At 46.4% G+C, this 72,089-nt stretch overlaps 1 long non-coding RNA gene across 1 annotated transcript; it reads right to left on the reverse strand.

Annotated features, from left to right (window-relative positions):
• Positions 1–15,679: 15,679 nt before the first annotated feature.
• On the reverse strand, positions 15,680–47,446 carry LOC110342508. The gene is made up of 3 exons (XR_002384609.1): positions 47,327–47,446; positions 44,191–44,327; positions 15,680–17,000 (listed from the first exon to the last, which is right to left on the reverse strand). It is a non-coding gene; the product is annotated as an uncharacterized LOC110342508 (long non-coding RNA).
• Positions 47,447–72,089: the final 24,643 nt, after the last annotated feature.

Consider the following 72,089-nt stretch of genomic DNA (forward strand, 5'->3'; position numbering starts at 1 on the left):
GGAATATGGAGCTGACAGGGAGAAAATAATTTCAAGATGCTGTGGTAAACCCCTCAAGATTCCAGTTATTCAGAACCCAGTATTAGGCAACACCTGCATGGTTACATACCTCTGGGGTAGGGGTATATATATATTGCCTCTCGGAGACTGTAACCCAAACATCCTCCTGCAATCCATCATCAAATGCAATTCACCTGAAAGATAGAAATATAAAACGGAGAGAAGTCACAAGGACTCCTTCCAAGATTTTCCAAGTACTTCCAGATATGAAGGCAATGAAGAACAATTTCCTCTTTGGGGAGTCCCAGTTTCTCATCTGAAAGGCAGCCACTTGGCTGTGAGGTTTTTCAGTCACCCTAGATCCCAGCATGCTTCCAGCACAAAGCGACTTCTACCCATGAAGAAGGAATCTGAGTCAGAGGAGAGGGTCCGAACCAGGAATGGGCAGGGTGTGTGCCATCATATCTGGTTCCATCTGTCTCCTAAAGTTTTGTTCTTTCTGAATCTTAATTTCCTTCTCTAATGCAATAATTTGGTGAAAATGAGGGGAGGTGAACTCTCTACAGAAAAGACACATCTCATAGACGTTTGGATGATTTTCTTAATGAGTGACAGTGGCACGCTGACCCTTGCTGCTTTCCACGGTGCAGGTGTACAGTATGGGCTCAGACATATTTGTGGGATAAACTAGTCAAATTAATCATTTCTCACTAACCACCAGGGTTACTCTAAGGCCAGAGCCTACTTTCCCACAACATGGCCATACCCAGAAAAAGCCTTTCCAAGGTTTCTGCTTTTCATCTCATGTATTCCACACCTTTCTGGAAGAAATGGACACAAATACTGCGAGGCCAAGTTGGGGTGGAAATTTTGTGAAGAAGTTGGAACACCTGTGTAGCCCTAGACTCATAAATTCCATTCAGATGCACACATTCCCAAGCCAATGACATGCCTTATAGGCCAAGTTATTGTGTTAGTCATCATTCTGCTATTGTTATAAATATCTCAGAGAAGTCCATTTATAAAGGAAAAGGGGTTTTTGATGCATGGCATATTAGGGTGGCTAAATGTGGCACACCTCTCATGCTCCGGAACCCCTTATTAAGCCCACTTTTCAAATAGCCCACCACTTCCCAGTCGGCTAGAGACCACACTTCTAACACACAACAAGCCTTTAGGGACACTCACGATCCAACTGTAGCGTCTACACATACCAAAGTGCTCATCTCATAATAGAAAACAACATAAAAGTTAAGTAAGTAGAGGATTAATAGATTTCAATGTTATTTTTATAAGAGTATTAAGGAACTATATTGCCCATTATAAGTGATTGTGTTATACTTTTATACAAAGCTGTCATTTGAAAATAATGTACATGCACTAGAATTTTCACTATATGTATATATACATATATGTATATATATATATAATTAAAATTATTCTATATTTGTGACTTTGTTGCTGAGTTAAGCCACCATGACCAAGGCAACTTAGAGAAAGAAGGGCTTGTTTGGGCTTATGGGTGGAGAGAGAGAGAGAGACAGAGACAGAGACAGAAACAGACAGACAGAGACAGAGAAAAAGAGGGAGAGAAAGGGAGACAGAGAGAGTAAGAGAGGAGAGAGAGACACAGAGAGAGAAAGATGGAGAGAGAGACAGAGACACACAGAGAGAGAGAGAGAGAGAGAGAGAGAGAGAGAGAGAGAGAGAGAGAGAGAGAGAGAGAGAGGAGTTATGGCAGCAGGCAGCTTGGGGCAGGAATTGCAGAGGTCGTATCCCAACCACACAGAGGAAACCGAGAGGCAGAACAAGAAGTGAGGTAAAGCTATTACCCTCAAAGCTCCCCCTCTAGTGACGGGCTTCCTCCAGCAAAACTCCATGTTTTAGAAGCCCCAAAACTTTCCCAAATAGCTTCACCAATCAAGGACCAAGTGTCCAAGTCCAAAGCCCATGGGGACATGTCTCACTCAATCCCACAACCTCCTCCCAAAGTATAATATATTGTTCTGGGGTTCAAACGTGTGTAACTGAAATATAAAGAAACCCAGGGAAGAATGGACACTATATACAGAATAGGGTTTATTTCTGGGGGATGGATATATAGAAAGAGACACAACATGGAGTCAGTGTACTAGCGACGGAGAGGAGCAGAGGTAACACCTGGTGTCTCACAAAGGTGGTAGGAATAGCACTGTTAGAGGAACACCCTCTACGTTTAACCCCCGAGATGGAAAAGAGTATTACAAACATTCTATTCTAAAGCTCCTTTCCTCAACATAGATTTAGGGGAAAACTCAGAGTACCCCAACTCTCTGTCCTGTACTTAAACCTCCCAAGGCCCAGAGAGGTGACGTAATTTGCCTAAGAGTACAGTCAGGTGTGAAACATACATGTAATCAGAGTACAGTCAGGTATGGAACATACGTGTAACCAGAGCTTGGAGCCCTGGATCCCCAGTGTTCTTTCTAATCACACATGGTGGAGTTTCTACACTTCCATCATTGACAGGAACCTGAACCCTGACGTGAGCAGAGCCATCAGAGATGTTCAGACACAGTGGTGAGCCAATCATGTTGTAGCTGCAACCAGAGAAAGAGCTAGGGATAGCCAGGAGGGTAGACTGTTCTGGAAAAAGCCACGGTGACACGCCCACATTCCCACTCTCAGTCCCTCTAAGACTAGGTTCACTGGGGGCACATCGGGGTTGTACTATCGATCAACTCATGTGCCTTGGATAGTTATTTATTTTTTTATTAATATATAGTCTTGGGGATGGACCAAAAAGGGAAGGTTGTGGCTTAACAGTGATGTCCCTGTTGTGACGGACACAAGCTAGAGTCATCAGAGAGAAGGGGACCTCAGCTGAAAAAAAAAATCAGGCTCTAGGCAAGCCTGTGGGAAATTTTCTTAAATAGAGACTGATGGGGGGGGGTCCATTGTGGGTGGGGCCATCCCTGGGCTATTGGTCCTGGGTTCTATAAGAAAGCAGGCTGAGCAAGCCACGAGGAGCAAGCCAGTAAGCAGCCCCCCTCCCTGGCCTCTGCATCAGCTGCTGTCTCCAGGTTCTCGCCTGTTTTTAGTTCCTGTCCTGACTCCCTTCAGTGATGAATATTTTATGTGGGAGTGTAAGCCAGAACACCGTTTCCTTCCCCAAGTTGTTTTTGAGCAATGGTGTTTTATCACAGAGATAGCAACCCTAACTAACATCATGGCAAGCTGGAGAGTTTTATAAGATTATTAAAAAACAAACAAACAAAAACCTCAGAAGATAACAGAAGCCGTAGTTAACGGGTCAGGGCTCCATAGAAAGAGCTTTGTCCCAACACATTCCTAAATCCGCAAGAACATGTGCGTGCCATTTTATGCGCGGGGTAAGACAAAAGTGGCAGCGTAGACGAATTCGGTACCCTGTCTGGTGTTCAGAGGTGCTCTCAGAGGGTTTCCTTTCCGCTCTCTGAAACGGTGCCTTGCACCCGCCTCAGGGACGACCCTCCCGGTCCGGTTGGCTTTGCCGCTGGCCCGCTGTTGTTCACAGTGTAGTAATGTTTACGCCTCCTTGCCTACGCTCTGGGGCGGTTTTGGTTCTCCAGATTGTCATCTGGAGAGCGCACCTGCCTGTCTGATGTTTACCACGAAGAAAGAATGACTTGGTCGCTTGAGACGGAAAGGGTTGTGAGAGTCGCTGATGAGTCAGCCTTCTGCTGTCTTAGGGACCATGTCTGTTGTCTTCCATATCCAGGATTCTGCAGCTGTCGCTGCCTGAGAGTGGCATGCTAGGACGCCTCAGGACAAGGTACTGCCTGTGACCCAGCACACCACGCCCCATCATCTTCCCTAATCACAGTGAGGGCTCAGCAGCCGGAGGCGGGCCACAACTGACTTCATCTGCCTCGGCGCCTCCTCCCACCCTTGTTAAAAACTCCCTACTTGGTTTGGAATCGATGTCAGGAAAGCCTTTATCTCTCTCCAGTTCCCTTCCTTCATGCATGCTCTCAAGTGGGTCAGTGCCCAGGTTGGGCTTTTCTCAGGGATGATTTCCAGAAGAGACCTGTTCCTACTAGAGTGTTTCTGAAGCAAACACTCTAGTAGGAACTAGAGATATACTTGGGTAGATATGCTCGATGGATCTCCTTAATCAGTCCCCAGCGTTGCTCACAGGGTACCGGGGTACTACCACGCCTTTGAGAGCCACTTACAGCTGCACACAATGGAACACAGGTGGTCCATTCCCCCAGCCCAGGTGAAATGCTTACCTTTGAATCTCTTAGGCTGGACGGCCATGAAAATGGTGCCATGAGCCTGTACTACACGAAGCTGAAGCGTCTTCCTCCCCTTAACCACACATGGAGGGGGTGCTTCTGATACCTCAAGCCACACTCACCTTCCAGGCACACCAACACTCGCTGGTCCCATGAGTTCAACTGTTTTATTTTATTATTATTATTTTTAATCAGTATCCTTTGAGACAAGGGTTTCTTTGTTACCCAAGTTTGCCTCAAACCTTAATTGTTTTTTTATCTGTACATATGTGTGTCTGTGTGAATAAAGGCTGTGTATGTATATGTGCATGCATGCACACTCACGCAGGAGTACTTGAAGGCACGTACACAGGTACACACACACACACACACACACACACACACGCACACACACACACTCAGACACAGCCGAAAACCATGGAGCTAGACTTACAGGAGCAGCCTGCAGGAGTGCTGGGAACCAAACTCAGGTCGTCTGCAAGAGCAGTGTGCGCTCCTAACCACTGAGCCATCGCTCCACCCTCCCACCTTGGTTTCTAAATCCTTTTCCTCATTCTTTCACTAAAGACTCCTAAGCACTACTACATAGGTCACATTGATTTGTACTTCAATATTATTGTAATAACCTGTGTTTCAGACCTACGGCTTGGTCAGTGGCACTCTGGGGCCTCTTCAGCTGGGAGAGTGTCTGAATGTGCAGGATCGGCAAAGGCAAGCCGGCTGACATCTGGGAAGTTCCCTCCTCAGCTCTGAGTTCCTTCAGAGGAGCTAAGGGATACAGGAGTGCGGAGCTCACACCAACAAGCTGCTGATCAATTCTTCAGTCGTCTGGGCACGGCCATGTTTGCTTCCCCGGCTCTTCAACCATGAAATAGAAAGTTCAATATAGACTGTCAACATTGGCCCGGACCTTGTTGGCAGAGACCCAGAGCGTGAGGGAAACAGTCCATCACCAGCGAGGATAACTCCAAAGACCAAACAGCTACAGTGAGAAGAAAGATGGAAGGGGGAAGAGAGGGGAGGATGGAGACCCAGTCTCTTTCATAAATGCTTGCTGAGCTTACTTGGTGGCAGAGTCTTTCCCTGTTGGGACAAGCTGATGTCTAGAGATTCTGCTGAGAGGACACGCACATATGTTCTCAGACAGCACATTAACCAGGGATCCCCCCACGACACTAAGAACACAGAGATGAGCTAACTGACAAATGTAAGAGATCAAGCCCTGTCTGGGAACTGCGTGGTGTCCCTGGGGGATAGAGACAATGAGATCCTTCCTAAACCTTGCATCGATGTGGCTGTCCTAGAACGTGGTTCCGATCACCATTCCACAAAAGCCTTCCTGAAATACTCAGCCAGCTAGTCCTGTCCCCGGAGCCTGCCTAGCCAGACTATGCTATGCTGCTACGTCAGATCCTCCTCCTCCCCCTCCTCCTCCTCCCCCTCCCTCTCCTCCTCTTCCCCCTCCACCTCCTCCCCTTCCTCCTCCTCCTCCCCTTCCTCCCCCTCCTCCTCCCCCTCCTCTTCCTCCCCCTCCTCCTCCTCCCTCCTTCCTCCTCCCCCTCCTCCTCCTCCCCCTCCTCCTCCTCCCCTTCCTCCTCCTCCTCCCCTTCCTCCTCCTCCTCCCCTTCCTCCTCCTCCTCCTCCTCCTCCATGAACCGGCAGGCAACTGTTTCTCTGAGCAATACTTTGGGGCCTGGGGGGGGGGTGCTTGAGACTGAGTAATGACAAAGCAAATAGCATCTCTGTGGCTCTTTTCCCACCGGAAATCCCATGCAGATGTTTGGGGATGGAAGGGTCTGTGTATGCCCCATAGGCTATTCCTCTAGATGCAGGTCAACACGCTCATGTCCCCTGTCCCTGGGATACATGGGTGACAAATGATGATGGTACATGACGACGACGACGGACTTATCTCATAGTCGCTCAACCTCCAAGAGTCCACTGCTGATTTTTCTCCCAGGGGCATCTCTTGTCAGTCATGGGGTACGCCGTTCCAGGTCTGTCTTTAAAGAGGCTGTGCCTGTTCTCCTTTACTTTCGAAACATCTGGGTCCTTCCACTGGTAGGATTTAGAAATGTTTCCAGACAGTGGCTCTTTGGTTTAGGGATCATTTTTGTAGCACAGTCCTCAGTTGAGTTGCCAAGCATGTGGGATGACAGCATTGTGGTATAAGAACTCCGGATTCTTAAATGTGTGCCTCAAGAAGATTCCTTGGAGCCTCGTGCAAACCGACCCCAGCTCTTCACAGACATCTGCGCGTGCCTGCAATTCCTCCTCTGCCTGTGCTCTGCGGTGACTGTTAAGACAGACATATGAGGACTGTTATCTTTCCTGCACCAAGTTATTTGTTTCGTAAATGCTCGTGAAAGGAATTAGAAACTGCTCCTGGCAGCATGTTGCCTGTCGCGAGGCCAAAAGAGGTGTCTGTCACCCCAAACTGTGAGTGGGGAGTGAGCCAAAGGTCGCAGAACGTAGTCTTTGCTTCCACGGTAGCATGCCATTTCTTAATTTTAATTTGTCTGAGATTTTCATACACGAGTATTATATTTCCATCAATCCCACCTGTTCCTCTGCCCCCCAGAGCTCTTCCCATGTCTTTCCCATCCCCCCTCAAGTTCACTACCTCTCCTTCTATGATTATTACTGTCACACAGAGAAAACAAACAAACAAACAAACCTGCTGATCTGATTCAGTGTTTGCTCCTACACACACACGTTTAGGGCTGACTTTCTGAGACCAGATAACCTGTTAGGGCTTTTTGTCCATGGAGGCTGGTACTCTCTCTCTCTCTCTCTCTCTCTCTCTCTCTCTCTCTCTCTCTCTCTCTCTCTCTCTCTCTCTCTCTCTCTCTCCTTCTCTCCTCTCTGCAGCATTTATTACCCGTGGCTCTTCATCTAAGGGTGAGAAATAATTTCATCTCGTGAGATTTTCCCACCTACGCTGGCATGTTGATTGTTAGCGCATCGAGTAGGTCTCGTTTGGGCAACCATATTGTTACGATTCCGTGAGTGGAGCTCCCTTGTCATACCCAGGAGCAGGCCCCCTGGGCCTCTGGCTCTTTCTGGCCCTCTGCTTCAGTGTTCCTGGAGCCTTAAGTGTAGGGGTTGGGGTATGGCCACACCAAATGGTGCACAGCAGCCCACAGTCACCATTCTCCACATTCATTTTCCAGTTCTGGCTTTCCGTAGCGTCCTTGTCTACACAGCAGGATTCCTGACAAAAGTCACAGTGACTTGAGGTGTGCTGGTGCGGTTCCCAGTGTCTCTCCTCGCTCCACAGTGAACTCCCCCACCTGACCCCGGGTGTGAGGACGGACACACTTGTGAACGCCACGCCGACCTGAGCAACTGGCCTTTATTTCCAGCCTTGTAGCGTTTGTCTTGATTATGAATATTCTGATCTTGAAAGTCTGGGTATGCCTGTAGATATCCAAATGGTGAATCCATGATACACGTATGGTCATGTCTAAAGAAGCTCGTTACTTGGTATGCTTGTGTACGAGGATGTGTATCTGTACATATTTGTTTAAGTAAAAAAAGAGAAAGTGTTTATGAAGCAGTGTATGCAATTCAAGATACAGCCATGTTTTAAGCCTCCTATATGAATGACAGATGTTTAGGAAGTACTGTGTTAACACATAAGACTGTTCACACACCGCGGTTATTCAAATGTTTGTTTCTTAAAGTGGGTCAAGCGTGCCTCTTGTTTATGTTATTACTTGCCTAGCACGCTAGTTCTCTATAGATGCTTTTAGAAAGATCCTTTGACTCAACACTGGGCTTTTTGTTTGCTTTTCCCAATTGCTGAGCAAATGTAACAGGTTTTATGCTAAAAGAAAGCTAACGTGGAATATTGGTTCCCTCGGGAAATCAAAAAATCGGTTTATGATTAACTAAGTTAAATGAAGGGGCAATGAATACAGTGAACAAGAATACATTTACATTCCAACCTCCTTTCCATTCCTCTCCCTCTCTGGTTCTATCTGTCTCCCAAAAATTGGGAACTCAGGGGGAAAAGGATGTGGGGATCGGGCGCGGAGTGATATAGGGAAGGAGGTTGTTAGGAAAAATATAAAGCAAAGGAAAAGCAGCAAAATGGATGAAACATCATTAGACAAAGCGTGTCTTGTGGGGCTCATTGAAGAAGCTGCCCAAATCTATACTTGGAAGCTGGCAAGTAGGACTTGAATTTCCTTGCGACTCACTGTCAGAAGTCTCAATTCCTCTGTCCGCATAATGGCTACATGGGGACACTAGGCTATCCCAGTCATTGGGGAAGAGCGCACTTTGGGAAGAAGGGTCAGGCAACAGCACTGGGTGCTGGGGAAGGGCTCTTGTCCCTGAGAGGGGGGGCTCTCAAGCCCTAGCTTTCCTGAGTTACCAGGGCAAAGTTCTGCTGTCAGACAGCAACAGGTTCAAACGCAGCTGGAGAGCAAGAACTGGTGTTTTCTCAGCAAAACACCACAGGTGAGTAAGACTTCATTGTTTTCTTGGATTTATTTATATTACATGCATGAGGGTGAGAGTGTTTTGCCTACATGTACATATGTGCACCCCATGTATACCTGGGGCCTGCAGAGGTCACAAGAGGGCATCAAATGCCCTGGAATTGAGTTATGAATGGTTGTGAGCCACTACATGGGTGCTGGGAACTGAACTCAGGTACTCCATAAAATAAACCATACCCTTAACCACCGAGCCATCTTTCCAGTCTCTGTGATGGAGACTTTAAGGTGTTATGTCCCTTAGCCATGAAAGCATGGGCTCAAGGCCTATCTCCCAGGCGGGAGGAGCCTGTCAGGACTTTCTCTAAACACCTGTGGGATTCTGGGGCCCCACTCCCTCACAGGGACAGAAGATTTTGACTGAATTCCCTACCTCAGAGCCACGAGTGACACGCCCCACAAAGAGAGGTTCAGTACAATCTCCCTTAGTTTCTTACACATTGGAAGCTAACTCTAGCTTGCATGTCTGTCATGAGGGGCTGACACTATGCTAAAAATAAAATCTGGCTCCCAGAATGTTGTGTAGCATAAGCACTGCCATCTTCCCTCAGCTGGGACAGCAGCTAGTGGGGAAGGGTAGGTAAGGAGAGGGAGGGTAGTGACAGGATTCCGCACACACGTCCCTGACAGGGAGCCTTGCACACGCAGCAGAGGAACCCCTAGAGTCCAGACGGGCAAGGGTGGCATTCCCACATTCGCTCCGAAGATGCAAGCAGGAGATAGACGGGAATGTAAGGTTAGCTTAGGTAAAACCGCACACCGTTAATCAGCGGAGCATGACAGGGATAACTAGGCTGACTCGTTATGACACCGTGGAGGATGTGAGACAGGCCCTTCAGCCGCAGGGCCTCCTTTTGCTTTGTTGGACTATCAAAATCATCTCCAAACCTGTGCTAAGAAGCCTGCTTCTGAAGCCAGGAATCGCAGCCCCAGGCACCGGAGGATGGCCTCTCCTGTAAGACCGGTACGAGCTCCTACGGTCGTGCCACAGTGTGTCTCAGAATGCACTGTGAGGTCATTGTCTCTGTGATGACAGTGCAAGAGACGGCGTGTTCTAACTGGAAAGCCTTACACAATGGCAAAGCAGGTTTATTAGCAGAAGACAATCCTGTCCATGGGTGACTTGGTCACAGTCCAAGGGGCCCAGGCAGAGGAAGTCACGAGGAGGGAGCAGGAAGGGAAGGAGCCCCTGAGATGTTGGGTAATGCAGCCCCATCCTTGACTCAGCTGGAGCAAAATTCCCCCTTTTCACCTCGAGTCCAATCTGGGCTCTAAGACTCTTCTGAGGCTAGCTCGCCCTAAGAATGCTAACACGCCTGGGCTCCACCACTGTCCTGCAGGGCTGAACACCCAACATTCCCTCCTGGCAGCTGCAGCAAGGACGGAGGCACACAGTCATCAGGGTGAGCACTGTCCCAGATCTCTTGAGAATTATACCAAGCAGCTATGGGAGCGGGAGGCAAGTGACTCCTCCAACACTCCCTTGATGAGATCAGCTCTAGATGAGCACCCGCTGTCTCCTGCTCAGCCTCTGAGTGGGCCCAGCCTTGGAGAAAGGCACCCCTTAGGATTCTCCTCCCATGGGGAACAAAATCAGACCTGGGCGCACAGAATTTCAGACTGTCAGTGAAGTGAGAGCTCCTGGGTTGCTGTTCTCTGGGTAAGGCCCCATTCAGCATGCTCACCGGCAACCACATGGCAACAGACCCACCCAGACTAATCGAGTCAGGCCCCACCTGCTCCAAAAGAGTCTCTTTCTTGCCAACGGCCTGCCCCCTCCCGGGTGGCTTTGGCTTATTCTTTTATTATCTGTCAACCAGTAGACATTTGGAGCCCTGTTTTACCACTCCTAAACAACCAGAAACCAAACGCGATTTCTGGGTTTCCAGGATACTTTGTTTCTCTTGCTAACCCTGCCTGGTTTGGAGACATAAAGGGTAGAGGGTAGAACCACACTTTCCCTCTGACATGGAAGTGGGCACTTTTGCCTCTCAGACAGAAACCATGGGCTGAAAAAAAAACTAAAACAAAACAAAACAAAAAATCAAAACCAAAAACAAAACAGCTCACATAAATAGAAAAAGAAAGTGAAGAAGCAGTGTATTTCACAGATCGGCATGCCGGGTTCATTGTGTAAAGTGCTTGTTGAGCAAACGTGAGGGTCAGAGTTCAGGGCTGCGGGCATGTTAGCAGTCCTGCAGAGCAGCCCCTGCTTATAATTCGAGCACTAGAACTATACACATGCTTACAGAGAAATCAGGGTTTCAGAGGCTCACTTGGCAGTAGGGCCTGTTACTCAAACATCAGTTTCAGTGAAAGACCGTCTAAAAAAGGGGGAGGGTGAAAAGTGCCAGGGAGAGACCCTTGCGGTTGACCCCTGACCGCTACCCAATGCACTGTACGCATCGAATAGAAATATCCAGTACCACTGCAACCCCGACGAATGATTTCACGTAAAACTATGCTGTGAGATGATAACTTGAAACCACGGGAGCTGTCAGAGAAGTCGCCCGGAGGGGTGGGGGAGAAAGAAGAGTGACCTCGGCAGAGGTCCAGCAAGGGAAGTTCAGGAGACCCTGACCACATCAAGGCGTAGAAGCTGCAGCTTTGGGAGCCGAGAAGGGCAGAGTGGGCATGGGGATTGGGAGAGACAATTGCTGACCGTCGCAGACTCTTCTCAGCCAGGAAGCACTGGAAAGAGGAAAGGCTATGAGTCTATGTTTTCCAATATGGGGCGAAAGAAGACAGGGTGTTATCACCTAGGAAACTGCATCCGTTAGGGAGAAATAATCTTGCCTTGCATGAGCTGGTGGCAAAGGACACGGGGCGGCATGGGCTATTCAAGGTGTCTTTAGAAGGCAGGTAGGCTCCCGCGTGGGTTTGACGGCCTTACCCCAGAAGTGAAAATGCCTTAAGCATGACTTCCAGTTTCATCACAGGGAATAGGTACTATGGGTGAGTCCAGGAGATGGGAAGGACAGCATTGTGAGTTCAGCCTTGGATGTGACCAGAGTCCCAGACCCAGCTGCAGGGCTGTTCCCAGAAGAGGGTAAATGGGAAACAGATGATATGAATAGCGACCCTGGTGGTCTCAGGCTCCTCTGGGTTGCCTAAATGGGAGGTCATTTCTAAACGCTAATTTCCTCTACAATTCCTTTGAGGACAGACGTGTTATCGGCCTGTGACGTGGATACCAGATGCTAAAGGTACCCAGACACTCAGGGAAACATATGACCCAAAACTCAAAGGAAAAGTCCTCCCTCCCTTGGGATATGCATCCAGAAGGTTTCACATCAGCTGTGAGGTGGATATATTAAAGTTCCTATGTGTTCACCATGGCTGCAGCATGCCAGCAATGCCTTAGTGACCAGAGTGGAATTCCCCATGATGACCAGCACTTTAGAGAAGGGATTGCTTAGACAGACTTCCTTCAAAGGCAGTGAAGTGAACGTCTCCATTTTTGAGACTCCCGGTGTGTGTGTGTGTGTGTGTGTGTGTGTGTGTGTGTGTGTGTGTGTGTGTGTGTGTGTTGCATTTATAGTCCAGGAATTTCACCAAAACCAAGTCTATATAAATAAGCCTAATTGTCTGAGGAGCTGCTGGGGGCATTTAAAAACACAAATTTAATTGGCTACTTTCTGCCACTCAATATCAAATGCCATTAATCAGACTTTCAACAGATTGTTGATAAACTATAATTCCTATCTGTGCTAACACGCGGCACCTCCTGCCATCCTCACTTCCAAACTGATAGGCTGTCAGCGCTTAATTCCCTTTTGGTAAAGCAAGCTTGGAAGGAATACTGTTTATTTCGTCAACAACTTACATGTGATTAGCTGCTCTGATTTGCCATGTGAGAAGTCGGGGTGGGGGGGGAGTAGGGAATGGAGACGCTATTTGATCCCCTAGAAGACTTCCTCGAGGAAAGCAAACAGGCAAAGTCAGGCAATTACGAAGACACTCAAAAGGGTTGGCAGGCACAAAGCCTTTGAGCTTTGGGAAAGATTCCAGTGACTTGAGAGAGGGAGAGGGAGAGAGGGAGAGAGAGGGGGGAGAGAGAGAGAGAGGAGAGAGAGTGAGAGGGGAGAGAGGAGAGAGGAGAGAGAGAGAGGAGAGAAAGAGAGGAGAGAGAGGAGAGAAAGAGAGAGGAGAGAGAGACAGAGACAGAGAGACAGAGAGAGAGAGAGAACATGAAATCGGCTGGGTAGGAAGATGGGGGAGACTTGGGGTAAGATTAGGAAGGGAAAGGCTACAATCAAACTACACTGCATGAGAAAAATTTTAAAATAATTAGGAAAAGAAACTCATTGAGTGTTCTGTGTATCGTGTCTCCCCAGGAGAAGGCTCTCACACAACAGCTTCCAATGCATGAACCAGTAGTATGCTCATTTGAACCAAAGCAAGGTTCGGAATGCTACTCTGACTAACCAGTTTTCTATCTGACTTGACTATGTGTTCAACTAAATCTTTATATGTATTGATAAATCTATGGATCCTTAAAGACCAACACATAGCAAAAAGTTTCTTAAGTAAGGGTTGAATAAAAAGTAATAGGAAGAAAAAAAAACATGTGGAGGTCCCTGCAGGTGTCGTGGCAGACAGGGAGACAAGCCACCAAGAGGTAAGAATGAAAACTCAGTTCAGCCTGATTTAGTCTGTCAGGCTGGATTAAACTTCTCAAGAGTCTAATGCCAGGGGATTTATAGCCAGCATACTTAAACACAACATAATTTGTAAAAAATGTCTCCTGGCATAACACAGTTCCTTGTGAACAAGGCATAATTACACGAAACTTAAAGTGCATGTTGTCTCTTCCAAGAAGATGGGTTCTAGAGATACGCTACCTGTATAAGCTTAAGGGCCTAGGGAAGGATCCAGCCTGGTCTTGATCATGAGGATCATGTAGAGGTCATTTGGGCTGTTAGCCACTTTTTCTGGTCCTAGTTGTGGGAGCTTGGGGGAGCCTATGACAGTACAGGTAATGTTAGGGTCATTTAGATGACTAAGCTACCTCTGGTCCTGGTTGTAGGAGTTTGATACGGCCGGACCCAACAGATAGCACAGATCACCAAGCTGCCAATCACCTCCAATTCCCAGCCTTTGGAAAAACAGAGTATATGCCCTTCCTCTGAAGTGACAATCCTGGGTGTGCTTAACATTCCTGGGTTCCTTGGGGATGGGCACAAGGACCTTTGTGCTCCCAATGGAACATGGGAAAGTTAAAGGAAGAGGGAAATGGCCAGGATGACTATCCTGTAGGAGAGTGGGGCGGGCGGGGGGGGGGGCTTCTGCACGAGGCGGCTGTGAAGGCCGGATGACACTGGGGTCTGTGAAGGGTTTACCGCGGACAACGCTGGTAACACTGGCACGTGAGGAAAGACGATGGTCTAGATGAATTCACTTTTGACATGAACTAGCTTTTGACAATGTGTTAGCAATATATAAATATATATATATATATACATATATATATATTTAACCATTTAGTAAGCACCCGATATATACTAGGCACTCAGAGACTTTCTTATGCCCAACACACAACTGCCTCTGCATGTACTGATGCATTCTACAGCCGCACAAGGGGCCAACCCCTCACATCCTGCTTTTCAGCGGTGTGGTAAGAGCCTACAACAATACACCACTCACCCACAGAAAGGATTCCAGTGCCTAGTGCAAAGATGTGGAATACCCAACACACACACACACACACACACACACACACACACTCACACACTTCTTACAGTGATCTCTAACAGAGAAGCGCACTGAGGCAGGAGACAGGGAGGAAAGAGGTGTCCTGCCACTTTGGGCCTCCTCCATCACGGACAATTTGGGGCTAGCCACTCACAGATGCTGCTCAGCGTCATGTCACTTACACAACGTCCCGGGACACGGTTGCCTTGGGAACGGTGCATATCGGGACTCAGAGCACCAGGTTGCTGACCTCTAGCCACTTCTGTGGTCTTCTGCTCCCTCCCCCCGCCCCCTCCCCCAGTTCATGCTGCTCTCTAATAACCATGGTGACGATTTTCCATTCCACTCAATGCTGTGACTGGGGTACATGGACCACAAAATGGTGGACCCAGATGATGTCTCTTCTTCCTGGAGAAAGCAAACTCTAAGGGAGGGGCCGCCAGGGGCTCACAGACCCTCCCGCGCATGCCCATCTAGGAAGCTTTTCCTTGACCAGTCCTCAGATCCTCCGTGCACTGACGAGCCTACAGATGAGACTTTCCTTTCCTTATCTTAGAAACTGGCGTGCGGGGAGGGGGGAGGGAGGAGGGAGTGTCACTCAACCTCAAGCCCCACTCAGGTGCAAGCTTTGAAAACTTGGCCGCGTGCATGCATCCTGGAAGAAACCTGAGTGGGTCCAGAGGACGTTTCAGCTCCTGCTATCTGTGAGGACAGGAAGACTCGATAAGGAAATACAAAGAAACAACAGCCGACTCAGAGCTTCTTCTCATCCTTTTTTGTTTTTTACAGAAACACATCAGTAGGTGTGACTTTGCTTCCTCAGAGTCAGACCAGCGTGGTGGGTTCTGGAGGGAGAAGCATTAAGAGTCTGAGTGTAATTAACCATTGGAATTCATTAGTGGAAACTGCCAGGGTGCTTTGCTAATTCTGCACATTTAAAATTAGCCTTAATTTCTCGAAACAGAAGCGTGCTGGGTTTCTGCAGGTAAAGCGGTCGGGGTCTGCTCAGCTCCACTCTGCCCACTGGACAGCCTCAGGTTTTGCCACGTTCTCTGGGAGCTTTGCTCTCTCTGCAGCTCTGAGTGGCCCAATTCTGGTCTCCATGGCCAATCCTGTCTGTCTGTCTGTCTGTCTGTCTGTCTCTGTCTGTCTGTCTGTCTGTCTGTCTGTCTGCCAGAAAGAACGTAGGCAATAAGAAGATTCTAAACACTCTGGGATTCACTCGTTCAGTCACTTAATTTATTCATTAATACATATGGTTGGGTGCATGCGGCATGCCAGGGACTGCCATAGTTGCTGGGAAACGTGATGTGAACAAGGTAGACACGACTCTGCTCTCAGAAAGTCACGGTATAGGCTAGAGCTTGGGTGGAGAAACTTCCGTCAGCGGCTGGGTCAATGGCTTAGGCTCTGTAGGTCACAGGGCCTCTGCTGCTGAGACTCAGCTCTGCTGTAGCAACATCAAGCAGCAGAGACGATGTGTTCAGGGTGGGGACTTTGTGCCAGGATCATTTCATGCACACTCAGTGGGGGCAGGATTGGTCCTGAGCTGGGACTTGGTGACCCTGTTTCCAGCTGTGGTACCCAGCTGCATAGCACACTCACCTAAACCCGCTTCGTGGCTTAGTTTGCATGCAGAATGTCCTTTAGTGGCTCATGATTGCAGGATTGGTTTACGGGGTAGGGTGCTGTTTGCAGGCACTGGGGAGTTCATCAGGAAAAGAGGCCTTATGAGAAGTCATCAGGTTGCTGGGTTGACCTTTTCCAAAGAACTGTGGCAGCCCAACTCCTCCTCCTTAGCTGCATAGCCATAAGGTGAGCACAGTTGGCCTTCCGTGTGTTCCTTGCTGTTGGTGCGTAGAATCTCTGCCAGAAGTCTCAACAGGAGGGCAGTCTACTCATAGATTAGAATCGGGACCCTGAGGCCTTGAGTCAGGGCCAGCCTTTCTCTTTATGCATTGATCTTCTCTGTGATAATGCTGGGAAGCGAAGGTACCACCCACCTGGCTTCTAGAGAACATCTCTGCTGGACAGCAGCATCTGCATCCTGCTGTTGGAGTGTATTGACATTCCCAACCTGGGTACCAATGTGTGTATTAGCCAAGCATCCAAGATGGAGTCACCTGTGAGTGATCAGGTGATAGATGATGCTACACCTGCCTCTGCCCACATCCTGGGATGTTACAATTCCAGGTAGACTTAGATGGCCCCTCTCTGTCACCTTTTGTCTGCTAAGCTGTGTTCTGGAACATTTGATTGCACTGTGAAATCTGAGACCGTGTTAATAAAATCAACCTGGGTCCTGGGGGTGGAGCCAGCAACCAGTAGACAGGAATTAGCCACAGAGAAGCCAGGAAGATGGATGGAGAGACACGGGAAGGGTGTAGACAGGGACTTGGAGCTCCGTGGTCCTTTAGGTTTCAGACAGCCGGGGAGATGTGCTCTTACTTCGTCTCCAGCCAGAAATGAAGGTCAGCTGGTTGCTTCTTGGCCTCTCTGAGCTAGCAGGTTTTCACCCCAACATCCGACTCATGAGTCTTTGCTGGAAAATAGAATGGTAGAGAGTTAGTTAAAAACTGCATTTGACGGCAAGGGCAGAGCCAGTGCCTTTGGAACCAGAAATCCTGCCAGGTCAAGTCTGAGTAGCAGGGCACTGAGTATGGAGCTGTGGGACCACAGACAGTAGTTAAAATATCAGTAGATTTGGGTGTAGCCAAGTAACCAGTAGAAAAACAAGACTGAATTTGATGCTCAGACCTTCAACCAATCAGGAGCCTGCTGTACTCAGGTCTAATCTGGTACCCGTTTGTCTAATCTGTGGGATGGCAATGAAGTGTCAGAACCCATCTGTGCACCAGAGAGCATCGGTGATTTTATATACTTGTCTTCGGTGTTGACTGTTAAGTCGCTTTGTAGTAGAGAACTGTGGTGGTTTGAATGGAAATGTTTCTCACAGATTGCATTTGAACACCTGGTCCTTTGGCACTGTTTGGGGAGATTTGCATGATGTCGTCTTGCTGGGCAGTGTCTTCCCTAGACGTGAGCTTTTAGAATTTGAAGACTGACTGCGTGATGCCGTCTTGTTGGGTGGTGTCTTCCCCAGAGGTGAGCTTTCAGAGTTTGAAGCCTGGAGCCATTTCCAGTTGCCTTCTCAGCTTCACGCTCGCCGTTTGAGGTGCGAGCCCTCAGCTTCACGTTCCTGACACAAAGCGCCTGCTGATCTTCTCTCATCATGGACTCAAGTTCCTCTGGAAACGTAAGCCAAAATAAACTTTCTTCCTCAAGTTGCCTTATTATTTTTTTTATCACAGAAACAGGAAAGTAACTAACACAAGAAGCAAGGACAGAAGTGTGCACATGTGAGTGTGAGAAGCTGGGGGAAGTCATGGTCCTCATCTTGACAGATCTTATGGCTGAAACATTGTTGTTGGTGGTGAAATTCTATGCAGGCTCTAAGGTGCTCCCCAACCCCCATTCCTGCTGGGAAATCCCAACAGAGAGAAGATAAAGTGCCTGTTTTCCTAACACGGAGAAAATTTAGAAGGTTTTAGACCAGCTAAGGAGAGAATGTTGAGGGAAAATGAGGCTAGGAACATGCACATCTGTAATCCTACTGCTTGAGAGACAGTGCCGTCAGGGGACTGGGACCTGGAGAGGGAGGCATCACGATTAACAGATGAAAAAAGCCATTTGTCAAAAAACTCTGGAGACCTCTCCCATGCAGGGCTCATGAAAGAGGCAGAGAGTACTCAAACCACCTGCTTCCCGTGTGTAGGAAAAGGCAGGTACTGTGTAAGTGGCCTGTACATCTTACCACTCCTCCTGCAGAACACCACGGGAGCCTCTGACATGTCCAGCTGTCTAGTCCACTTCCATGCTCGGGGTATTCTCTTTCTTAGCAAACTGTCTCTGTCCCCACATCTATCTGAATGGTGCTGATTGAGTTCTGCCTTCTGAGACAGAGGACTTGACATCAGCAAGTGCTCTCTGAGCTGTGTTCCATGCCTGTGTCACCGAGACATGGAAACCATCCCCAGTTCGGGTTCATCTCGGACTACACGGTGAGACTCAAGCCATCCTGGGCTCTACTGAGACCATGTTCCCACCAAAGAAATATTCAGGAAGACAGAGTTGAAGAGGAACAAAAGAGACGCTAACTGTAGGCTTCTAGGACTCCTAGCATGCTTACAAGCCCAGCCTCTCGGTTTATCCTTGGGGGACAAGGAAGCTCAGGGTTTACAAAGCTGTACTGCAGAAGGAACAACTTAAATAAAAGTGTGCCTGTCCTCAAAGCAAGATATCCTGGTTAGACAGTCTCCTTAACCCAGCCTCAGAACTCATGTGGAACAAAAGCGAAGTTCATGCCTTGAATTCCTTACTTTTCTCTCTAAACATTTGACTCCGCCCTATGTCTCTATACCCAGGGTTCTGGAACAGTCACCTTAGCTCTCTACAGCAGGTCTTTCTCTCTACCCCCAGCTCCCCAATATTGACACGGAGACTTCTTATTAAATATGGAAGTTTGGCCTTAGCTTATGCTTGTTCCCAACTAACTCTTTTTTTTTTTTTTTTTTTTTTTTTTTTTTGGTTTTTCGAGACAGGGTTTCCCTGTGGCTTTGGAGGCTGTCCTGGAACTCGCTTGGTAGACCAGGCTGGTCTCGAACTCACAGTGATCCGCCTGCCTCTGCCTCCCGAGTGCTGGGATTAAAGGCGTGCGCCACCACCGCCCGGCTCCCAACTAACTCTTAAATTAACCCATTTATATTAATCTATGCTCCACCACATGGCTCATCACCTCTCCTCAGCACAGTGTGTCTGATTTCCTCCACACCTGGCTGGCAAATCCCACCCCTCAGATTCTTTTCCCTGAGCCCCCCTCTCTCCCCAGAAGTCCCTCTTATCCTCTCTTGCATAGCTATTGGCCATTCGGCTCTTTATTAAACCATTCAGAAGGTTCCTTAGGCAGGTGAGGAAGGGCAGACACATCACATCCCATAACAGCTCTCTATATCTGGGATTCTGGAATGGCTTTCCTAACCTGTCTACACTCAGGGCTCCAGAATGGCCATATGCATCCCGTCATCCCATCATAGAAAGTCCTACTTCATAAATAGCTCGTGAGTATTGTGTGAATCAAAGTATGAGAGCCCACTTCTTATAGAATATGAAACAGAGTCTTGAGTTAAAAGCTCGGAATGCTTGTTGTACAAATTCTCAGACCAACCAGCATGGAAAGGATACCCTAAATGCCCTTAAAAACCACATCAAGCCAACCTCAGTGGCAAAGGCCTGTAATCTCAGCTATTAGAGAGGATGAGGCAGGAGGATTAGCCCTAAGTTCTGCCTGCCTGGAGCCTGTAACAAAGTCAAGGTTAGTGAAACCCTGCCTCAAAATAAAAATAAAAATTAAATAGGTCAGTGGTACAATGTTTGATGAGCATGCCTAAGGCCCTCGGTTCAATACACAGAGGAGAAAGAGGGAAACGGAGAAGGGGAAAGAAGAAAAGAAAACTGAGACATAAAAATATCCTGTTGGAGTCACAGCAAGATCTATTTTATTTCATAGAAAAAATACACTATATCCCTACTTCAGTTTCCCCTCCCACCACTCCTCTGGCCCTTCCTCTCACTTCTCCTCTCCCTCAGATCAACTCCTCCTCTGTTTTCCTTTAAAACAATAACAACAACAAAAAAGAACAGGCCTCCAAGGATATCTGCAAAATCTATTTTAACTAAATTAGGCAATAATACTTTTTAAACTTAATTTAAAAATTATTTTATGTGTGTGGGTGTCTTACATGCATGCGTGTCTGCACGATGCGTGTTTAATGTCCTTCAAGGCCATAAAATGGCATCGGATGCCCCAAAGCTTGAGTTAACACACGGTTGTGAGCCTCCATTTGGGTGCCGGGAATTGAACCCAGGACTCTGGAATGTTGGCTTTACGGACGCTGTAACGATACGCGACACACAATTACGGAAAGTGAAGCTAAGTATTTAATGTAGAAAATTACTCACAAGATACCAAACCCCGAGAAGCCCAGCAGATCTCAGCTAGCGACTGGACCGGAAGCCGAACTCCAGGAAAAGAGAGTGAGACTTCCTGTGCGCTGTCTTTTATGCCTTCCCCCGTAACGCCCCTAGCCATGCCCAAAAGTGGGCTTGGCTAGTGACGTAGTTCCGCCTACGTACATATACGTCTTTACGTCCAGCCGTATACGTCTTTAGTCCTGCCTAAAGTGGGTGTGGTTAGCGGTGTGGTAAACCGCCCTTTTATTACCTCATCTGTATGCGCCTCTAGTAAGTCACATGTTTAATGGCGGCATAGACTTAGTAAGTCACATGTTTAATGGCGGCATCAGACTTCCTCCTACATGGAAGAACAAGCAGTGCTATTAGCCACTAAGTAATAATATTATTAATAATTATTAATAATAATATTATTAAGACACATTAAAGAAACAAAATCAAAGAAACAAGACATAGTAGATAAATATGTTCAACATATATGGACAGCCGAAGGAACTAATTTTCTGGATATAGAATGATGCCACACTTTATTAATTATTCACTCTAGGGATTCTTACCATCTTTCTGTCATGCACTGGGCCCTGTTCCAGGCACTGGTCTGGGACACAGTGGGCAGATGAAGCTCATGAGTCCATGTCGTCCTCACAACAGCCTTATGGAGTGGCTATTGAGGGAGCTGGTACTGGTTTAAAAGAGGGTGTCTTGTCCTTATTAAGAGTCCATACCAGGTCTCTCAGCAATCCTACAATGGTGCGTCCTCTCAATTGCACTCACTTGTGGAGAAGGCTGTGTCTAAGTACAGGGAAGGTGGTACGATTTCAACAGACACTCGCCAGGGAATAATTCATTCAAATATTTCATTCATCCCAAGGATTATGATGTTGCTATTAAAAAAGGGGGGCTCAGCTTTTATTTTCTGGTATGAAAAGATCCCAATACGTTTATGAAATTAATAACAGAGAGGAAGCAAACGCCAGGAGGACAGCGTAACTGCTTCCCACTTATGGCGAGCACAGGGTACACACAGCCAAAGATGCCGTGGAAGAAATTCCTCAGTAGTTCTGCTGAACTGAGACCCCAGGGTGAAGATGACCCTCTCAGTCATGTGATCTCATCCTTAAGAACACCGGGTGAACCTACTGCCCCTTCACTTGAAAAATAACGGTGTTTTATGAAGAAGCATCCCCCTGAGCCCATGGTGTATTTCTGAGAGTCATCTTGTATACTAAGATAGCCTAAGTTTCCACAAGGGCCGTGCTAGGGGGGCCAACTCCTGTGGAGTCCAAAGACAACTCAACAGACTGGAGTCTGGTGCTCTTGGTGTCTGGAGGAAGCCAGTGCTGGAAAGCCAGACACCAGTCCCATGCAAATACAGACATTCAATGCCGTGCCTGCTGTAGCGCTCAGAGTAACCCAGACAGCCATCTTTTCTGCACTAGGCCAGAGTGCCTAGAGGAACAGAGTGGATAAACCACATGTGATGTCTGTTATGGTTTTGTTTTGGTATGGTCTGGATTTGGTGTATATGGGTGCTTTTACTTTGTTTTGTTTTTTTGTTTTACTTTGTTTTTGTTTCTCTGAGAGAGTGTCTCCTTTGTATAAGCTTTGCCTGGCCTTTAACTTGCCGCTCTTCTGACTCAACCTCATGAAGGCTGGATCGCCCAGGAATGCAATATCAAATTTCCCTTTAAAAATGTGAAGACCGCTTTTTGTTCTCCAGGCCCCAGTGCAGAACTGACCCACAGACTGCAGTTTTGTCAGCATCTGCTGCACAGTGCTTTTGGGTTCAGGGGACTCCAGGGTGACTGTCTCCCTAGATGCTACTGTCACTGTTTGGCTGGTCCAAGCAGGTAGAAAATTTTACTGCCTAGTTGAAAGTGTCCTTGGGAATATCCCTCTTACTTCTACCTTCCTGGTATGAAAAATGAATGTCAACTCAGAAATGGAATGTGTAATTCTCTCTTACAATTTCTATTGGCCAGGCATGGGGGCACACATCTTTAACCCCAGCACTCAGGAGGTAGAGGCAGACGGATCTCTGTGAGTTGGAAAAAGTTTTGCATCTAAAATTGCTCTAAATAGTACAATCTATATTCAAACGAGTGTCACTTGTCCCTTCCCGACCTTCCCACAGGCTAAGTCTAGTTGTCGTCTGGGTGGTGGCATTAATTTGTCCCCCACCTAAGGTGGACTGCCACAGTTGCCTTCTATAGACCCAGGCTTCCTCATCTCCCCTTTGCTGACTGGTGTTAGGTCACATGAGCAGTCCTGCCTGCAGGTCTGAGAAGCCCTTTCCTGTTTTGTGTGTGAATACTCACAGCTCGTTTGCATGGGCATTCTAGAATGTCCATCCCTCCTTGGCAGTGGTCTGCCTGGCCTGCTTACTTGGCAGCAGTGTGTGGAGCAGAGTCACATGCGCGTGTGGAATGTTATGGCAGGGCCATCTGATAATGATAAACAGGCAGCTGGGAAGAGCATGGTTTTAAAAAAGAATGAGCACTCTGGCAGCAGCAGATTAGGGGGAAAATGATTTTAGAATTAGCCTTTGGCAAAAATGATAGGAGACTCCCAAGTATGATGGATGAGCATGTTGTCTGTGCAGAAAGGTAACAGAAAAACTCTGAGAGGACTAATTTATCTCACATGGACTGTACATGGGCCGATGCAGGACATAACAAGCCCCTAGTAGCTCTGAGTTCAGAGCGAGTCCACAGAGGATATGAGATGTGGTCCCGTAGAGCAGGTGAGTCTCCATTGTGAAGAGGTATCACTGTGTCCTACAGACTTGCCAAGCCATGTCAAACCACAGTGTTTCCAAACAGTCTAACACCAGCTTCCATGTCTGTAAAATAGAGCTACAGTGACAGCTCACACATCATGCAAGTCTCTAATCGTTAGGTTATAATTTTCTAATTCTAGTCAGAGCTCTGAGCCCAGGTACTTCCTCTTACTTGAGGGTTTGAGGATATTTTTTGTTTTCATTGAATCTTAGTACTATTCCATGCTATATATTGACTGTTCGATTCTCACAACATACTCTTGCAGGAAAGAAATGATCCAATACTCTAAAAGTGAGAACTCTCATAAGAAAAATGTTAATCCACCCACAAGGGCTCCCACAGGCCACACACGAACCCCCAGAAGACAGGCCTCTAGGAGTGTCTGAGATGGAGTTTCTAGAATAGGTTCATTGTATTGGGATGGTCCCCTAAGTGTGGGTGGTACCATTCTCTGGATCACCAAGGTCCTGGACTGGATAAGGAGGAGAAAGTGAGCCAAGCGTGAACACCATAACTCTGCTGCCTGCTTCTGTCACCTTGCTCTTCTCTGTCATGATGGACTTCTCAAATCATAAACCAAAACAAGCCCTTCCTTCGGTAAGTTGCTTCTTATCACAGTTATTTTCTTGTTGTTTGTTGTTGTTTGTTTCACAACAGGAAGGAAAGTAACTGAAGCAGAAGCCCAGGACACAGAGTATCCAGGATGGCAGGCAGCTGTAAGCCCAGGACACAAAGTATCCAGGATGACAGGCAGCTGTAAGCCCAGGACACAGGATATCCAGGATGACAGGCAGCTGTAAGCCCAGGACACAGAGTATCCAGGATGGCAGGCAGCTGTAAGCCCAGGACACAGGATATCCAGGATGACAGGCAGCTGTAAGCCCCCATCTCATAATGCCAAGGGAGATATGATTCCTGGAAAGTTTTGCGCACAGTTGAAGCCTCTGAATCCCTACTTAGACATGGAAGGCAAAATAAAAAAAATTCATAAAAATCATGTGTTTAAGTATTTTGCAGAATGGAAAAAACAATGAGAGCTAAGTTACTGAAACAAACTTTAGGAGGTAGAAAGCAAATTCCATGATCCAAGCTACCGCAGCAGGTACATGATTTTTCAATGGACAAACACAGGTGTGCAAAATAACTTTGATTTTCCCTTGTTTTCCTACAACTCGCTTCTGTCTTGAATTTTCTTTTCACTTAAAAGTTTAATCTAAAATATTCCCTATAAGATGCCACAGCCATGAAAGAAAACAATATGGTAGTTCCTTAAAAGTTTAAAAATAGAATGAACATCTGATCCAGCAAACACATGCAGGTAAAATTACGAGGCATCTAACAAAGCCAGACTCCTGTGGATAAAAGCAGGGCAGGTAGAACAGGGAAGGTCATGGTTAAGTGGTATGAAGCTTCATTTAAAGCCAGCAGAAGGACTCTGTGGTGACAAAACACAATGGGTCTCTGCTAACCCCACCCACACATGCTTACAAAGGTACATTTTTATCACAAACAGCATATTACACTTTATGAAAAATTTAAGAGCAAACATTTTTCTTTTTAAGTAAATATCTAAACTAAATTATCCCAGAGAACCCAGTAACTTGAGTATTTTCCTCAGGCCTTTTTTGTCCTTGTCCGTGGCTTCATTTAGACATGGGATGTCAGTGGGGGTGACACAGAAAGAGGATACGCCTGGTTGATGGTGAACTATCATGAAGAGACATCTGGTCACCCTTCTGGCTCTCAGACTCCTGGGGATCCCAAGCAAAAGATCCTTGGCAGTTTTTCCTCACTCCCTGATCGGGTCATCCAATCTCTCTGATGGACAGTTGGGTGGTTTCGATACTGAGGTACTGTTGTACACCTGTGACCACCCTTGCGCTTCCGTTGGTCATATTCCTAAAAGGGGACTGTGGCCATGGCAGCCTGAGCCTCAGAATACAAGAGCTGAAGAAGGTCGCCAGCCAGCATTTTTATTCTACCTTTTCTATGCTTACATTCACAAATTCTTAGGATTCAGTACAGTTGCCTGCGGTATATTTCTGTAGTGTGTGGTACTACTCTGAGGTCTGGAAGCAATAGGTTATCTATCCTCTAGCCCAGTCGTGTAGGTCCCTATCCAGGATGATGCTATCATGCAAGAATATAGCGAGTTGTTTTCAGAAACCATGTCTGGTGTGCAGCGTTTGACTGTACTAAGTCAGCGTCTGTATGTGTTTAGACTTAGCACATAGCACAGCTTTCTCACAAGTTTACCAGGTTACACACCCCACCAGTGTGACAGTGAGAGATAAGTGTTCCCAACGGTCCTTGACCCATGCTGTGTCCTTTCCGTGTGGCCCCTCTGGAGTCTGCTGAAGGAAGGTCACGTGCTATGCCTCTCTGAGGGCCAAGTTAAGCCCCTCTCTGTGGGTTTGCTCTCTACTTGACAACCTTCTACTGCAGAACGTTATTTTAACTAGGCAAAGATATGTTGCATTAGTGTATGCTGTGGAATGCAACCGTGTGAAGGTTGTTGTATTTGTTTAACTGTGTAAAGATGTGCTGCAGTTGTCTCACCCGGCCTGCCCGAGGCATCTGATTGGTCTAACAAAAAGCTGAATGGCCAATAGCTAAGCAGTAGAGGGATCGGCAGGGCCGGTGGGCAGAGGAGAATAAGTAGGAGGAGAAATCTCCAAAAGAACAAGAGGAGAGAAGGCGGAGAAGGAGGGGGGAAGAGAGGGACATACCCAGGGCCAGAAGCCAGGCAGCTTCTGACACGAGAAGAGGCAAAACATAGATGAAGAGAAACAGATTAGGTTATAACAGATTAGGTTAGGACAAGCGTAAGATACGGCCAAGCGTTGGTAACTAATAATAAGTCTCCGTGTCATGATTTTGGGACAGGTTGGTGGGGCAAAAGCCTGGCATGGTCTTCTTCTGCGTCTGCTGACACTTTCGTCCTTCTTTCTATTGGTATTTTTGCAGATTGATGTCATACACACACACACACATATACACACACACGAGGGATCGAGGGATGAAGGTCTATGAAATCCACGCTTTGTGCACATGACTCCTCGCTGCCCTCTCACTCTCTTAACAGTGTCTTTCATGGAAAGAAGTGCGTGTTGCCCCGGGGTCTGGCTCTCTTCCCCTCCCTTAGCAGCCACTGGCTTTTGTGTTAAGAACTGCTCACTGGCTGCGTCAAGAAAGGCATCTGAAAGCTTCACGGCCTCACTGTGCCCAGTTTCATCTGGAATCAATTTTTGTGTGTGTGTGTGTGTGTGTGTGCATGTTTGGGGTGAAACAGAAGCCAAGGATCATGTTTTTCTACGTGGGTATTCAGTCGGCCCAGCATTATTTATTGCAAAGGCCACCATTTCCTCGGCGAACTACAACACCGCCAGCCACCATGAAGCACAGTGCCGCCTACGCGGTCCCTTTGTGCTTGCCTGGCTGCTACAGTGGTTACCTTAGCTTTCCTCCTGTGACTACCACACTGCCATCCAAAACGCTGGTCTTCTGAGCCCCTGGCCCACACCAGCGTAGATCACCAAATGTGATTTCCGGTGTCCAGAAGGCCACTTAAACCAGGACTGAAGAACAAATCCTGCTTCCGATTCTGGCTATTGTATGATGCTTACCTAAAGCTCGGCGGAGGCAGATTATTAAATGGACCTGAATGAAGACTGGGTCCCTTACTTAGAAGCCCTGCATACTTAGTGGAAACTGTAAGCAATTACGTCAGAAAACATGCAGTCTTCATTTTTAAAAGCACTATTGTTTGCTTAAGGGAAAGTAAAAGCAGGGAACTAAGTTACTTTCTCAATTTTCAGATTTTAGGACTAGCAGAGGATAGAGGATTCTCTCCCCAGTGAGGGTAATTGTCCATGAGGGCAGTTTGTACCTGGGAGCAGGACCCATCATGTCCTGAAGGAAAGTTTATTTAATAAGCAATAAGGATTTGTTTATTTTTTAGATTACTGAGTCAGAGATAAAAATTGATCAAATAACATCCTGACTAAAACTAGTTTTAAAAACTTAGTTGCACTATAAACTAAAAGAGATGTATATGCATGTGTGTAAATATATACATATATGTATTATGTGACTATATATTTTATATCTATGTAATATATCTATTTATTTTTATATAAATTCTTAAAAGGAAGGGCACGTTGGAAGTTTTCATTAATATGACCATTTACTGATGTGGCAGTTTGAACAGGAATGGCCCCCATAGGCTCATAGATTTGAATGCTTGGTCATAATTAGGGAGTGACATTACTTGACAGATATTAGGAGGACTGGCATTGTTGGAGTAATTGTAGACTTTTTGGAGGAAGTGTGTCACTGGGGGTAGGAACTGGAGTTTCAAATGCTCGAGCCAGGCCCAGAGACCCCCCTCCCTCTGCTCTCTTCCTCTCTCTCACGCTCTCGCTCCCTCGCTCTCTCTTTCTCTCTCACACTCTCTCTCACGCTCTCTCCCTCCCTCTCTCTCTCTCTCACTCTGGCTCTCTCGCTCTCTCTCTCACTCTCTCTCTCTCTCTCTCTCTCTCTCTCTCTCTCTCTCTCTCTCTCTCTCTCTCTCTCTCTCTCTCTCTCTCTCTCTCTCTCTGCCTGCGGATCTGGATGTAGAATTAATTCTCTGTTACCTCTCCAGCACTGTGTCTGCTTGGGTGCTGCCATGATGACCATGGACTACACTTCTGAACCGTAAGCCACCCCAATTTAATGTTTCCTTTGTTAAGAGTTTTCACGATCATGGTGTCTCTTCATAGCAATAGATCAAGACAGCTAGTAAAAGCCAATGTAAGCAATGTTTACACCACTTAGATTATACTGTTGGTCACATCATATTCAGTAACATCATAGTGGAAAACCCTTGCTTTTAAAGGTAGGACTTTTCACACCAAGTAAAGGTCTTTAATCTTAAAGACACAGAGCTAACCTGATTGTTGGTGAGCTTTATGTGGGCTGAGTAGACACCAATAGTTTGGTTTTAGATACATTTTCCCTTTAGTTTAAATTGGACGAGATAAGAGCACTGAAGAAAGTAACTATCCTTAAAGAAGAGCTCATGGATATCAGACAATTTTTTAACTCCTTAATGTTGTAACTATGCTAAAATTTATTTTCCAAATATATTATCAGTTATAATTATGTAGCCAAGTTTACAGCATGTAGGGGAAACTTACCTAGATTTGAATGCTAATGTTGGTGGACACCATGTCTCCTATAATCCATACCATACAAAGGAAACTTACTTAACAAATATATATCATTATATATATATGTGTGTGTGTGTATTACAGTCTTAATAAAAACTTATATTAATGTTTATGTATTAAGAATAGTTTTGAAAAGTCCCATATCAGTTAGTTCAAAAAGATTTATAATATACATCCCCAGAGGCAACTCAACATAATGCATTTTTAGATTCTCCTATATTTTCTTTAACAGGTGATTATTATGTAAATAAAATAAGTAATTTAAGACCTGTTTAAAAAAGAAATTCTTAGTAAAATTTCTATGTTTGGTGTCAAATTTTATAGCCCAGTGAAGCTTTTCTCATATGAGTGAATGTTGTTTTATATAATCAAATAACATTTTAGAGACTTATAAAACATTTAACATGCCATTTAAATGGGCATTTGGAAAGTAAATGAACACTTCGGTTCCTCAAACCTACTTAAAAGGCATACTCTAACATGTCCCCTAGGTACTCATATTCACTTAGGCACACACACACACACACACACACACACACCATGTTAAGGAATGTCAAAACAAAAACAAAATTAAAAAGACATAAAAATGGTAAACATTCCATCTCTCTGTTTGTAGGGAATGGGGTTAGCTCTGAGGAGCCTGTCAGGCTGCCTCTGTCTGTCTGTCAGTTTGCTGAGTACCTTCACTCCTGTGAACTGGTCCTGTCAGGGTTCTTTAGCATCAAGAGGGCAGCTGGTATCCAACAGTTGACTGATGCTGTGTGGCCTGGTGTCCCTGTGTCATTGAAGACCTTGGAGCCACCCTGAAAGCATCAACTCTCAGCCTTTACAATTTTATCTCGCCACCATTGATTCTTGTCTCACAAAATACAAACATTAATTTTAAGTGGACTCAGATGCTATAGTTTAATAGTCTATTTACTTCTGGTATTGAAACAAAAGCCATCAGCCTTACTTGTAGCCAGCTCCTCACTAAGTTCTTCTGACTTTCAAATTCTTTTGAGTTTTTTTATGTACATATTCATCTCTTCAAACAATGAGCGTATTTTTCTTTTCTAGCCTTTTTAAGGGTTTTACCTAATTTTCCTGGCCATCTCACTCCCTAAAATATCCAGTCTTCCCTGAATCATAGACTGTGAGTGTCTTTGTTTCATTACTGGTCTCAGCGGGGGACATTTTTCATATTTCACTGTTAAATATGGTGTTTATGTAAGACTCCAAGAAAGCCCTTTTTCAGATTAAAAAGCACTTCCCTGTTTCTAGTTTGCTAGGAGGAGTTTGTGTGTGTGTGTGTGTGTGTGTGTGTGTGTGTGTGTGTGTGTGTGTGTGTGTGTGATGCCTACTGGACTCTGATTTATTCTTTTCACCAAACCCATGCTGTAATTTCCTTCCACTTCCATCAATGTGGTGAGCTGCCCCGACTTTCTGAATGTGAAACCACTCTTAGGCATCAATTGAGTTGCCAGTGTTTCAAGATTTTTATACAGTGCTCATGAGAGAAACTGGTGTGTAATATTCTTTCTCACTGTGTCCCTGCCAGGGTCTGGCATCAGAGCGCATTCGTCCTCCGAGAACCGGCTTGGGCACACGCCATCCTCTCTCATCGAGGTCCACGTTATTTCTTCCTTAAACGTTTGGGAAGACTCACTAGAGAAGGCATCTGGGCCCAAAGTTGCTTTTCTGGAAAGGAAGTGTTCAATTTATCTAGGAAACAAAATTTATTTAGATTTCTCAGCTTCTTGGGTCAGACTTGGCAACTCGTGGTCTTTGAGGGAATTTGTCCATTGCAGCCAACCAAGTCTTCACATTTCTTGGAGTAAAACTGCCGTTAGTAGATGCTCTCGAGAGCTTTTTAGCTTCTGTAGAATGGATACCAATGCCGCTTTATTTGTGTTAATGCGGCTCCCTTTCTCTTTCATGACTGTGCCTAGCAGGCTGCGGGTCTTTAGCTCCCGTGGTTTCCTGGTCATTTAAATGCTACAGCTTCATGAGTATGGCTCATGTTGCTGACGTCTGTCTCGCTTCCCTACCTCTGGTTTCTATGTTACCCTTTGCCCGCTTGCTTGAGTTGGAAGCTTACAATTCTGTATTTTAGAACTTTGTGTATTTATTCTCTTCTTGAAAGTGCTGGCGACAATCCTACTCAACTCGAGAACAAAATGTGCCCTGTTATCTCTTGTCCCATTTTCCACATGCAGCATCTGTGTCCTAGCTGGCCACAGAACGATGGGGTTTTCTATTCTGTTATCTGTGTTTCTATTTTTATCAGTTACAGGACCTCCAATTGTCCGTCTCTGTATAATCGGCTCCACTTCCCTTTACACGCAGGTGCCTTCCTGCTGGGTGCTTGGAAAATTCAGTGATGTTAATGTTTGTCACTAGGAAATAGTTTGCTTTATGGTTAGGAATGTTTCTTGACTCAGTTCCCACTTTGTGAGGTTAGTTGGGCTCTGTGTACATCCTTCCAATTGTGTTCAATGTCATCTCTGTGGAGTTTTGCATTTGGGCAGAATATAATTTGGGCTTTTATAATTTCATTCTGTCTGATAACCTGGGGCTTTTAACTTGGTCCATTTCATTCATTGTACTTATAAATATATTTAAAGTCACTGATTTATTCTTGAATTTTTGTTCATCTGTTTTTATTTGTTGATTCCTTTGACTTCTTTGGATTAAAAATCTTTTTCCTCTAAAGCTGTTCGTTTTACATGTTCTTTTTGTTTAAATTGTCATCCTATGGATGAAACATAAATTACATCAATTATTTTTGCCGAGCTACTAGTGATTACTTAATAATGTGAATTAATTTTTACTACCTCTCTGAAAAATTACCTCTTATTCTTCTAAAATGTGACCATCATGCATTTGACTCTATGTCACATGAAGACTGCTACTTTTTCTTTTCTGTATGTTTTTATTCATCCTTGAGGATTTCATGCAATATGCCTTGTCATGTCTAATTAATATTTATGTATATTTTATTTCTTTGTTCTTTATACCTTACTCTGAGCATATTTCAGTGTTCCCTGAAAGAATTTCTCTTCAGTGTATCTTGTGATAAATGTCAGCTGAAAACAAATCTGACTTTTGTCTCTTTGCAAACATCTGCTTTCATTGTTTGATTTGTGTTCTAAGTAAGCATCTTTGTGGAGTATGGTGGGGTTTGGGGTAGTCTCTATATTGTATCTCATCAGATGGGATGTTTACCAAACCTATCCCCTCAAACGTTCATTAGCTCTTTGTAGAGAAAATGTTCACAGCCCTCCTCTCCAGCCCTCTCTGAAAGACACTTCTGCAGGGAGCATCCCGCACATCAGTTTTGCAGTTTCAAAGATGTCACTCTGCTGCCATCTGGCTTCCGTCATCTCAGATGAGAAGTGTGTTGCTGACCTCATTGCTTCACCGCCGAGGAGTGTCACTATCACCTGAAGTGCTTCAGGATTTGAATTTCTGTTAGCCTAGTTCTACTGACTTACAGACAATATCTGCATCCTCCCTCCTCCCCTCTGCCCCTTCCTCTCCTTCTCCCTCCCCTCCTCCTCTCCAGTTTAACTAGAGTTTTATACTGACTCAGTTTTACAAAGCGTACGTTTGCATTTATTCTGCCTTTAAATACACTAAGTTCTACAAAACACATACATAGTTTTCAACTGTAGACGTCTCATTAAATCCCCTTTAAAAGATCTAGTTGGAGGCCAGGTCTGATGTCAGTTATGCAGATCTCAAGCCTTTTTATATAAAATGGCATCTTCCATACTGTTTGCATGTGATCTACAATATCCTTCAATATTCTTTAAATTTTCCTTTTTGTTGCTTAAATCTATTAGTACAGTGTAAAGACATTGTCCTTTTGCCTCTGACTTCTGAGTGCCAGGCTTGCAAGTGTGCGTCCCCATGCCCACGGTCAGCCCACCTTGAGTTAACTTTTGTACAAAGCTAGCATCTTCACCCCCCTCCATGTGATCATACTGCTGTGGCACTGTTTATACCTCCTCCCCCACTGACTTTGCTAAAAATCAGTTATGCGTGCATGCATGGCTCTGTTTCTGGTTGCCCATTCCACAGATTAATTTTACTGTACCTCTAGCTCTTGAGAAACATTTTGTTACTGGAACATTGTGTTTGGAATTAATTTGGTAAAAACTATCTTTAGCATATTGCTTTTGATTTTCAAGATTGTTTTAGGTCTCCCGTCATCTGTATCTCTTCATAGAAGCTTTACATTATATTTGGAGATCACTGGGATAGTGACGGAATCTAGCACTTTGGATGCGTCATTCAACCTATGAACACAATAAGCTGTTATAGTTGTGCATGTCTTTTGTTTGTTTGTGTTACACGACAGGATTTCTCTGAGTAAGTCCTAGCTGCCCTGCAATTAGCTCTGTAGACCAGGCTGGTCTTAAATTCAGAGATCTGCCTGCCTCTGTCTCCCAAGTGCTCGGATGAAAGTCATGGGCCACTACCACCCAGTTTATATATGTTTTTAAAAATTTTATTTTGGAAGTGTCTCATAATCTTCAGTGTATGTGTCATATAGATATTTTTAGATACGCATCTTATTTCAGTGTTTTAGAGTAGACTAAAAGGGGCACTGCACCTTTAAGTCAGTCCCCCACTGCTTCCTGACTTGTGCTCGTGAATTCATTTTAGGTTCTGGTATATTTTTCAACACAAGGAGCCCTACCAACTGCAAATGAGATGATTCTACTTGTTTCTCTACTATTGTTATATGCTTTGCCTTTCTTGCCATAAATGACAACTAGAGCTCATGCTGCGGTGCCGTAAGAGAGGGCACCTTTGTCTTGGAGCTGAGGTGTTGAGCTTTTGTAACTTTTAAATATGATGTTGGCTGATGGTTCTTATAGATGTTCTAAATGAGAAAGCCCCTGTCTACTCCTGGCTAGATGAAAGACTTTTTTGTGTGTGTCAAGAATGATTCCTACTTCACTGTGGGAGAAGAAACTAAAAGGGATACAATCAAGAAAGAAGTCGCAGTGTCCTGACTTGAAGATGACCTGATTCTTTATTTAAGCATCCTCTGAAGATGCCATCAAACACTACAGCTCCTTAACACCTCCAGAAAGGTGACAGGGTTCAGAGTCAACACCACTGGCCTCCCTACATGCCACTATCCAAACATTCTGAAAAGGAAATCAGGGACCTGATCCCATTCACTATAGCTACACAAAGATAAAAAAATAAGAATAAACCTAACTGAGGAAAGACCTTGTCTCTGTGGTAAACACGACAACCCTTGTGTCTACAGACAATCTGATGGAGGTAACCCCTCAATTAAGGTTCCCTCTTCTCAGATGATGCTGATTTATATAAAATTGACAAAAAAATCATTAACCAACACAGACATAACCAACACAGACCTCAACAATGAATATGTTAAGACGCTGAAAAGAAATGAGAAAGGTACCAGAAGACTGAAAGACCTTCTATGCCATAGACTGGAAGAGTAACTGTGAAAATGTCCCTCCTACCAAAGCAACCTGCAGGGATTTAACATATCCCCAAACAAAAGTCCATGACAATTCTTCACAGACAGAGAAAAAAATCTTAAGACTTATGGGGAACCAGAAAAGATCTAGGAGAGCCGAAACAACCCTTACCAAGCAGAATTAGATGGAAGGCATCACCATTTCTGATATCAAGCTAAACACCGTAGCAACAAAAACACCGTGTGGCACAGACACAGATGTGTAGTAGAATTGAGGACACCGATGCAAGTCCACACAGCTATGGCCACTTGGTACTTGACGACAATTCAAAAGAACAGACGTCAAAGAAGCACAGCGCCTTCAACAAAGGAAGCATATGTTACAGATGCTATGTGTTTTCAAGCGACCCGTGTAAGTCATTTATATTTAAGAGTAACTTTGAAAGTTGGAAGTTAGTTCTTTATTATTTGCTCAGTTTTATCCCCTGGATTTCTCCCCTGTGTTTCTTTCCTTACCTTCCTAAGTTCCTTAAGCATATTTGCCACATCCATTCTTGACTTAAGAGCAGCATTTTGAAATATATAATTTTGATGCCGTCTTTAGTGAATGTTGCGGGTGCCACCGTAGTCATACCGACCTTACCACAGTCAACTGGTGTTGGCGCTTCATTATATCCAGTAAAGGTGAAATTCCGTTTTTCTTTAGTGCTCTATACCTTCCCCCACTTAAAGTGTAATTATTTTGAGTTTTTCTCTGTAAACATTAAACACCATAGCAGATGGTGTTGTAAGTTTGCTTTGACTACCACATGTGAGTTAAGAAAATAATCAAAATAGACTGTGGCATTTCTCTCTATTTTTCATCCACTCTGATGCTCCTCTTTCTCTCCTAGGGTCCACATCCTGTGCTGAGGTAGACCCCCTCAGTCCCCTCTTTGGGGCGGTGCTATCAGCAGTCCGCACCTGTTTTCCTGTGGTTAAGGATGCCTTCACTCAGGCCCTGTTCCTGGAGAATATTTTTAATAGATACACAATTACAAAGCTAACGGTTTATTTTCATTTTTCAGTTTGAAAAACGGAGCAGCTTCCTGTGTGGTTTCAAATGTGAGCTGGGACGTCTGTCATTCATGTCACCATTCTCCTGAAAAGCCACCAGTCATTTCCCTCTGGCTACTTTCAAGGCCTTTGTCTTTGCTTTCAGATATCTAATTACAGCATGTTTTGTACCTTTTAATCATCTTTATTCTGCTTGTGGTCCTAATAACCCCTTGAGTCGGTGGGTGTGTCTTTCATCAAATACGAGAAATCTGCGTGAAGTCTACTGAGCTCTCGTGGCAGTCATAAAGTAGCCCGTCTAGGGTAGCGCTCTCGTTTCTTCTCATTGCTTTGCATTGTGATAACTCCTCTTGGATTCCATTTTATTTTATAACTTCTAAGCCTTTGCCGAGACATACTTTCATCAGTTCAAGAGGACTGATTATCGCCTTTGATGCATGCTTGCAATGACTTTTTTTTAACAGTCTTTTTGGAGGAGGCACCATTGTCTTTATTTTCACTGTTAGCAACCGTTGGTTGTCTTCATCGTTTGTGCTATGATTCTCCTGACTCTTGGTATGTCTGTTTGCTTCTTACTCTATCTCAGATATAATGAATGTATTTGTCAACTCAGGATCCCATTCAACTCATCTTTGGGGAAAGGTGCTAGCTCTGTTAAGGTGTGAGAGCATTGAGAGTAGAGCACAGATTCCCAGCACACGGACTCACTGCACGGATCTCAGCTTTCCGGGACACGTTCTCAGTGAGTGGCGTTATTCCACCACACACTCTGGCCTGAGAGTTCTACATCACCCACGCCCCTATCTGGCTTCAGAGCCACCAGGAAGAAAGACAGCGGAGGATCGACTCCCGCCGTGTTGTTACTGAAAGGTGAGCACAGAATCTCAGCCCCCTGCCAAGTCCAGTGGGGGATCAAGAGGAGGGCCAGATAGCAATGCTCAACTGTGCTCACCCAGCCTTGAACACTCCAGGTTGGGGCAGAGTCTCTGCTCCTCCCTGAGCTGGGCTGGTAGGGTTAGGGAGGCAGAAACAGTGGGGGCCACCTGCAGCCCAACACATTCTTCTCTCTGGCTGAGGTCAGGTGGGGTGAAGGCTCCACTACCCCTGGGCTCTCTACATGTGGGTAGGGTTGAGGTCAGGGCACAGATGTACCTATTCTCCTTGTTCATCTTCTCTGAGCATTTAGAGCAGAGACGTACCCCCGGACCCTGCTGCAGGGATATAGTAAAACTAAGCAGTGCTAGCTTTTTCTCAGTGACTTGGAGGTCACATGCCGCTGTTGTGGGTGACAGTCAGGGCTCGGCTCCCCCACAAGCGCCACTGACACAGCCCTTGACTGAGAATTTGTGGGGTTTCACCTCACTAGGCAGTGGGTAAGAGAGCATTTGTGCACTGAACGGTTCTCTAACCACCGCTGCTTCTTGGGCAGGAGGATGGATGGTTAATTCTGTGCCGGTCCTACATACCCCACCGACGAATCGGAGCATACCGCCTCATTTGAATAGGGAGTGAGGATTTTACAAGATAAATTCCCCTACAAACCCCAGAGGAACCTTGGAGAATGTTTAGTGTGTTTTTCGCTTGTGTTTTGCTAGAGAGCAATGGGCATTGTCTAAGGATTTCTATTGCCTTCTCCAGTCCCTCTTTCACCAGGGAAGAGTGATTTTGTCTGAGCTTGCTGTATGGACAGTTAGAAGCTTCTAGATCCTCCCTGCCAGGTAGATTTGGGAGCAATCAGGGAGCTCACTTGTTCTTGAGATCTCAAGGATCCTGGGACCTGCTCTCTTTTCACGTTTTCAAACTCTTCTTTGATGCGTGGTGCCTTGGGTCTTGGGCTTTTGTTTTGTTTTGTTTTGGATTTTGGTTTTTGGTTTTTATGGAGAGGACCCAATGGGCTATATGTATCACAGAGGAACCAGGGATCTCAAGTCAATCAGTTTTAACTGTACATTTAGATCAATCACCACACACCTATTTACCTACTCTTCCTGGTCTTCCTTGCAAGCTGGGGGGGGGGGCGGTGACACTTTGATTTCTCATACAATCTATTCCAAGTGCAATATTCGTGAAACAGTATTTTAGTAAATAAATTTTATTTAAAAAATAAATGAGGGCATTGGTGGCGCACACCTTTAATCCCAGCAATCGGGAGGCAGAGGCAGGCAGATCTCTGTGAGCCAGCCTGGTCTACAAAGAGAGTTCCAGGACAACCTCCAAAACAATGCAGAGAAACGCTGTCTCGAAAAACCAAAGGAAAAAATAAATAAAATAAAAAATAAGTGATACAAATACCATCACCATGGTTAATTACTGGTTGCAGCGTGATGTGCCGGCCACCCAGCTATAAAGCGCTGTGCGTAAATGGCTCATAGGGGCCTGTATGAGTTTTACTCCACAACAATGCTATCAGCCACCGGGCCACTCAACAGACGCTTCTACTGTTTTGCTTTTACTAACTTCGTTTCTGCTTGTTTGCCTCTGACTGTGTTTAAGTAAACATCCAGCACAATCCTGACTGGCTTTGAAACTCGCTGTGTTGGGGAGGCTGAACTTGGGTGTCTGCTTCCCACCGCCTGCGCTGGGCAAGCGCTGGCATTACAGACAGACACTACCCCACCCCCCAGCTGGTGTTTCACTGTGTTCTGAAGAAACTTCCCAAGGTGACCGGTGTTTGATAATTGTGGCGTGATGTAGCAACTGTCCCCACTTCGGGAAAGGACCTGCGTTAGTCGGGTCGATACTTTCATAAACAGCTTAGAAGAGGAGGTGAGGCCCGAAAGTCAAGCTTGAACAGCAATAGCTATCTGCGGATTGCTTGCTGCATCTGAGGGGCGTGGCAGGGGGTGGTGGCGGGAGCCAATTAAATTTCTCATTGTTCCGACTAGAAGGCTATGAGCAGGAGCCAGAGCTTAGCTCACGGACAGTAAAGAGGCACCAAACGAGGGTCGAGGGGAAACAGAAAATGAGAACGGAAAAAGCTCATATCTTGGGACTTGGGAGTGGGCTGTAAGCCCTCTCCCATGCTTTCCCGTGTCAGGACCAGGGGCATTTCCTAATGCAGGAGGCGCTGTGGGAGAGGGTGAGAAGCATCACCGTTCCATTTCCAGAGACCCTGAGACGGGCTGCTGCACACAGGCTCGGCAGGGTTCCGGTCCCGTGGCTCTTCGCCTCGTTTTAGGAGCTGATCTTTGCTCCCGTTACCCTACTTTAATGATGGCGTGTGTCGTACCGGCTTACGGCTCAGCGCCCCTGAGCACAGCTGTGCTGGGTGAGGTCGAGATACACGGTACCTTAGCGCTCTAGGTTGCAGTTCATATCGAGGAGGCACTGTGTGCGTGTGTGTGTGTGTGTGTGTGTGTGTCTTTGTGTGTGTCTGTCTGTATGCCTCTGTGTGTATACATTTCTGTACCTAAGTGTCTGTGTGTCTGCTTTGTGTGACTCTGTGTATGTATCTGTGTGTGTCTGTCTCTGTCTATGCATCTATATGTCTGTCTGTGTTTGTGTGTCTGCATGTGTGTATGTGTCTGTGTGTGTGTGTCTATGAGTCTATATGTCAGTATGTCTGTGTCTGTATATCTATGTGTGTGGGTGTCTATGTCTCTGTGTCTATGCATCTGTATTTCTGTGAATGTGTGTCTATGTGCCTATATGTCTGTCTCTCGCTGTCTCACTCTCTCTGTCTCTCTCTGTGTGTCTCTCTGTATGAGTGTGTGTCTGTGTGTCAGTGTGTGGGTCTATCTGTCTGTGTACCAGCACATACACACACGCAGAGTCAGAGATCAACTTTCTGAATTTGGTTGTCTCCTTCCCCGTGCATTGAACCCAGGTTGTCAAGTCTGGCCGCTTTGAGCCACTGAACCCTCTTACTGACCCAGGAACATAGTTTGGACTCTGCCTTCAAAGTGTTTGGCTGACGCCTACCTGCTGCTACAGTACAAACTATCTTCTCTTCTTCCGTATTTTCTTTTGTTCTTGGCTGAGCCATATCCTTGACAATCCCACTATTCCTCTTGGGTGGTCCGCCACTGTCCTTTTCTGTGTGGCCTCAGTTCTAGGACTCTGGACAAACTAATCTCTACATAGCATCCAAGGCAAGCTTGTTAAAAACAAACCAGATCATTATCCTGTGCGCCTCAGTGTCTGCAGGTTCCGCATCTATGGGTTTATCCAACCACAGATGCAATGTGTTTGGGAAAAAAGAAGCGCCCTATTTGTGGAGACACAGTGGGCTACTGTTCTTGTACTATTCCTTAATGGTGACCACAATCCTGATGGAGACTACTTAAGAAAGGAAAGCTTCATCTGGGCTCATGGTTTCAGAGGTTTCTGCCTATCACGGTGCGGTGAGATCAACTCGGTCCACTGTGGCAGGAGCATGATGAACTCAACTAATCTTATTTATTGCTAATGAAAAAGATACACTGTGCTCAACATCAGCTGCACTTATCGTGTCTCCCAAAGTGTCTTTGAAGAGCTATTCCTTTTACGTATCCACACCATGATGTCAAGATCTGTAATTTTTCATGAGCACACATCATACCTTCTTGGTGGTGCTGCCACAGGTTATTATCCAGGCATATGCACAACATCTTCCAGAGCCTTTGAGCGTGGAGTGCTGCCCGACTGTTTGGTTCTGACACAAAGTAAACAGAGTAAAGCTCTCAAGTGGAGCCTCTCTTTACTAACCCCTGGCCCTGGCTCAGCCTTCCGAGTTACAGGACTGTGCTGCGACGCTCTGTGCTGAATCAGCGGGCCCCATGCCCACCGTTTTCCCACTGACTACGCCAGGTCTGCTGCCCACTTCCCTCTGGATCATTAACAGCAAGGACATGAAGGAAAAAGAGCTCCTGCCATTGGCTGTGTCTGCTGCGCTGCCTCCTCTGGGTCTCATTCCTGTGTCCAAGCCTGGCTTTTCTACTGCAGGGTGGGTGGCCTCTTAAATATGGCGACTCCCGGGAGACAGAACTCAAGACCAGAGTCAAGAACAAATAGCAACAAGTCCTTGCTGCTGCCCCGCTCCAGAAGTGACCCTGGCACTGGCTCCCGGGAGCCTCAGATCCACAGTGGCCGCTTGTCTTGGTTTTATGGAGCTCTTTGCTGGTTTATCAACGCATACTTTCCGCAAAGCTAGATTGTGTGCTTGGGTGTTGCTGACAACCTAAGCCATTTCTCTGGCTTCTTCTGAAGTCAGACTGATGGCCTTCCCTCTGGGAGGATGGTCTGTGCTAGCCCTACCTCCCTGCTGGTTCGGTGGAGGAAGCTCGACCAGAGTGTGACTCACAGGCTTCCTTTTGTCAACAAAGAATACAGATGAGCTTCTGCTGAGCCAAAATGAGTGCACAGCTGTGTGCTGGGTTCTCGTTCCGTCACAAGCTCTTCGTTTTGTGGACAGGGACCAGCGGGTCACGGGACAGTGGAGCTGGCCTGAATCCTGCCCAGAGAGAAGGGAGGGCCCGGCCTGTCCTCGTTGACTGTGTAGGGGAAGGTGGGGGCGAATGGAAAGAGGAAATTCTCCTGCTTTGTTCTGATGCTTTGAGTATGCGTGAAATAAACCATTTTCTTTTTAATCATAAGGGAATCATTTTCCCCTCTTAACCATCAGTGTCGAACTTTGAAGTGAAAGCCTGTGCTAGAGCAGTTTATACAGAATTACATCAGGAATCTGACTAATCCCTCGCAGGGCTGGCCTGTTTCTGTTGCAGAAGGGCCTTCTGGCCTGGAGTGAATCACATGCTGAAGGAAACTTCATGGAAGAGTCGAATATGAGACCAGCATGAGTTCAGGCAGAAACATGAGCCAGCTTCGATGTGCCCGCTGTTCTTGTGAGCAGGCCGGGGTATCCGAGAACTCTGAGACCGTCTGGCTGAAAGAAGACGCCCCTGTTTACCTCATGGGTCTGGTGGAGTCCCGGCAGTGTGCCCTCAGGTGCCTAGAGGCATAAGCGAGAGACAGGGACCTTTGATGGTGGTAGGTTTTGTTTTTTGGGCTTTTTTTTTTTTTTGTAAAAGTGAAACCAGAGATGGAAATGGCTTTGATTTAATTAGGAGGTATTTAGTTGACGGCTTCCAGGGTCCGTAACAGCATATGGGATGCAGCCATAGGAAAGAGGAGATTAAACTCATCACAGTGATTAGAAATGCAGATAAAAATCCAGAAGAGAGAAAAAAATTAGACCACCAAAACGAGACAGAAATTATATAAATACCCAACATATATCTCCTTCGGTGCCTGAAAATAAATGTGTCAACTTGTTTGACTTCTCCGGGAAGCAATTTTCCTTTAAGCTGTTGTAAAAAAAAAAAATGTGAACGCAAATCGTACGACAGCAAGGAGCGAGGGCTAAAGAGCAAGGCTGAAGGCAAATGTCAAGTGTTTCATTAAAAGCCACTAACCAACTAAGCTGAAACAATGACTGTGTAGGTCAAAGGGCATCATCCGTGCGCTCGGTGTGGAGAGTCCCTGTGTGTGGCTCTCAGGGATGTCTCACACACGCCAGGGTGCTCACCTTCTAGCTGCCACAGGTACAATGTGCTTCGTGAAGCAACTTCCTCATGGACCACAGAGAATAAGCCTGAATGATAAACTATCTGGCGAGACAGCTCCGCAGGCAAAGCCACCAAGCCTGACAACCTGAGTTTGGTCCCTGGAGACGGCATGGTGGAAGGAGGGAACCGAGTCCCACATGCTGTCTTCTGGCGTCCATGTATGTGCTGTGGCACACGCCATGTGCACACACACAAAATGTTAGCTAATTGCTGGGGGAAATGTGGCATGTTCTCTTAACATCTGGGGCCATGGTGTCTGCTTCCTCTACTCCACGTAAATCCAAATGCTACGGGAAAAAAAACCCAAAATGTATAAGAAGACATAAATAACCGAAGAACAACACCGTTCTTGAATTGGAAGATTTAGCGTAATGAACGTGCAAATTCATCCTAAATCGACCTATTGTTTTCAAAGAATCCCCTCAAAAACGCAATAAGAGACTTTTAGACATATGGAGTCTTTCTATAAAATGATGTTCAGTGGCACAGCAAAAAGGTGTGTGTGTATGTGTGTGTGTGCATGCCTGTGTGTAAGCATGTGTGCGTACATTTGTACATGTGCATGTGTGAGTGTGCGTGAATGTGTGAGTATGTGTACATGTGTGAGAGCGTGTGTGTATGTCTGTGTGTATGTGTGTGCATGCACATGTATGTGTACATTTGTATGTGTGAGTGTGCATGAATGTGTGAGCATGTGTGCATGTGTGAGCATTGTGTATGTCTATGTGTATGCATGTGTGCATGCATGTATATGTGTACATTTGTACATGTGCATGTATGAGTGTATGTGTGAATGTGTATGTATGTGTATATGTGAGCATATGTGTGCATGTATGTGTGTGCGTCTGTGAGTGTGTGTGTATACAGGTATGCAGGCCTTTGTGTGTACCTGTATGCATGCCTGTGTGTATGCATATATGCATATGTACACATGTGATTGTGTGCATGTTTGTGAGTGTGTGTGTGTGCGTGTGTGCGTGCATGCATGGCATATGAGCACAGGTGTATCTCCACATATGAGTAGTACAAATTGGAGTCAATGGGTTATTTTTTAAAAGGACTCAGTTATTGAGAGAGAGTGGGAATGGAGTAGACCTGGGAGGAGTTAGGGGGAGGAGTGGAAGTTTAATATGATCACAATGCATTGCAAGAAATTCTCAAAGAATTAGTGAAAATATTTTAAAGCAATCTAAACCTTATATACTTTTTTATTTCACAATGAGAGGCCGTCTCATTGTCAAAGTGCTTGCTCTTGTGTCAGTCAGCACAAGGGCAAGCGATTGGGTTCCCTGCACTCAGGTGAAATCCCAGTCCTGGGGCAGAGACTGGTGGGTCCCTGGGCTCACTGGCCAGCTGCTCTACTCTACTGCTGAGCTCCAGGCGGGGAACGGCACTGTATCACAGGTTACGATAGAGAGAAAGGAGGAAGACAGCCAGCATGGACTTCAGCACACACGCAGAGTTCCATGTGTGCCTGAACAGTGTACACATGAACATTTACATGCACATACTTCACAGACTCAATCATCTCAAAATGAATCGTGAGATTAATAGACAATGTTTGTTTGTGATGCTTTTAGGGAAGTGAGAAAATGAATCTTAGGACTTAGGTAAAAGAGTTCTTAGGAGTGAGCAACACCAAAACAAAAAATTTATAGATTGACTTTTATGGCAATTAAAAACTCATTCTGCCAAAGTTCTTCCTAAGGGGATGAAAATCTCTTTTTCACACATCCAAAGACCACGTTTGTAACAGAAACCCCAAAGGCTGACATTTTCAGGGGCATGAAGGAGAAAAATTAATATCAACTTCAGTGGCCTTTCTGTATACTGAAGATGAGCATACAAAAAAGAAACCAGGGAATCGATCCCATTCAGAGTAGCGCCAAAATTATACCCTGGATAAGCCTAACCAAGGTGAAAGCCCTACACAATGAAAACCTTAAAACACCCAAGACAGAAATTGAAGAAGTCCTCCTATATATGGGGATTGGAAGGACCAGTACTGGGGGAAATGGCCGTTTTGCCAAAAGGAATCTACAGATCCAGTGCAGCCGCCATCAAAATCCCAGTGTAATTCCTCACAGCAATGGAAACAACAACCTTGAGATTCAAGCTGAAACTCAACAGACCCCAGAGAGCCAAAGCAGCCCTGCAGAGTAGAGTGCGGCCGTAGGTAGCACCACAGCTGGTGTCAAGCCATTCTGCAGAGCCATAGTAATAGAACGGCATGGTACTCACACAAAACGCCCATCCGTAGAGCAGGGGGTAGAATTGAGATACATGACTCTACACCCACATGCTGTGGGGGAACAGGCACCAACATCTAGAAAAATGAAACTAGACCCTCATCTCTCACTGTACAACATGGGTCAGAGACCTTAATGTCAGACCCGAACTCTGTGGCTTCCGGGGGAGAGACGTCATGAGTTCACTTCAGGACACGGGCATGAATTAAATTTCTCCCACACCTGTGATCCATGCCCTTTTGTTGGATCTGAATAAAAAGATTTGTAAATGATACTGTGACTGCTTTCTTATCGGGCCAGTGATCATCCAGGGGATTAGATAGCACAGGGTTTTAGGGCGAGGGGAAGTAGAGGAATCTGCCATCGATTGTTGGGGAGCGCGTCCCCGAAGATGGTGAGCTCATGTGTACCTGATGATCCGGTGGCTCCCGTTTCTGGAATTCCTTCAAAGACCACTTCTGCACAGACGTGAGGCAGTGCCCGCGAGGTTTCATTACAGCACAGGATATACCAGCAAAGTGACTGAGGACATTCGGGGCATTTGGCACTGAAGAAAATAAGGTACGTAAACTGTGACTCACCTCTAGACCAGCCTGTTACACAGACGTGAAGAAAGAATAAAGGAACTATAATGTGTGGGTGATGAGCACTTTAAACGGAAAGAGAAAGCCATTTTATTAACTAAATTATCTTCGGTAATTCCGCGCTCACACATGGGACGCATTCTGTTTTCTCCCATCCCTTACCCGCTCTGACTAACTGAGGGGGACGGCCCACTCCAAACGTGAGAGGCGACATCCCATAGGCTGGAAACCCAGGCAGAACAGAGTAGAGAAAAGGGGGGAAAGCCAATTGTGTACCAGCATCCTCCTCTCTGTGCTTCCTGGGACTGAAATAGGCTGGAACAGGCCAAGTGCATGCTGGGACAGAGGGAGGTGCGACAGCTCCTCCATCTACTGGCATCTTGAGAAGTCTCTGATGTTCAGCACACCTTCCCTTCACGGTGGGCACCAGAAGGCAGGAGCACCCATTGCCTTCAAGGGCCCTGAGCCCCTGTGCAGAGCCCAGCTGTCCCTCCCAGCCCAGCGGCTCTAAGCACTCTGAGCAGCTCTGCGCCCCCCACCCTCCGTGTCAGACCTGAGCTTTTGGTCCACAGACATTTGACAGGTGTAGCTCTGCTCTCAGCCCCCCTCACACTGCACAGCTGGTGACTGCCCTGAGGCCCCTAACATACATTTTTCTGGGCTGCCCCTCAAGTCCTGTGATTTGGGGATTCACGGCTTCATAACTCTACAGCCTCTTAGTTTCAGAGGGTTAGATGTAGGGCCCAAGGTGTTTTATTTGTGACCAACTCTCAGAGAACGAATATTCACAGGCCATATTTCAGGTTTCAGTGTTCAAAGGGACATGAGCGGGAATCGGTCCCATCCCCCGTGGTAAGGATGAGATGGGCTACCTTGATCTCTAAACAGAAATGCCAACTAATGTAAAAAGAGATGACATCTGTTAGAGCACACAGTGGGGGCTTTATTCCTCACTAGGACACTGGCACTGCAGACACTGCAGAGGGAATTTTCAGAGAGGGGGTGAGAGATGGGGATTAAGGCTCCACAATGTGAGTCTTCTGGAAAAGAAGAAGCCAAAGTATCACTGTTTGGAGATTGTGTGTGTATGTGTGTGTGTGTGTGTGTGTGTGTGTGCGCGCGCATGCCTAGGTCCAAAAATTCTACCAGGGAATTCCCTCAGCTGACAAACATCTTCCGCAAAGTATCTGGACAGAAGATTAACTCAAAAAAGTCAGTAGCCCTTCCGTATACAAATGACAAGCAGGCTGAGAAAGAAATCGGGAAACAACACCCATTACAATAGCCATAAATAAGATAAGTATCTTGGGGTAACTCTAACCAAGCAACTGAAAGACCTATGTGATAAAATCCTCAAGTTTTTGAAGAAGGAAACTGTAGAAAATACCAAAAGATTGAAAGAACTCCCATGCTCTTGGATAGATAGGAACAACACAGTAAAAATGGCCATCTTACCAAAAGCAATCTACAAATTCAATACAATCCCCATCAAAATTCCAACACAATTCTTCAAAGACCTTGAAAGAATAATGCTCAACTTCCTATGAAAAACAAAAACAAACAAAAACAGATAGATAAAACAGTCCTGTACAATAAAAGAACTTCTGGAGTTATAACCATCCCTGACTTCAAGCTCTACTATAGAGCTATGGTAATTAAAAAAAACTGCATGACATAAAAACACATGTTAATCAACGGAATCAAATTGAAGATCGAGACATAAATCCACACACCTATGGACACTTGAATTTTGATGAAGAAACCAAAAACATACAATAGAAGAAAGCATATTCAACAAATGTTGCTAATCTAACTGGATTCAGAATGTAGAAGAATGCAAATAGATCCACATCTATCACCCTTCATAAAACTCAAGTCCAAGTGGATCAAAGACCTCAACATAAAAACAGATATACTGAACTTGATGGAAGAGAAAGTGGGGAATAATCTTGAGTGCATTGGCACAGGAGGCAACTTACTGAACAGAACACCAATAGGGCAGACACTGAGCTAAAAAAATAAATAAATGGAACCCCATGCAACTGAAAATCTTCTGTAAGGCAAAGGACAGAAAGGCAGCACACAAAATGGGGAAAGATTTTTACCAGCTTCACATCTGACACAGGGCTAATATCCAAAACATATGAAGAACTCAAGAAACTAGACATCAATGAACTAAATAATCCAATTAAAATGGGGTACAGATCTAAATAGAATTCTCAAAAGAGGAAACCCAAATGGCCAAGAAACAAAGAAACGTTCAACATCCTTAGCCATCAGGGAAAAGCATCCTATCAAAACTGCTTTGAGATTCCATCTTATACCTGTTAGAATGGCTGAGATCAAAAACACAAGTGACAGCTCATGCTGGACAGGATGTGGAGCAAGGGGAACACGCCTCCATTGCTGGTGGGAGTGCAAACTTGCGCAGCCACTTTGGAAATCAATATAGTGGTTCCTCAGAAAATTGGTAATCGGTCTACTTCAAGACCAGCTATACCGTGCATGGGCGTACCCAGAGGACTCTCCATCTTACCACAAGGACGCTTGCTCAACCATGTTCACAGAAGCTTCTTTAATAATAAAAAAAAATCAGAAAAAAATCATCCTGAGTGAGGTAACCCAGACCCAGACAGACAAACATGATATGTATTCACTTACAAGTAGATATTAGCTATAAAGTAGGAGATGATCATGTTAAAATCCACAGACCCAGAGGTTAAGTAACAAGGAGGGCTGGGGGAAGGCATGGATCTCCCTGGAAAGGGGATATAGAATGGATTAAAACAGACAACTCCCCATTCCCCCCTCCTGATGCATTCGGAAAAGATTGGTTGAAACCCTACAAAATGGAAAAACATTTTTGCCTGGTCACAGAATAAAAGGAGCAACGGCACAAAGGAAACATGGAACGCAGCCGGGTCTCATCGTGAGTTACTACTGTATAGAGTTCATTCCTTACCTGTGTTTTCCTCCTGGCTGCAAGGTTTCTCCTCTTTGGTGATTGTTGTTCTTTTGGGTTTTTGTTTGTTTGTTTGTTTTTACTCTTTTGCTCTTCGGGGAGCCTGCTACCCAGCTCCCAAGTAAATCACACAGAGGCTTATTCTTAAGTTATAATCACCTGGCCTTAGCTTGGCTCGTTTCTGGCCAGCTTTTCTTAACTTAAATCACCCCATCTATCTTTTGCCTCTAGGCTTTTATCTTTCTCTATTTCTGTGTACCTTCCTTTAGGTCTTACTCCATGGCTGCCTGTGTGGCTGGGTGGCTAGCACCTGGAGTCCTCTTCCTTCTCTTGCTCCTCGATCTCTCCTTCCCAGTTTTCTCCTCCCCCTTATTCTTTCTGCCTGCCAGCCCCATCTGTCCTTTCTCCTCCCTAGCTGCCAGCCATTCAGCTCTTTATTAGGCCAATCAGGTGTTTTAGGCAGGCAAAGTAACACAGCTTTACGGGGTTAAACAAATGCAACATAAAAGAATGTAACACGGGTCTTTGCATCATTAAGCAAACGTTCCATAGCACAAACAAATGTAACACACCTTAAACGAATGTTCCACAGCAGGTAATTTCATATTTTCTCCTTTTCTTAAAGGGAGAGTGTTCCTGTATGTGTGGATGCACACGTGGGCATGTCTACCTGTGGAGGTCAGAGGACAACCACTAGCAGCACCCAGGAGCCTCCCATGTTTTGTTTGAGAGTCTCTTGTTGGCCCAGAAGTTCACCTCGTAGACTATGGTTGCCTGCCAGCGAGCAGCTAGCAATCCTCCTGGTCAGTGTCTCCCATCTCGCCATCACTGAGATCTCAGGTGTCTAACACACTGGCATTCCACAGCATTTGGGGGTCCAAACTCAGGCCTTCACCCTTGCAAGCAAGCACTCTACAGACTGAACATGACACTGACCCCACTGTAAAGAGAGGTTCTTGACTAGGCAGGGTCCCGGCACCCTTCTCAGCCCCAAATAATCACACAGACGCTATATTAATTATTTAAACTGTTGGCCGGTGACTAGGGCTTCCTATTGGCTAGCTCTGTCTTAATTACTAACCCGTTTCTATCAATCTATGTATTGCTGCGAAGCCGTGGCTTACCCAGTAATGCCTGGCATGGTGTTACTCCTCTGGCAGCATCACAACTCTGTGTGGAGGGCTCACTCTCTACCTACCTTTCCCAGAATTCTCTTCATCTCCTAGACCCGCCCATCTTCCTGCCTCATTGGTCAAACAGTGTTCTATTCATTAACCAGTAAGAGAAACATATACACAGAAGGACAACCTCCATCACCCCTACTGTATTTACATTCTTGAATCTACATACACAGGCGTATTGTGCAACAGGGGAAAATTTGTACACTATGTGCATATACTCACTATTGGCATATTGTTCTGATCCTGTTTTAAGCATATATTTTGAGGGTTTTCCCACACTGTCACATAAAGGGTCATCGATATTCACTCATTAAGTAGCTGCATAGCCATCTTCCAAAGACACATGTGTGTTATTTAATCATTTTCTTCTGATGGAGTGACCAGCCATTCCTCTTCCTCAATACTATGATTAACAGGGCAATTCCATCCACAGATATATGTCTATGACTGTATGTAAGTGTTTCAGTGGATAAATCCCAGGAAAAGGAGTTCCTGGCACGGTGTCCGCATCTAAATTTTTAGTAATGCCTCCAAACAAGCCCTGCAGCCTATGACAATGTATAGTCCCCTTAACAGTGATTGGGAATATTCATTCCTCTGCTCTCCCCCATTTCCATAGAATACTGCCCGACTGGAGGCCAGAGAACCCGCACGCATGAATTGTCTCATCCTCGGTTACAAAAGAGGCTGCTCAGAATTTCTTCATGAGTCCCTGTCACTTTTCATCCTGTGAGGCCTCTGTCCCGATGGGTTGTCTTTCTCCTACAGCTCTGTAGGGGCCCTGCACCTGTTGTCAGTGGTCTCAGCCAAATGATTTTACCTCAGCAATAAGCAGCATTCTAGAGGCTGGGGAGGCAGCCCGGGGGTTAAGAGCAATAGTTCAATTCCCAGCACCCACATGGCAGCTCAAACCACCAGCAGCTCCGGTTCCGGGGAGTGTGAGGCCTTCTTCTGGAACACGGACATGAGTAAGCAAAACACCCACACACTATTTTAGGAGAAGCTTAACATGGTAGACTCACAGGCTGGGCGAGGTTTCACAGGATGACACAGGACACTGTCTTCACTTGAAGACGGTAAAGGGGCTACAAATGAGGTGACAGGCAGCACCCAGCCACGCCCAGTGAAAAGGGCGTCTGGACCTGGCCATGGGAGCTCACGTTCATGTGGTCATTAAAGCCCATGGATTCATTTGCCCGGGGCCTGGGACAATTGTCACGGAGGTCAAACGCTTTCCACATTGCACAGATTCCACACCTACACACGACCTACTGTGCCTTTTCTGCTCTGGACCCTATTTAAGACATTTTATGGGAATGTGTAAAATAAATCAGAGAGACAATTGACAGAAAATAAGGGGAAATTTAAATGTTCTGAAATGAGTGCCAACAGGCTTAGCACACAGCTAGAAGTTGGTCACGAGTTCAGTCTAAGCGTCCTTTGTGGATGAGGGAATCACGATGAGACCAAGCCTCCTCCTCATCCCTAAACCAAAGACACTGGCGACACGCTGTAAGCATGGCTTTGATGGCATGGGTGATCCGTAAAAGGAGGAGCGGGAGTGAGAAGACGGCCGTCCCCACATCCCCGCGAGGGTGTCGTCCCTTTCACACCACACGCACGTGGACCAAAAAAGGTGGACACAACACTTTGCAAAGCGTCCTTAAAATAAAAAGATTATCCATAAAGGCACGCTTGAAAATTGTGCAATGAAATGTCAGCAGCGGTGAGCAAAGTGCATCAGCTGAGTGCAGACTAACACGCCTCACTCGATGGAACGCACATGCATGAGTGCGGGGGAGCAAAGGGGACGAGGTGGAAAGGATGGGGTGCGCAGAATATTCCAAAAACACTTGCTTCCAGGGATGCTTTCTGCAAGTGTGTGCAGAATGTGAATCTGTTTTCTTTTCTTTTCTTTTTCGAGACAGGGTTTCTCTGTGGCTTTGGGGGCTGTCCTGGAGCTAGCTCTTGCAGACCAGGCTGGCCTCGAACTCACAGAGATCCACCTGCCTCTGCCTCCCGAGTGCTGGGATTACAGGCATGCACCACCACCTTCCGGCTTGAATCTGTTTTCAAAGATGATTCCGCAGCGTTCAGGTGTGTCCCTGCTGTTAGCATAGACTTGCCCGCAGGACGAGACTCTGCTAGCACAGGTGGGCGATGTGAGGGACACAAAGCAAAGCGAGCTTGCACACGGAGAGAAAAGAGATAATCCCGCCTTCTAGTGGGAGGTAGCACAGAATCCCTTTCTCTTGCTCCTCAGGCAGGCAGGTGACTGACTGGTCAATTCCTGTCACCCGACTATGGCTACGATATGAAGAATAGAGCTTCTAGCTGTCAGTCACGGGCAGTGAACGAGGAGGGTCACACTGTGTTCTTTTCCTTTTCTGTCTTTGGGGCATCAGCAACCTTATCCATCAGACAGGCTGGCCATGGTGGTGTACCCCTATAATCCCAGCACTGGGAGGCAGAGGCAAGAGGATCTCTGTGAGTTTGAGAGCAGCCTGGTTTACAGAGTGAGTTCCAGGACAAACCTGTCTTGAAACCCACCCCCGCACACACACACACAAAGAACCTATGGCCTGAACTCAGAGAAGGTGAGGTTGCTTTCCAATGAACCACTATTCGCACTCAAACTATTTTATTGAGGTAGCAACAGCTGTGTCCTGTTTATAGATTTATCTCTTATTTATAGACTGTCATCACACAGATTTATCTGCTTCTCCAGCAAACTCCGTGCAAAGGATCCCAGAAGCATGATTTGGAGCTCTGTGGCCTCTTGGTCATGATATCTAGTTGGATCCTGATTTTACTTACATTTCCCCAAATTTGTAAATCATCCAGCTCTAAAACAGCCAAGCAGAGATATTTATAGCCCAAGGAAACTAGCCGCAGAACAGATTTTTAAAATCTGCAGTTTGCATCAGCATGAAGAAGAGAAAAAAAAGTGAAGCCTTACATGCTGTGGAGAAGAGAAATAAAAAGAAATGTGCAGAGAACTTCTGAAAAGGAGATATTTGATGCTTTCAAGCTTGGAAAAGACAGAAATCCAGACTTCCTGCTCAAGTCAAAACGATAGAAACTGCTGTCAGCCAGTGAGGGCTGAGGGAAGATTTGAGATTTCTGCATTACCTACCCAAGAGAGTCCTGATTACACGCTCCCAACAGACTCTGGAAACTGATGTGCGTGGGAAACACGGTGGTGGGTCTCCCACTCTGCCCCATCTTACAGAACCCTTTTTATGTTTGATACCCAGGAGCTCAGCTCATGGATGAATCCTCAGTGTTACAGCCAACACACAGAATACATCTGTGACAGGCATCCATGGTGCTCCCCATGACAAAGAGTGCCGAGCCACTTAATCCCATTACAGCCAAAGACGGGGCATGGAGTTGAGCCCAGAAGTCACCTAGAAGAAACCCAGACTCAGGACCGCTTGCTTGCGATTCATTTCCATCACACAGTTGCCACTGCTATTAAAATGATGTCAAGGACATACTGATGACTCCAGCAAGATGCTGATAGCGGTCCTGATGCAGGGCTACTTCCTGAAGTAATGAGATGCTGGGGGGTGTGCATAGTGTGCTCTCTCGCACCATTAAAGTGACTCTGGGTGAATGGAGACTGCAATGAGGCTTCCCTTACATGTCCGAGGCCGTTGTTGTGGGGCTTAAAGCTCTCCAGTTGTCAGAAGAATCAGAACTGAAGCCCTTACACCTGAGGGAAAAAGAGAGCACCCACCACATCCAGCTTTGCAGGCGTGTTAGCACCAGTGCTCACCCACCGTCAATAAGGTGGTTATCAAAACGGGAAGCGCATGCGTACTGTGCCGACAGTCACAAGGGACAAAGCACAGACTCCACTGCACTCCCGACTAAACCCCTAAGCGAAGCTATCTTTGTATTCTATTACCAGGCTCTCCTCGGTGCTTCCTGCATCTAACTATATTCTTAAATGTCACTTCGGGGACCTAAACCACCCGTGTGTGTGTGTGTGTGTGTGTCTGTGTGAGAGTGTGTGTGTGAGTGTGACTGTGTGTGAGTGAGTGTGTGTGAGAGTGTGTGAGTGTGTGTCTGTGTGTGAGTGTGTGTGTGAGTGTGTGTGTGAGTGTGTGAATAAGTGTGTGTGTGAAGGCCTCTGTCGTGTGCATTCCCATTGCTTTTCATTCCTTTGTCCTGGGTTATGATAAAAAACAAAACAAATTGAAGTTTTCTAGGACGTTTGTTTGTTTTCCCCCGTGCTGGGAACATGTGCATTGAGCATTGAGTGACAGTTTTCCACCACTCTGGGTTATGTCCCAAACAGCTGGCCAAAGTGCCAGAAGCGTTGGGTTTGGATCTCCAAATAAAGTTTACACAGTGCACAAATTCACCCACTTGAAAACTGAAAATAATAAGGATCAATTTTGGGACTTTGCTTAATTTTGCCAAAACCTTTCCCCTTTCTTCCTTTGATCCTGATAAATCTGTGCTTTCCTTCTTCTGCTACCTTCTGGACAGCTGGGGCTGTTTGTACTTAGTTGTCACCTTCTTTTCCTTAAGTGAATAGGAAGTGAAATACATCATTGAGGATACTGCATCCCTGGAAAGTTGGGGAAGGAAACAAGCTTGGAAGATTGGAAACTAAATGTGACATCAGCTTTTACAATGCCCTCAGGGCTTCCTCTCCCTCAGTCACCACTGCCTTGGTCCAGGGCATTTCCAAAGGCCAAGAGATGTACCCATGCAAAGTTCAGACACCTGGGAAATAACAGGACTGCAGCTTCATCGGTATTTCAGATCGTAAGTCCATCCAGCTTGCAAGCAGATGTAAGAGAGGACAGGTGAGCATGCCTGCAGTTTTGAGGGCAGTGTGGGAGACGAGACTTGTTTCGTATACCCATTTACGAAGTTCATACTGGATGCCTGGATGCCTTCCCCCTCGTATTTGATTAATAAACGTCAGCCTTGCGGAGATACACGAGGGACTTTCATAGCCAGAGGGCAGGAAAACACAGAAAGCCACTGGGGGAGTCCTTAGGCATCAAGGGGAATCGCTCTAACCCTGGTGACAAGACAGATTGCCTGGCTTGTCTAGTGCAGCTTAGGGAAGGCCTCTGAAATCACTCAGTAAACCGCTTTCTGAGGTCACCAGGACCTCAAAGCCGGGGTGCTGTTGAAGGGACACACCGGGAGCCAATTGCTTTGACTCCAGGAACAGCTTTGCTGTGTTTGATTTTCCAAGAAAAGTTGGGAAGTCTTATTTCCACATGAAGTCTCCACAACTGGGGCTGTCAATCCTCACCCTAAGGCCATGAGCTTCCCAGGAACTCTCAGCCTCCATGATAGTCAGACTTACGGGTGTGTAACCATTCTGTCTGATGCACTATGACCCACAAATCCAAGTCAGTGACATGTTAAAGACATTCTCCCTCCCTGGCATGACTTGGCTGTGCCGGAGACTTCAACCACTTTATTTCTCTCCAAGATTTGGGAGCCTTTAGTTGACTTGTGCAACATATTTTTCCCCTTTTGAAATTCAGATTTTCCACTGTGACGTGTGGCAAAGCCCGACAGCGTGCCTCAGTATCCGCTCAGGACGTCTCTACCTCTCCAGTACTAGAATTTAGACACCGGCTTGAATGTTCCGAATAAAAGCTCATTTTCAGTCTGCATCGTTGCTATAAACATCTGTGTGATAACTGAGCATTCGCAGCTGGATGTGACAGGGAGATGTGCCCATCATTCCAAAGGTATGCTGCCCCTCTCTGGCTCTTAAACTCTGCCAGCGTCCTCTTCTCCTGGCTGTCCTTTGTCCTGCCAGCCACACACAGATGTTGTGAGGAACCTGGCTGTGCCAGATAGCTGAGATGGGGCCACGGTGCCTGACCTCTTGGCAAATAACGTCAGCCTTAGATTGCTTTTGCTCAGCCTGAGATTTAAGCTTCTAATTTGCGTACGCTACTCTTGGGTCTTAAGGCAACTGCAGTGGATTGCAGACAATCCAGTCACAGGATGCCAAACTGACAACTAGAACTCCTATCAAACATCTTGGAAAGTAGAGCTGGAGGAGTGTGAGGCGTGGCGTGCCAGGCCAACCACAAAGAGCACAGCCTGTAAGTCAGGTGGGTCGGACACCAGATTCTGTCTGTCCGTCTGTCCACTTCCTAGCTGTTCTCCACTAGGAACTCCGGGCTTAGTTACGTTCGCGTAAAAAAATGAAGAATAACGCATCATTGGATTGCCACCGGGTTTAGATCAGTCAGTGTGTGTGACATCCTTGCCACCCAAGAGTCACATACCCTAAGCAAGCAGGAACAGGAGAAGGTAGGAGTGTCTTCATCTGACCACATTGCTTCTGTAGCCTGGGTGACTAACTTGCTGCTGTGAGGCAGCCGTGGAGAGAGACAAGAAGGAGCCTGGCCTTGTGAGCAGCAATCACATCCGGTTGCCCATGGCTCTTTGCTGCGCTCTGTAGGACCACAAGGGCAGGGAGTATCATCTCATGACTGACAGGGAGCTGGGTATGCTGTGCTATTGCTCTCATTTAGACACACGCTCGCGCGCACACACACACACACACACACACACACACACACGCACACACACACTGTGCTTCTCTGTCTCTTTGTATCTCTGCCTCTCTATCCGTGTCTCTGTTCTCTCTGTGCGTGTCTCTGTGTGTGTTTGTCTCTCTGTCTCCCTCCCTCCCCTCTCCCTCCCTCCCCCTCCCCCTCTCTCTGTCTCTGCCTCTGTGTGCATCTGTCTGTTCTCTCTCTGTGTCTCTCTGTCTCCCTCCCTCTCTTCCTCCCTCCCGTCTCTCTCCCTCCTTCCCTCCCTGCCTTACCCCCTCTGGAGCAGAGGTTCTCATAACCCATCCTAGGCTGCTGGTGTTGATGGCTGGGATCCCCTCTCTGAGGAAAGATGAGCTGTAGCCCTCCCAAGCCCAGCTGGTGCTAACAGACCTAAGAATGAGCCAAATGCCAAAGCCCGCTGGAAACTCCCGAATCCAGCTGCATCCCCCAGATGTGCACACCACCAGATGCCAAAGCCATTCCAAGGGCTTGAGCAACATGCAGCTCCAGGCTTGGTGCTCTGCAGCCAAGGCTCAGGATGCCATTCCAGAAGTTAGCCGCTGAGGAATGGACGAGGGAGTTCATTATGAACTGAAAGATTCCTCTTGTGGGTTCCCTCCTGGACGGTGGAATCTCCGCCTTGCTCTACCTGCTGCAGGAAGTAGCTAGCTCAGCTCGGGGTTGTGACAGGCTAACAGAGCTGGACTCCACAGGGACACACTCAACCTCGAGGAAGAGAGTTGGAGTTGACCGGGAAGGAACAGTCTTTCCCTTGGCAGCCACAGCTGCAGCCCAAGCACAGAGACTCGTGTCTTCCTGTTGAAGCCTTTGAACTGGGAGAGCATGAGAGATAATAGGGACGGAAATCAAACAGATGTGGGGGGAAAAGCCACCTAAACTGGGAGTGTGTGAACCACACGACCTAGCGTTTACTCCTTTTCCTCAACTTCAAATGGAAACACCGGGAGCATCCCTCAGCCTCACCTCTGGTTCTAGGCCCTGCAACTCCACCCGCCATTTCAACCGCGGTCTCCTGTCCATCACCTCCTGAGAGGGATGCTCCCATCTCCATCACTTTACACAACCCTGGCACAGTCCGGCCTGTAAGAGTCAGAGCTTGACGTCGTTGCTACCCACCACAGACGTCAGCTTCTATAATAAACACCACAGAGACCTGAGGCCCTGGTGACCAGGAACTGTAACCCAGCTTCCCAACATACTCATCCCACAGGAACAGAACCTGTCCCAGGCTCTAACACAAGCTAGCATGTGGTTGTGATGGTTTGATAGGCAACTTGACTAGATTGAAAAGGGGCAAGAATGTTCTAGTTGTGTTGTGGGTGCTTAGAAGGACAGACCAGTGCCATCAGACAGGTTGGAGGTGGCACTGGATGGCAGAAAAAGGTTAAAAGGGGCAACCCACAGAACAGTGTTCTCTCTCTCTCTTCCTCCCTCTCTCCCTCCCCCTTTGTCTCCCTCCCTCCTTCCCTCCCTCCCTCTCTGCTTCCTGGCCAACAACACCATCCCCACCACAATAGGCTGAGACCACGGCACACAATAAAGCTTCCTGCCTGAATCATTTCACCTGGGTGTCTGGTCTCAGTAATAACAAATTCTGACCCACAGAGTGACCACCATGCTTAAGGGACAGGCATGCCAGCATATAAAAATTGAGCATCTGGATAGTTTTGGAAAGTACAGACAGTGTGGCACATTTAAAACACTCTTTTGGGGATGGGTGAAAAATGCAGAGAGAGAGTCAAGGGCTTCATTTTTATTTCCAACCCAACACGCCCCCCCCCACCATTTAATATAAAGAAAGGACAGTGGAGAAGGATGAGTGGTGTCTACTACAGCCTGTTCCCTCAGGACAAAGCCGGGTGCCTCCCCCAAACCCAGCTGAGCTCACAAATGCAAGGTCTCTGTCTCAGGAAGAGGGGAGACACATAGCTGGGTTACTCAAACCCCGCCACTCATCTGTGAGAGGGTATTTCATTCTATGCGCTTTCTCTTCGTTTAATGGATAAATGCCCTGTTTTAACGAAATATTAGCAGTCATTGTGGTTTCCGCATAACGGCCAAATGTCATCAAGAACTTGCTTGCCAGGCATCATGGGTGCAGACCTCCGTGGCCAGTCCCTGGCGAGGGTAAAGCAACGTTTCAGTAAGTATAAGATAAAAGGCAGGGATATTCCTTCATTCTATGGACGTTCCAGGAGGCTCACACACACATGCTATGGGATATTAGAGCACCCTGTGAAGATGTACTGCTGGGATTGGTGTAGTGAAAAGCTGAATGTCCAATGGGAGTGATGGGAGTGTAGGCAGGGCTTCCGGGGAAAGAGAGAGAACTCTGGGAAGTAGGAAGGTGGAGTCTCCAGCCAGATGCAGAGGAAGCAGGCTGGGCAGAATGGAGATGAGTTAACCAGCCGCGTGTAGGGATGTAGATTAAAAAATATATATGGGTTAATTTAAGTTATAAGAACTAGTCAGGAGCTGGGCAACGGTGGCACATGCCTTTATAGTCAGGAACAAGCCTGAACTAAGGCTGAGCTTTCATGATTGGTAAGTCTCTGTGTCATTATTTGTGAGTTGATGGATCAAAAACAAAATCCGACTTACACATGGCTTCCAATGCGGGGACTCAAATATCCAAACATAAGGCCTGAGGAAGCTAAGGAAAGTTCTGGACAGGGAGTCGGGTGTGACCTCCTTGCCCCACGGTCTCTCAGGCAGGCCGGCGGTTGGCATACAGTGGTGCTGAGCCAGCCGCCAGAGCGGAACCACATGGTAGATAATCTTACCCCTCAAGGCTTGGCTCATTTAGTCAGAAAACACTGCAGACACACAGAAAGCCGGGCCCAGACACAAAAAAATTCCTCTAAAACAGTACAATATGCTTTAAAGGGTGCTTAGGTACAAAAGAAAGAAAATGGTATAGACTTTCATAAAAAATAGTTTAAAAATATTAATATTAAGTCTTTAAGAGACAATAAAATAATAATTTAAAAAAATCCATACAAGGGTAGAAAATATTAGAACACAGGAAGTTCGGTTCTTTTATGGTATTTTGTTAGTTTTGAGTTCTTTGAAGATTAACGAACAGAGAATAGCACCTGCTGAGAAACACCGGACTATGGAAGGGACTGCTGGATCAAACCAGGCTCTGATTTTGTTTCCTACAGGAAAGGAAAAGCCATGGGCCCCTTCAAAACTAGCAAGGATCAGGCTTGACCTTGGGGAAACCTCCCTGGGGATCCTGACTGCAGACAGGAGGGGGAAATCCAGGGGGAAACTACAAGACAGGTGACGTACACGCTGACCCCTTAGCGCAGGAACAGCCCTGAGACTGGTATGCGACTGCCCACAGCTGGAACCCAAACTGTGTGTGCTTTGCCACAGTGAGCTCAGAGAGGCCAGAGAGCCGGCTTCACAGCTAAGAGCCCTGGCCGCTCTCACAGAGGACCAGGGTGCCATCTCTAGAGCCCACAGGGCAGTTCACAACCACCTGCAACTCCAGTTCCAGGGGACCTGATGCCCTCTTCTGGCCTCTGTGGGCACCCCGCACGCACAGGTTGCACAGACCTACATGTAGGCAAAACACCCCCCCCCCACACACACACATGCGACGAAACGAAAATAAAGGGAGAAAACTCAGAAAGATATGAGCTGCTTAAAAGGCTGTTCCTGTGAGAGGAGTGACGCACGGACTAAGTGTAAGGTCTCCCAGGATCCTTTGCTCCACACGTTCCCGTCTAGAACTTCACTGGTGCATGTTTGAGACCTGGTTGTGGGGAATATTTTTAAAGCGCTCTTTGGATCGTGTTCATCACGAGCACGCAAGTCTCTGTGAAAGAAATACCATGCTTGTTCCAAAGCCATTCCTAAAGAGTTAAAAATAAAAAAGAAGGGGATATAGATCCAGCAACAGATTCTACTTGGGCTCTTTGGCGTGGAAATCAAGAGGGAAGGAGAAGGCAGACATGCTCACTGGCTCTGCGTGGGACACGGGAAGGGGCTCTTACTAAACGGCATGGCTGCTAAGTCCTGCCTGGAAATGAATAATAGCATAAGCCATGGCTTTCAATTCTGAAATCCATAAATCACATTTATAGCTGAACATTTGTCAAGATAAACAGCTAATGGCGATCCAGTAAGCAGATAAAGGGAATCGGAAGCACTGGGGTAGGGGCAGGGTCAGACTTACTGATGCGCAGGATCCTAAGGAAAAAAACGCCTCATCACATGTCTTGAGGACAAGGAGGGCAGGCAGAGCACAGACGGGGGCTGGCACAGAATATGAGGACAAAAGGTCCCCTGGGCTAGTAGCCCCTTAATAACGATGGCACACTTAACTGCCTGCAGCTTGCATGGTGGCTAGAGGTGTCTTTAGTAGGAAGAGATGCAGGCAGGAGAAGCATTTCTGCCTCCAGGAGGTTTTAGAAAAGAAAATCTAGGACAAGAAGTGGTGCTCTTGTGGGGAACACTGTGCCCAGGCGGCACAGACCACATTTTCAGACGCTAGACCGAAATTAGAAAGCTGAGCGGCGGCTGAGCTCCTCCTCAGCCTTGCCAGGGACCGAGGCAGACAGACTCCCGGAACGGCATCTGTCATGTTGCGACTGCCTGTAAGGGGGACAGGTGCAGCTCCAAGCCCTGTTCTGGGGCACCCCCTCTTGAGGTATTCTCTTCCTCTGCTGGACTGCGGGGAGCCCAGCAAGATGGAGGAGCGGGGTTTCGATTACTCTTGGTTACGGACAACACTGACACCCGTGCTGCTGGCAGTGAGATTCCACCGCACTGAGTCTGGCCTCTAGACATATGCCAGGCATGAGTGCCAAGGACCGACGCACGCACGCCTTTGTATCTGGCCACGAGCTGCAGTGGTCAGATCCATCGTGGAGGGCACGCCTGCACACACCTGACATGACAAGACTGCCCCCCCCAAGTCAACACAAAACCCATCACAGGTGCCGGTTTGAACCCTTGTTTTATCAGTCCAGATAGAGGCCAAACAGCCTGCAAAACTCGCATGCCAAGGGGCTGCAGGATAGATACATCCACAAATGCCATGCGAAGCAAACGATGGGTTTGGTTGGCATCACCGTTTTCTCTTTCTTGGATTATTCCAGGAGGAGAAAAGAAATATGTAAAAACATTCAGGCAAGAGGTAGTTTTAGCAGAGTTGGTTTAATGGATCACGAATAGAAAACACTTTGTATCTGCTGTCAAACCTAAACAGTTTCTAATTCTTGCTGAAGCTGGGGGAAGGGGTGGGGGTGGGGGTTGCATGGGCGTTTGAAAGTGTTTGTGTCTCAGATTCTTCATCTGTGAAAGGAGACCCGACAGTCATGGCTCATGGCGGCTGTAATGCATGGCACTCAGGGTGCATGGTGACAACAGTGCATGTTTGTATTGGGCAGAGGCTGTAATTATTAGATGTCACATACAGGGAATTGTCAACATACGGGACACAATCGGTCACAAGGAGCTATAATTGGTTTAGTGTAACTGGGTTGTACATACTGCAGGAGATGAGTTACTCTGCGCACAGCGTTTCCCCGGACTCTACCAAGGTTGAGTTTGCGGGATATTCTTAAGTGTCTACCTAGTAGACTCCTCTCACTGTGCTCATGACCCTTTTCTTTTTTGTTGTTATGTCATAATTCTTACAGCTGCCAGAAAGTTTCGTTCATTACTTACTCTGTCCGCTTCAGGGGTGAATAAGTTGAGACGTGGTGAGGTAAAGTAAATTGCTCCTGACCGAAACGTTTAACAAATTGGCCAGTGTGGTCATCAACAATAGCTTCGTTTGTTGCAAGAGTGGTGCCCGCACTCACAACCCTAATTCTTCCATTAAACAAAGCCTGGACTCCAAGGTCCCCGAGCTAAGGCCTGGGAGCTTGAGACTGAGAAAAATGCACATATTCCTTCTTCAGGGAGGTGATGGTCCTGCTAATAACACGGTCTCTGTGGTGGAAAAAAATGAACACCAGATTGAAGACAGGGTAGGTTTGGACAGACACCTCACCAAATGTGGTAGTTGCTTAGCAACTGTGCTTGTGAAAATGCGCTTTGATGGGAGAACACTTTATATTGATACAGGTTTTAGTTTATTGATACAAACTCAAAGTCAACTTGTTATAGTCATATTCTTACTCTTGTTTAGGTATTGTATTTATACAGCTCATTTAAAAACGTATAACTGCAGATTATAGTAACCTATAATAGTCAAAACTTACAGTCATGTTAGGTTAGGCTTTTTTTAGATATATAGATATATTCCAAATGGAGAGATATTCTTCAATCCTTTCAAAGACCTACAGAAGGATAATATATCAACTCTATAATCGACAGAGACATCTCTCTGCCCCTCTCCCCACATTCTCCTCGTCTCCTAGTCCCGCCTATCCTCCTGCCTCTATTGGTCAATCAGTGTTTTACTCATCAGCCAATAAGAGAAACACATATACAGAAGGGCGTCCCCTACCAGTGCTTTTCATCTCGCGTTGTAAGGAATGGAATATTTAGACACAATGCTGTGCACACCTGTGAGGATGCCTGTGACCCTGACGTGGGCATGCTCCCCAAGAGCGGTGAGGAACTCTGATTTATGGCTGGAAAGCAAATGGCACCGGCTTTGGAGAAGCAGCGGAGGCCTGAAACTAAGCATACGCTCCTAACGACTGAAAACAAAATGAACCCCAGACTGCACATAATCACAGCATCACACCCACCAATCAAGCTCTCTCGTATTTGCATGAAGATGCTGAACTATGTCCACACAGTATCCCTGCACGTGGATGCTCAGAGCAGGAGTAGGATGATTGCCAGAATTCAGAAGCAGCCAGCACGCGCTTCAGAAAGCAGGTGATTTAAATAGACTGTGGTGTATTCAAACAATGGAATATTATGCAGTACAAAGAAGAAATGAGCTATCGATCCGTCTAAAGATAAAAGACAGATCATAACTGTTTGTTTCTAAGATAAAGAAGCCGATTCATAGAACCACATGGCGTGTGAATCCAAATCCATGGCATTGTTAGATGGGGGAACATGGGCAGAGTAAAATCGTCAGTTGTTTTCAGCAGGGGTGTGGAGAGTGAAGATCTGACAGAGCAGAGAACGTCACTAGGCTGGGGGTGGGGGGAGGGATGCTCCTGTTTAACAATGTAATGGTGCAGAGTCATCACGCATTTTCCCAAACCCGTGTCTGACTCTGTTGCAGCACCAGGAAGGAGCCCTAAAGCAACATCTAGACTTTAGATTATATGAGCCATATAGGCTTATGATATAGGATTTTTCTTTGAGACAGGGTTTCCTCTGTGTAGCCCTGATTGTCCTGGATCTCACTCTGTAGACCAGGCTGGCCTCGGACTCACAGAGATCCGCCTGCCTTTGCCTCCCGAGTGCTGGGATTAAAGGATGACAGCTTGCCTGATGTAGGATTATTGGTAATGACAACAATGCCAGTGGAAGCCTCCTCCAGGAAGTGTGATGTCATGAAGAATCAGACAGGGTTCACACTAGGTGACCTTGGCTCTGAAGTCTGGCCTATGAGTGGTAAGGCTATTTTTTTCTTTTTATTACTTATTTATTTAATGTGACCTTTGTATGTCTTTATCCCATTTATTTCCCTGTACCTTCGCATCTGCCCTCTGCCCCTGCTCACCCCCAAATAAAACAAACTTTAAGAGGGGACAAAAAGGGAGGGACTTAACAATCTCATCACAGAAGCTGCAGTGTGACACAGTGATTCTCGCCATGATCCATATATGTTTGGTTGCAAGTATTCATTGCAAAGTCATTGGTCTGGTTCGAGGCCTCTGGTTTCTACTGCACTGTCGATGCTGGGCCCTCACTTGGGCTCCTCCTGGGTGTTCTGTTGCTGCCCTCTGTTGTGGAGATCCTGCAGCTTTGGGTCTGCGGGTCCGGTCCCTTCACAGCCCCAGCAGATCATAGATGGGATGGATGTTGGGACAGCCAAGTCATACCCTTGAGTCTGGGCATGGGCAGCTGTAGTGTTGGTCCACCAGGTAAGAAATGGGGACGGCTTCCCATGCTTACAACTTCAGGGTTGGTTCACCCACACCCGCACATAGGGTTGGCTCTAGAGTGGTGAGATTATACTACATGTCATAACTCAGAGTAATCAGAAGAGCTGTACAGGATTGATAAGGGCAATCAGTGAGACCAGCGAAAGCTGTCCCCACCCCTCATGATCAGGAGATCTGTGTGAAGTGGCCTCAGATTCAGGAAGGGAGCAAATCCTACTCTGGTGACAGAACCTCAAAGGAGCCATCCAGGATGCTACGAGCGACCTTCCGTGTGCACTGACATCTGATGTTAACTTGAAGACACACAGGCTAACTGGGAATACCTCTATATTTTGGGAAGAATTCTTGGTGTCCAATAACACCAATCCACTACTTCCAGAATTTAGTGACAACCTGCTGTCTCCACTTAAGAAAAATGGACACAAGTGTTAGACAATACCTAGGTTCAACCATTTGAAACCTGTGGGAGACCCAAAACAGTCTTGCTTAAACGGGGAGAGGGGAGATTTCCCTTCAAGGAAAGGGTGAAGGAGAAATACAAGGGAACTTGCGTTAAGCAAGGGATGACAATATCCAGTAGGTGTGACAGACAGACAGCGTGCCGTCAGTGGCAGAGGAAACACAGCGAGGGGAGAGGATTGAGCCAGCGACTGTGAGCATCTCAGCTCTCAGCAAAGGCTCAGCATCCTGTGAGTCTGGGCTTCAGGGTACTACTGAATAACTGAGACACTTCTGGAAGTTTCTGGACCTCTCCATGTGCAATCTTCTCATCTGTGAAGTGGGAGTGCTTCCCTGACACCGTGTATTATGACACTATCTCAATACTCAACACAAAATAGCCACTTGATAATTTTTCATACAATATATTTTTATCATGTTTTCTCCTCCCCTGATTTCTCCCAGATCTCTCAGAATCTACCTCCCTACTTGCCCCTAGTTTATCTCTCTCTCTTTCTCTCAAAAAGGCAAAAAAAGAGCAAAAAACAAAACAAAAAAACAGAAACACACACACAAAATCCCCAAACAACAAAACATAAAAGCAAAAGACTGATATGACAAGATAGAATGAAGCAACTTTGAGCTGGTTTTGTGTTGGTCAACTACTCCAGGACAGGGGGGCTGCTCTGAGGTGTGACTAATGTGCCCAGTGACACTGAATTGGAGAAAATTGATGTTCCCTCTCCCAGCAGGCACCAACTGTAGAAGGCTTCTTGGCTACAGGTGTGAACTGTGCCCACTTCCTTCCCTCAGGGACCATATCTGGCTTGGACCAGTGCAGGCCCTGTTCATGCTGCCACCGCCTCTGTGAGTTCTTACGTGTTTCGGTCCTGTGCTGTCCTGAAGACACTGTTTCCATGGAGTCATCCATCACCTCTGGCTCTTACAACCTTTCTTCCTCTTCCTCTTCCTCTTCCTCCTCCTCTCCCTCCTCCTCTTCTCCAAACGTCTGAGCCCTGAGGGGAAGGGTTTGATAAAGACATGCCATTTAGGACTGAGTGCTCCAATATCTCTCTGGACATTGTCAAGTCGTCGATCTCTGTATTAATTCCCGTCGATTGCAAGAGGAAGTTTCCCTGACGATGGCTGAATGAGGCACTCACCAATCTACGGGGACAGCCATTGCCACCTGTCATTTTACTGCTGTGTTCCATTCACCGTACAGTAACAGGTTGTCCCCCTCTGCAAAAATAAATGTTTCTCTGCACAGAAAACCTGTTTGGCCTTTTTGCCTGTTGGATTGCCACAAATTTAAGAAAACTCTGGAAGGAGAAAAGAATCCCCTGGTGTGGTGCCAAGTAACTGAGGAAGCAAAGACAGTCATCGGGTTTTTTTTTTCACTCAGCCAACGCCCCTCAACCCGTGGAGTTCCACCTCGGCCTCAGGTGTCCCGCAGAACCCGTGATACCAAGCTGTGCCGATGCCTTCGTCTCCTGGTGCCTTGTCCCTGAGCATCAGGGTGGATGACTGTGCTGCGGGAAGTCAGGAGAGCCGGCCTGCCCATCCCCCTGCCCAGCTGGTTTCACCAGACCATCTGAGCTGCCTTCAGTCGCCTCACAGAACATGAGAGCTGCAACTCAGTACCACTCCCTGCCAGCCTGGGGATGCCTGCCACACAGCCCCTTCAGGCATCCTCTGTCCGACCTCAGCCAAGGGCCTAGAGCAATCTGAAGCCGCAAGCTTCTCTCTACAGACACTACAGAGGATGCTGAATTAGTGTCAGAGCAGGAATCCGACGGCCACGTGGGCTGGATCATACGAGAGATTTCAATAGAAGAATTAGCCATAGGTGACAAGTGGAGGGACAATGCAAGGGGGCTAGCGTAGTCTCTGGGCTCACACGGAGGAGGGACAGCCACCAGGGCTCCCAAGGGGCTTGTTTTTGCAAAGAATACACAGGAACTGAATATACCAACTGCCTGCTTTCCCCTGTAGCCCAATTTCTTAGTTATTCTAAACTAATGGACCCCCGGAGTAGGGGCTTATTGACACACTTCACGTAGGTTAGTGCGGATGGAGACAGGGCCTCAGAAGAGAGATGGGAGGTGGTTTGGAAGACGCAGGGTAAACACACCAAGAAAAGTGAGTATGGGCGTGTAAATCGGTTGTGAAATGCCTGTCAGTGCCCGGTGCACAAGAAAAAAAATGGTACTCATTTTCCACTCCTCAGTTCACAAAGGGACCTGTAATCCCAATCCAAGTGCTCCATCCCACATTCACTCACAAGCTCTCAGACACATGAGCACACAAACACACAGATACAACACTCTCACACACACATGCACACACATTCACACACACAGTACAGCTTTCTACTTTAGGGTTTGGTTTAAGTGTTGATTCACTCTGCCTTCTTTATCTTAAGGAATGCTGGTCCTTCCCAAACTTCCCTTAGTTTACACTGGTGTTTAATTTTCAATTATTTTGTTTGCTTTAAAGAATGCATGTGCCAGCATCCAATTTCAGTGGTTACTACAAAGGGTTAAATGTCTTTGCATAATACAAAGGGAATATACAGTAGCTAGCAGGCAGATTTGCATCTGGTATCCAATGAAGCAGATTTCCAGATAGCTTTAAGAACTCTGTCTTTGGAAGAGGATGTTTCCTAGTTTACAAACAGATGGGTTTTGCTTGGCGTGGGTGGCATGAACCTTGGCTTTCTGGTCAGCCAATTTCATTCAATTATTCTTAAAGACAACCAATAAAAGGTGCCAATCATTCCGCTTAACTATGTGGCTAATCATTTATTATTAATCAGAGCACATCTTTCTGGAATAGTAAATGGGGTCTCAAAGATCTGAACTCAATAAGCTATAATCTCAGTGCCTGGCCTCACGTGGTGAGTAAAATGATCGATGAGACAGATAGGAAAGACGCTCTCTCCCGTCCTCTGCTCCCCCTTCCCCATGGTTCAGCGCAGCTAGAAAATGATAAATGGAAATATTTTAACGTAGGAATCAAAAAGCAAATACATTTTCGTTTTCATTTTTCACATTTAAGTTGATACATTTTTATTTAGGAAATGTCATACTGCAATTCTTCCAACTCTTTCACTGCCCATAAAGGTCGCTATAGTTTCCAACAAACTGAAGTTCACAGTTTGTCTTCAAGACATTCCTTTTTGAAACAACAGATTAACCCAGTTGTCTCACCTGCCCACAACTGTAACTCCTTTATCTCTGTGCTAATTACATATTGATGATGACTTAAGTCTCCATCTGAGATCTTTGGCATCCAATTTCTTTAAGCCATTTTCTTTAGGATCCTAAAAGGCAAATTATGCAAAGTGATATTTTGGTAAATGAGCCAAATTATTATTCGGGGGCAGCTTTTAGTACTGAAATGCCATACGTTTCTCATTCATGTCTTCACTCCTGAGCTTGGACAAACGTTGCAGGTGTTGTGGCTACAATGTATTCTTTGTAATGGAAACGTGATCCTTGTTTTCAAATGAGTGTTTAAGAGATGATGAAGCCTGGCTGTGAGTGTTCCTACTTGGTCTCTTAGTTCAGTATATTTAGTAGGAAGATTTCTGGCAGAGCCGAGTGCTGCTTAGATTGGAAATTGGGTTGTCTTTACAGTTACATTCAGAAGGAACTGGAAAGGACCTCCAGGGTCAGGAGATGTTTGGGTCAAAAGTGCATTTCAGAATTCTACTGAAAGGCCAGAGACTTGTCCTCACTGTTAGCCAAACCCCAGCCCACAGCCTTCATTCCACGCCCCCAAGCAGAAGAAAATGTCTTTTTCCTCTGCTTTGTAGTAAGCAACTAATAGTGCGGCTTCTTAGCCTCACTCTTGGCTGTTTGCTGTATGTGCCTTATCAGCATCAGCCTGCCAATCCCGGCAAGAAAATGGGTGAGTTGGCTGGCGGTCCACCTATGGCATTACGGGTGAAGTCATGGATAATGAACACTTGTCACTGTCTCAGAATCAAAAAAAAAAAAGCTGGTCTCCCCATCCCAAAACGTGGTGGGTGCTGCCGGTGGGCAATGCTCCTAGCTGCTACTGGGCTGTGGTTTGGGTGTGATACTGTTGGAAGCTTGGCCCCCTTGTGGCAATGCTGGGAAGTGTTTAGGACCCTTTGGGGGAAGAGCCTAACTAACCAGGGCCCACTAGAGAGGAATTGTAACTCTGCCAGGAGGGGGTAATTCTCAAGAGAGGGTAGTTGTTAGCAAGTGTGGCCCCTACACTGACATGTTCACTCCCTGGCACACTGCCGTATATCATCAGGATCTCAACGGGGCTTCACCTGGTCCAGGTGCCCACCCCCACTCTCCTCCAGCCCTCACCTTAGTGGATGGCTTCAGCCATTACACTACACTGGTGCCTTCGTGGCACATTCAGAAGGGTGCAGCTTCCAGCTCTTAGTGAGGGCAGAATGGCAGGGTCCCGGCAGCAGAGCAGTAACTGTGTTTAATGTTCATTGGTTTCAACTTACATGTAAATATTCGCATATGGCAGCTGGCTGCGCATACACAGGCTTTGCTTTAGTTACTGCAAGTGTCTTTTAAACTGTCATATGCCTGTCACGCACCAAACTGAATGGGTTGTGTTTCTCGGGGGCAGGTTGGTGACTTTTTCAGGGGCATTTTATTATGCTTTCTTCATACAGGGAAACAGAAACAAGCTCAGTGTCTAAGTGGGTACGTAGGCTGTCCCCAATACATGTTAGTAATGATCCACAGGCAATGGCAAATCTTACATTCTTTCTGCACATTTGGGGTCTGGAGGTCATATTGCATGAATGCCAGAGGGTTACTGTTAGTATTCAGGCATCTGTATTGGTCTGTCTTGGGGTTCTGACAGGATACGCCCTCAGCTGCAGCCCCTAAGAGCACCTCCTGTGCACATTCACTATGTTCCCTTTTAAAAGGGCCCTGCCCACCTCCTCTCCCTTTCTCTCTCTCCCTCCCTCTCTCCCTCCCTCTCTCCCTCCCTTCCCCTCTGTTCCTCTCTCTCCCTCCCTCTCTCTCCCCCTTCTTTCCTTTCTCCTTTCTCCTGCTGCTGTCTCCAGAAGCTGGTCTCCCCCCTTCCCTTTTCCCTTTTTATGATCCCTTTCCCTAATTAAAAAAAACCTCCTTTGCTTTAACCCTGTGGCATGGTTCTCTCATGCTCTGTTTTTCTTAAATTACAACATTTATCCCTCTGATTTACAGTAAAGACATTTCTCAGTCCTTTTGAGCTCCAGATCCCTGATCTACAAAACTCTACTCCATGGTTGTCTAACACCTCCTAGATCCTCAATAACACCCCCTGATCTAATAAACGAGTCTAATAAATGCATATATTCTGCAGGGTTTGTACTGCCTGGTTTTGTGTCAAGTTGACACAAGCTAGAGTCATCAGAGAGGAAGGAGCCTCAGTTGAGGAAATGCCTCCATGAGACCCAGCTATAAGGCATTTTCTCAGATAGTGATCAGTGTGGGAGAGGCCATCCCTGGGCTGGCAGTCCTAGGTTCTGTAAGAAATCAGGCTGAGCAAGCCATGGGGAGCAAGTCAGTAGCAGCACCCCCTCCATGGCCTCTGCATCAGCTCCTGCCCTCAGGTTCCTGCCTTGCTTGAGTTCCTGCCCTGACTCCCTTTGATGGTGAACAGCAACGTGGAAGTGTAAGCCAAATAAACCCTTTCCTCCCTGATTTGCTTCTTGGACATGATGTTTCATTGCAGCAACAGAAACCCTAACTAAGACAGGATTTTACTAGCATAAGAACATTTTGGAGCCGACAGATATCTACAAAGCCTGCTAAGCGCCCAACCAGCTACAGCCTCTGCAATAACACTGCCCGTCTAGGACTTCTGCTCTGATTCTTCCTACCTACACGTGTAGAGTGTCCACTCTACAGGACTGCCATTTCTGCTGCCATGACAGAACACTTGGGGCTGGGTCTCTTCTAACGAACAGAGAGGTCTGTTCAGCTCGTAAAGCTTCAGAACCTTCAGGGTGGGGGAAACTCAAGAGTGTGAGGCCAGCATCTTGTGAGCACCTTCGTTCTGGGTCATCCCCGAGCAGAAGGAACGGGGAGGGAGACAGAGGGACAAGAGGGTAAGAGACCAGGCCCCGCTAGACTGAAGCCCAGACTCACGGCAGCTGATCCTCCCCCATGGGGACATCACTCTATCCCTGGAGACCTAATCACCTCTTTTTATCAAGTCTCGCTTCCTTCTCAACAGTTAAATGGTGATGAAGTTGTCAACATACGAATTTGGGAAAGTGCACTCCAGCACAGACTTGTTTCCATCAATTGCATGGCAGTAATTTAAAAAAGATAGCTAACTTTACTTTGAGCGACCCATTATGTATGTGTTTTATGCATGTTACAACTCATTTTATCCCAATTAAAAACACCTTTTTGCAACATCACCTCGATATGTGTGCAATGAAGTCATAGAATCATTAAAGACGTCCCAAGTTCACTTTAATGAACAAGTAGGGAACTAGGATTTGAACCTTGGCAAAATGGCAGATTTCTCAGTCAGTACGTCAAGGGCAGCTCCAATATAAGACCATCTCCACGAGTGTGGACAGCCTTCCAGACCCCACTACTAACGTGGGAGGGTCGAAAGCTGCAGGGTAAAACCAACATCGGAAGGAAAGCAAAGGGTCTGCTGGGATATTATGTGTATCTGGTGCTCTTGCAGAGGGCTGGGATTCTGTTCCCAGTACCTACACAGTGGCTCACAACCTTCTGTAACTCCAGCTCCCGGGGATCTGATGCCTTCTTCCAGCCTCTCTACAGACATACACATCCCATCCATGCAGGCAAAGTACCCACATGTGAAGTGTCAATAACCAAGTCTAAGAAGAGAGGAATGCATGGGAACCCGGGACAATCCCAGGTGACATAGTTGCGCAGTGACAGTGAGTTCATCTGATGAGGTTAGAGCCAGTTAGCAAGCCCTGTGTTCTTTTGGTTCACAACGTTGCTCTGGCTTGAGTCTATTGTTCAACAAAACTAGGCTCACGTACTCCAAGGCTGAAATCACCAAATCTAGACTTGACAGGAGCAGTTGATTTATTTCCATTGTTTGTTGCAGCAATTCAGTGCAATTTATTGAGGCCTGCTGTCTCTCACTCAGAAGGAAACTCATAAGGCCAGCACATTCATCTTGGGAGACAGGATCTTGGATACCAGCAGCTTGAATAATTAGATTGTTGCTATCAGTGCGCATGGTCTGCTCATAAGCGGCAAAGAAAGTTACCAGATTCTAATAACCTTGGTGCATATTATACAAACTACGGCACACAAAGGCAACCACAATTTGCAGAGAAAATTCCGTAGCCTGGCCTCCTTGTTGCTATGTGGAAGCCCAGCCTGTATTTTCCTTCCATAAAGGAAAGGTCATTTCTCTCATTAGCAGCTTAACTGGAACATTTTTATTGATCTTCTAAAAGTTCTTCATTAAAGAAACTCCAGAATTAAAAACCAAGGACGATGTGACCTTGGCACTTTCAGGGCTTACATCCAAGTTAAGATCCTACTGGACTTAAACCTACAGTTTAAGTTCAACTCTTCTGAAGCCTGCTGACTTTTCACCAAGAGTCCTCCATGGATAGCTCTGGGTTCAGAGACCTCCAAGCACCTCAGAAGATAAAGAGGACTTGGCCCACAGCTGAAACCTCAAATCATCCTTGTTGTTGGTGATGAATCCTGGGGGATCTTTCTCCTGCTCAACCCCTTCTAGAGAGAGAGAGAACTCTGTCTTTGACACATGTTCAGATAAAGATGCTCAAGAAGGTTATTAAGCCAAGTGGTCAAGCTCTACTGGGTATAAAAATCACCAGAAACCCACCAACAGACAATTCAAAAGCCCTAGGAGTAATATTCGTTCTTTGCTGCCTCCGACCTGGATTCCGTACTGCTGAGCTCTCCTGGGAGATCTTGTGTGTCATCTCACTCTTTCTTGGATACCTAGAACTGCTATCTTTTACCGGACGTCACCTCTCTCTGGCCTCAGTAAGCCATTTTCAGAGTGTGGAATTCTGGATTGTTTAACCAATAATTTGAACCAACCCCGCGGTTTGTTGTGCACTATCTTTCAGAATGCTTCATGGATCGAAGAACTCTGGATAAAACACCTGGACTCAACCAGAAGCCCATTTCTAGCTAGATTGCATTAAAGTATGCCCAGAGAAACAATTCATAAAAAAATAATAATTCAATGGTTCCACGCAGTGCTTCATAACCCTGATCCAAGGGGAATGTTCTGGGGATGATGGGGGTCAGTGTGGTCTCTGGATCAGCTCCTGACTCTTGCTTGATCTATATGTGACCTTGTCTCTGTGTTTTCCTTCATCTCTGTCTCTCTGTATCTCTGTCTCTCTGTTTCTCTGTCTCTCTCTCACTCACACACGCACACATACACACACACACTCACAGTCTAAGCATGTAACACATGTAACATACACACATTCACATGCCACCACTCATTCTCAGCCTGGGGTTGATCAGGACTCAATCAGTTCTGTGCTTTT

The sequence above is a fragment of the Mesocricetus auratus genome, unplaced genomic scaffold (assembly GCF_017639785.1).
Source record: "Mesocricetus auratus isolate SY011 unplaced genomic scaffold, BCM_Maur_2.0 Super-Scaffold_100013, whole genome shotgun sequence".
NCBI lineage: Eukaryota > Metazoa > Chordata > Mammalia > Rodentia > Cricetidae > Mesocricetus > Mesocricetus auratus.